At 28.0% G+C, this 72,089-nt stretch overlaps 1 long non-coding RNA gene and 1 pseudogene across 2 annotated transcripts in view; both read left to right on the top strand.

The window, feature by feature from the left end:
• Positions 1 to 14,137, top strand: part of LOC147803285 (uncharacterized) — a 14,248-nt gene extending 111 nt beyond the window's left edge. Inside the window, exons 1-6 of the long non-coding RNA XR_015428842.1 lie at positions 1 to 50; positions 8,513 to 8,573; positions 9,188 to 9,246; positions 12,784 to 12,833; positions 12,978 to 13,119; positions 13,982 to 14,137. The exon at positions 1 to 50 is cut by the window's left edge and continues 111 nt beyond it. This is a non-coding gene — a long non-coding RNA (uncharacterized LOC147803285). The remainder of the gene's footprint in view (positions 51 to 8,512; positions 8,574 to 9,187; positions 9,247 to 12,783; positions 12,834 to 12,977; positions 13,120 to 13,981) is intronic.
• A 19,987-nt stretch (positions 14,138 to 34,124) lies between these two features.
• Positions 34,125 to 71,100, top strand: LOC147803284 (ATP-binding cassette sub-family C member 8-like; annotated as a pseudogene). Its single transcript, XR_015428868.1, has 19 exons — positions 34,125 to 34,660; positions 35,170 to 35,348; positions 39,767 to 39,856; positions 43,281 to 43,430; positions 45,146 to 45,272; positions 45,904 to 46,038; positions 49,996 to 50,158; positions 52,798 to 52,838; positions 52,954 to 53,091; positions 54,271 to 54,396; positions 56,095 to 56,281; positions 57,805 to 57,910; positions 58,336 to 58,347; positions 59,359 to 59,442; positions 61,606 to 61,771; positions 65,626 to 65,837; positions 67,216 to 67,517; positions 67,788 to 68,080; positions 70,921 to 71,100. The product of XR_015428868.1 is annotated as an ATP-binding cassette sub-family C member 8-like (transcript).
• Positions 71,101 to 72,089: the final 989 nt, after the last annotated feature.

Raw genomic sequence — 72,089 nt, 5'->3', positions numbered from 1 at the left:
CAAACAGTGGAGAACCAGATGATGAAGAAGGCTATGAAGATGACTATGTAGTGAGTATTCTTACTTTTCCTAAATGATGGCTCAAGGAATTCTATTACAATTGTGTATATTCCATTTCACTGCAATGGTTGTGTGTATAAGTTTCTCTATGGGAGTGTCTGAACTAACAATATATACCTATGCACATAAGTTAAAAATGTAATGAAAATATGGAAAATATTAAAAATTAATGAAAAAAGAGGGAAAAAAATTAAAATAAATTTGAAAACAATTTTTTTTAAGACTAAATTCTAAAGGAATGAGTTGGTTAACCGCTTGATTAATTCGAAGGATTATGAAACAAACATAGTAAAAAAAAATTTGAACAATCGCAAATATGAGAATTAATTTTCAAGCAATTAATAATTTTCACTTAAACAATTTAAATAATTAAAATAACAGCATGCCGAAAAATGCTTTGGTAATATCTTAAAATTTTTAATGAAATAATAGTATATTTAAAATGTGAAATGTAATTGACTTTAAAAAATAAATTACATTGAATTGCGAGAACACCTTTACAATGAGTGTACTACAAAAAATTCTTTAAATCAAATAATCCCCCCCCCCCCCAGAGTCAAATGCAGAAGAAAAAAAACTTCTTTCAAACTTTAGTATTTTTCGAAATCTAATAAATTAAAAATGCTTTTTCGTTCATGTTTGTAAAAGGCACCAGGCTTAAAATTTGCAACCAATCACTTAAATGGTTGTCCTATGTTTTTTTAATTTGTTTTTTCTTCTCTGCTAGAACTTAATGTTGTTAAAAATCTATTCTCTGTATTGAGATATTTTTAAAGATAGTTTTAAGTGTTAATGAAGTTTTTAATATTTGTAGATTATTATATTTAAATTATAAATTTTTAAATCATAATGTTCCATTAACGGTACAAAAAATATTTTACTGGTAATAAACATATTTCAATTTTATCCTTTTACTTTTATGTTTATTTAAATACAAGTGGTTTTAAAACTCATTAAATATATATTTAGTGTATTATAATGAAGTGTTTGTTCTGCCCAGAGTCATTTTCTTAAAAAAAATTTTCATTAAAATAATCTGATCTAAACTACTTTACTTTTCACTAGATATGTAATTGACAGTCTTTAAAATCCAGTAAAATGTTGAGCTGTGGTTGAATTCCATGCCAACTGAAACCAGTAACGAATTTTTCAAGTTTAAGCAATGTCCTTGTATTTGGTATCAGTTTAAAGGAAATTTGTTGTAATTTATGAACTCAGATCTTATTTTTTGGATTTATGCATGATTATAGTAAAATTTATCATAAATAGAGAGCATTCATGATTTCGACTTATTCTATAAAAAAAAACTGTCGATTTCAAAGAAGAATAAGTTATTAAAAATATTACGATTTTACACATAGTATGATTTATGTTGTATAATAAATTGTTCCTGATGTGCTAATTATGAAGTGATTTCTGTCAAAAAAAATTCTTATTTTTAAAGTCAAAAATTATTTCAAAGTCAAAAATTATCCCCCTTTGTTACAAATTTTCTTTTAAGTTTATTTTATTCATTACCACGTTTACCTTTAACTTAACCTTTTAGCTTAATAACGGGTTTTTACAATAAAATCTATTAGTACAATCATGTTATGTTATATTTTTGAAGAAAAAGAAGTTTAACAATTTTAAAGTTTCTCATATAACAGAGAGGACAAAATTAAATGTCCCCCCAGTTACACAAAATTGAGAGGTTGACCATTAAAAATTGACTCTAGGAGTATAAACAAGTGCTAATGCATCATGAGTCAACTAGTTTAAACCAGTTCCTACACTATTATTGCACACTATTTATACAAAACTGCGCCATTTTTTTGATAGTGTGTTTAGTTTATAGTTAAAAGTTTTTTAAATGAGTAATCAATATGGGAAAACAGCCGATGTTTGTAAGAAGAGAGATAAAGAATATAAAACGAAAATTTATGATAGGAAAAGTATTTTGACAGAGAAATAGATAAATTGAAAAAAAATAAAGACATTAGCTTTTTTTTTTTTATCAAAAACCCCGATTCTCTAAAAGTTTCTGTTTTTTTTTAATAAATATTCCGCTTTTTCTGAAAATTCAGTCGTTGAAGTAAAAAAATTATATTTATTTTCGATTTTCAAAGATAAATAAGAAATTCAAACTACGTCGTAGCTGCTAACCCTTCCGCATTTTATTTTAACTGTTTTTTTCCGCTTTTAACGTGTAGAAAATTAGATTTTCCGTATTTTTGCCAGCCCGCCAGACAGCTCGTATTTTCATAATTCAGACGTCGCTGCTTCCACTTTGCTGGCGGGAAAGCAAACGAAATTATAAAAAAATAGCTGTGGGTTTGTGGTGAAAATATATTTGTTCATTCAATTAATCTAATTTTTATTTATTACGGCTAAGCAAAAACAATACAAACAAGCCTTTTAGAAATCCCAAACCCAGAATCTGCTAATATCTCGATTCTTATTCTCGCGATTTTAATATTGAACATCGATTTTCGCCTTTACCTGATTTAAAAATTGCGCATTGCGATTCTTATTCACGCGATTTAAATTTCGTACATTGCGATTCTTATTTACAAGATTTAAAAATCCAGTATCGCAATTAGTATTTAGGCCTTTTTAAAACCCTATGTGGCGATTCGTATTCACGCGAGCTAAAAATCCAATATTGTGATTCGTTTATGCGGTTGTAATATCAGGCATCGATTTTCGTATAATCGATCAAGCATCGTTATACGTGGTTTAAAAATTATACATCAGGATTCGTATTTCCGCAATCTCAAAATTACGTATCATGACTTGTATTTTCAATTTTTTTTAAAAATTCGATGTAGAGTTTCATATTTACGGGATTTAAAAGCCACATATCGGGATTAATATTCTCTCAAACATGCATGTGATTCTACAATTTTCAAATTAATCATCTTGATTTATAATCACATGGTTTAAACAACATTTTACAAATTTTTGGAAATTGTAGCTCCTACTATATATATATATATATATATATATATATATATATATATATATATATATATATATATATATATATATATATATATATATATATATATATATATATATATATATATATATATATATATATATATATATATATATATATACATTCATTCTTGCATTTCCTTTTTTTTACTTTCTGACTATTCTCATCCCTGCGTTGAGGAGAATCTTAATTTCTAAAGATTGGTGGCAAGGTTCAAGCATTTTCCTACGTTATCAAATTGCTGCATTATTTTATTTTTTGTGGCTTCCTTGCTAAAATTTTGGGCGAACTATTTGCAATAATTCGCTAACGTTTTGAAGCAAAATTCAAACTTGGGGTTTCGATCACAAATTTAACTAAAAATAAATTTTGCTTAAACTTTTTATGATCTTTTTTGGTGAGCGAAATAGGACAAATTTAGTAAGAAATTGTTATCAACCATATTTTATGGGGGCCACTTTTTCAAAAATTGGAAATTTAAAACTATTAAAATAGCTGTCTACATTATTTATGTAAAGCATTTCTCAAAATATTATATGCACTGCACGATTCATTTCTAAAATGCTTAAAAAAATTTCTCTACTTTTTTAATTAATTTTGTTAAAAATTTGAACATACACTATCTAGCCATTAATGACCGGACACCCCTTGAAAGGCAGGTGGACTCGTCCTGGCGGAATAAATACGCAACCTGTGGTGGGGGAAAGACCATTCGCAAGCAGGCGACGGCCATACGAGCGTTAACAGTGAAAATGAGTGGACGGTGAGAGCTGAATGAGGCGGAAAAGGACATGATCATAGGCTCCCACCGATTTGGTCATTCCATACGTGCCATCTCCGACAAGTTTCAGATACATCGGTCAACAGTTGGTGACGTCGTGTTGAAATGGGAACGAGATGGAGTGATAAGACCGCAGTCCCGACCCGGCAAGCCCAAAATAATGTCCGACAGGGATCGACGATCTCTTCGACGTGTAGTGAAGGCAAACGGACAAATGTCGTTGAACACTGTCCCTACCAGCATCCGGGCTGCATCTGGCAGTGTTGCCAGTACACGTACCATTCGTCGGGAGCTGATTGCGCAAGGATTCCATGGACGAGCAGCAACACGTAAGCCAAACATCTCTCCATCAAACGCCCGCCACCGATTTCAGTGTTGCAGAGCACGTCGCCAGTGGACAGTAGAGCAATGGAAAAGCGTTATGTGGAGTGATGAGTCACGCTACATGTTGTGGCACTCTGGTGGACGGGTGTGGACCTGGCGAATGCCCGGAGAACGGTACCTACAGGAGTGCATTGTCACCACTGTGAAGTTCGGCGGTGGAGGAATTATGGTGTGGTCCTGTTTCTCATGGTTTGGCCTTGAACCCTTGGTGTTAGTGCGTGGAACCCTGAACGCAGAAGGGTATGGAGACATCCTGAACAATTCGGCGCTTTCCATCCTGTGGCAACAGTTCGGTAATGGACCGTTTGTGTTTCAACACGATAACGCAGCCATTCATAAAGCACATGCCATCACGGACTGGTTTGATGAAATGGGGGTGCAAGAACTTGACTGGCCATCCCAAAGTCCCGACATCAATCCAATTGAGCATTTCTGGGATGAGTTAGAGCGCCGGTTGAGGGCCAGACTACAACGCCCCAAAACCACCACTCAACTCTTCGCCATGTTGCAGGCGGAATGGCGGGCAATACCTGCCGCCGTGTACCAACACCTAGTGGATAGCCTTCCTAGAAGGGTTAAAGCTGTGATTCGGGCGCGTAGCGGCCCTACGCCCTACTGACTTGATACTAGCACCTCATGTATCCTAAATGAGAGGTGTTCGGTCATTAATGGCCAGATAGTGTAGTATAAATAACGTTTTCATCTCATAAAATTTAGGACTTAATCTTTTAAACCAGTAATGCTAGATACAGTTTGTGTTAGTTTAGAATCGCAAAGTTTATTAGATACTAAACAAAACTGATATTATTGGGATTAATATAGCGCAATATGTTTTATTGAATTATTTTTTTATTAACCATAAATTAAAATTTGATGTGAAATTAACTTGATTTCAAAATGTATCTTTGACAGCGAAAATGAAAAAAATGTTTAAAAAGTTTGTGAAAAATATGGAAAGGAAAGAATAGGTTTTTATTCTTTTTAAGAAACTTATAACCCGAAAACTTATAAACTTATAAGTCGATATCAAAACTTATAACCCGAAAATTTTCGAAAAAAAAAATCGACGATAGAAGGAGTCTAAAAAAAAACACTTAAAAATGCCTCTGAATAAAATCGCCGTCAAAAACAATAATTTTGAATTTAATTCTAATAAAAAAAATCGTTTTTTTAATTCTTTAACGAAACCTTTATCACTGTAAATCTCGGTTTTTCGTATTGCCGAAAGTAGAGAAGATAAAAAATGTTTCATTCGTCATTGAAACCTTATTTGGTAATTTTGTAACATCCAAGAATGAAGTAATTCTAGGGAGACCTGGATAGCCTGGTTGGTAGAGCCTGCTTAAGTGGCCGTGAGTTGATTCCCGCCGGCCGAAGACTGGTGCACGGTGACTGACTGGTGCACGTTATCTCGGTCCGGTCACAAAATCCTCCATTTTTCCATAACAAAACAATCTTCTGGGGGAAATGAATTGCAGCTAGATTGTTCTCTGGTTCAGGCCAAAGTTATAATCTATGGATGAATGAATGAATGGGTTCAACATTTAAACGGGCTGTGGCGTGTGTGTGTGTGTCTGAAATAGAATTCTTGGCCGTAGAAGACGCCACTGAAAAACAAGATACGCACCCTCTGCTTTAAAATTTGCTTGGTTTCACCCAGCAGGCTTACTGGTATGGGCTAGTGGAATTAGAAACAACAACAATGGTGCGGCAATGAAATTTTCTAGAAAATAGTATCGTTCCTGCGTAATAAATGAAGTCGATATCAATGATTTTGGAACACATGGTGCAAATTTGACTGGAAAAAGTTGCATCAAATGGCGAATGGCAGGCAATTCTTAATATCCATATGTTTAGTCTTCATGCGGTGTTGTCCACTGTTAATTAATCCGTACACTTAGGAGGGCCAACTTTGGTTGACAGGGGTATGGGAAAGAATAGGGTATTTAATAATATTGTTATACAGTGTAGTAATAAAATGTTTCTTCGAATAAAGAAGTAATAATGACCACATATTCATATGTGTCGTAAATTTATTATTATTTTTAAAGGCTGATATTTTATACACATCTTATTGATTACTTTGAATTGCATAAGATAAGATGTTGTCTTTATGATAGAGAATAATATTGTGTGATTCATCATATTTTTTTTTCTGGTAAGAGTTATATTCTGGTGCTTCAATAAATTGTCAGTCCGTTCAAATATAGCGAAAGCGGAAAGGGAGTTAGGATTTGCTCACTTTTTCTGGCTAAGTGGGAGGAAGGTTATGAGCGAAACATTTTATAGTAGTGAAGTAGTCACTGGATCAGCATTTGACCATACCTTTTTTTGTTTTGACAGTTTTGTAAAATTCAAACTTGAGTTTCTGCTATAAAAAAGCTAAAACTTTCCATAGTTTTGATGTATGCTACATAAAGAATGAGATAAAAAACTAAAAATAAATTAGAAAAAAAGTCAAGCGTAAATTCAAATTAGAGCTAAATGAAAGCGTAAAATATAATAGTAAAACGTAAAGTAAAAAGCTAAAGGTAAAAATCAGAAAGCATAAAAAGAAAAAATTAAAGCATAGTAGAAAGTATGACGTAAAGTAGTGTATAAGACATTAAGAAACGTGTACAGCAAATAAAGCGTAAATTCAAGTGAAACATGTAATATACAGTAATGTGTAAAATATAGCGTTAAATATTAAATAAAATACAAAATAATGTAAAGCAGCAAAAATTTTAAAACGTGTATCATGTAAAGATTAAATTAAGTTTAAATTACAAATCAATGCTTGAAGTAGAAAGTATCAAAAATGTAAAATATAGTAAAAAGAAAAAGTTAACTGTAAAGTAATGAAGGCACTAAAATATACTTTAGTAAAAATTACAGCATAGTTTAAAGTTGAAGCATCAAGTAAACTAAGCAAAAAGTAAAGTATGAAGTTAAATAAATTGTCGAGTATAAATTAAGTCAAAAAATGTAAAGACAACGGCTAGTAAAGTAAAGTTTAAAGGAAAAAGTGGAAAGCATAATGTAAAAATTGTGTTAACTAAAAAATAAGTGTAGAATTAAATGTAAAGGAAAATGCTTGTCTAGTTGAATGTACAGTAAACCAGAGTATATAAATTGTAGAGTAAATTAAAGTATAATGTAAGTTTTAAATAGAACTAAAATAATACCAAGAGTAAATTAAAATTAAAAATTTAAGTGTGAAATATTGGGCCACTTTTTCAAAAATTAAAAATTTAAAACTATTAAAATACCTAACTATATTATTTATGCAAAGCATTTCTCCAAACATCATTTACACTACACGATTCATTTCTAAAATGCAGAAAAAAATTTCTCTACTTTTTAATTAATTTTGTTTAAAATTTAAGCGTAATATAAATAACATTTTGATCTTGCAAAATTTAGGGTTTATCTTCTTTCTTGGTTTTTCGTATTGCCGCAAGTGGAGAAGATAAAAAAAATAGTTTTATTCGTCATTAAAGTCTTATTTAATAATCTTGTAACGTCCAAAAATAAAAGAACTCTTCGAAGACCTGGATAGCCTGGTTGGTAAAGCGTTGCAACCATGTTTAAGTGGCCATATGTTTGATCCCTGCCGGCCGAAGACTCCCCGTTTAGTAAAGTGTGATTGGTGCACGTCAACTCTGTCGGGTCACAAAATCCTCCATGTCTCCATAACAAATCGAACTTCTGGGGGAATAGAATTTGAATTAGATCGTAAATATGAACGTTTCTGGTTCAGGTCAAAATTGTAATCGGTGGATGGATGAATGAATAGGTTCACCCTTTAAGGGTGCTGTGACGTGTCTGTGTCTGAAGTCGTATTCTTAGTAATAGAAGGCGCCACTGAAAAGCAAGAAACGCACTCTCCGCTTTAAAATTCGTTTGGTATTACCCAGAAGGCTTGCTGGTTTAGGCAAGTCGCTTTCGAAACAACAACAACAAGAATGCGGGCAATGAAATTTTAGTTGAAAATAGCATCTTTCTTGCATAATACAAATTATCGAAATCACTTATTTTGGAGCACATGGCATAATTTTGGCGATAAAAAGTTGCATCAGGTGGTGAATGGCAGGCAATTATTTAATATTTAAATATTTGGTCTCCGTGCGGTATGTGTCCACTGATAAATAATCCCTATACCTAGAAGGCATACTTTGGTTGACAAAGGTATGGGAAAGAATTGGGTATTGTAATATTATTGTTATCGAAGTAATAGTGACCACATATTCATATGCGTCGTAAATTTATTATTTTAAAAGGATGATATTTTATTCATATAATTTTGATTAACTTTTATTTTATAGGACAGGATGTGATGTTGTCTTTATCATGGAGAATAGTATTTTGTGATTCATCATAGCTCTGGTAAGAATTATATTAGAGTACTTCAAAAGATTTTCGGACTGTTCAAATATAAGAGAAGCACCTAAAATCGGAAAGAAATTTGCTCAATTTTTTGGTCAAAGTGGGAGGAAGGTTATGAGCGATGTCTGATATCAAAAATTGAAAAAAGTTCAAGCTCAAATTTACTTTGTCATAATTTAATTAAATTGTGAATATTTTAAGCACATCTTTTATATGAATAACGCTTGAATTCGGCTTAAAGTTACGACAAGTGAACCTTCCGATAAATTGCCTCCTTCAATCTCCAGAATTCTAATTAATAATTTCTTCCTTTATTATTAATTAATATGCCTTCTTTTGTCAGATGTAAGTAGTTCGGATAAAAATAGTACAGACGCAACTAAAAAATTATCAAGGAGAATAACATTTTATAAATGCAATATTTATATTTTTGCTTAGCGGGGCTAACTTTGGAAGACAGAAGAATGGAAATAGGATGTATGAATTCATTTAATCTAAGTTGTTTAGATTTTTTTTTTCATTCAAAGAAATAAAACGAAAATGTATTAATCACATTTACATTAACAGTGTTGTAGATTAAACAGTATTATTTTTAATTGTTTTGCATTTTGCAGGACATGTCTATGAGGAGGAAGATTTATGGAAAAGTGTTTTGTTTTGCATCATAGTTCTGGTAAGAATTTTAATTATGTGCTTTAGAATTCATGTAAAGTGTTTGACCAACAGAGCGAAAAAAAAAGACTTATGCCTATTGATATTGCTCGACCATCGCTTCTCCATCTCAAATTTTGGATTGCATTGGTGCCTCTGTGAGGCAACTGATGAGTGAGGGAGAGACTGTCTATGACTTGCTGATCCGACATGATCTTCTGGACTTGGTCTAGAGCTCTAGACCAAGGGGATAAGCAACAACAACAACAGAAATTTTTGAGCTATTTAAAAAGAATGAAAAGGGCTTAGTGATTTGTTTATTTTTTTCTGACAATGGGAAGAGAAAGGTTAAAAGCAGTGCAAACATAACACACCAAAATTTTCTCTACTTTTTGTTGGGATGAGAGTAATTACAATGGGCTTACGAAATAGAATTACGACTTGTGATTGCTGAGTAATAATTTACATATACATTTTAGGTATAGCTTTTTTTGTATTGGTGGGAGAATTAACGCAAATTTTTATTAAACTACCTGCGCTAAATATTTTCTGAACAAAATGTAACGTCTGTAGACTAATTTCTAATTTGTAGTTTTCAGCACGTGCTAAAGAGAGTTTAAATAAACTCCGTGAACTTGAGACACAAAGAAAAATTTTAAACAGTCCTTGTCTATAACTATTCAAATGCTGTGGCAAAACAAAATGAGCAAAATTTGAAAGATTAAAATTCTGACTGTAATATTTTATCACATTAACTTGAAATTAGGATTTCCTGCTGCGCATTATCATTAGGAGAAAGCATTACACTCTTCTCAGTCAAAAATTGTTGTTTAATCTTCCTTGGTTAACTTGATAACAAATTTATTTATTTATTTTGCGCTCTATCTATTGTGTGACTTTGAGGCGAACTCCTCCAGACTAAAAGTCTGCGGTTGTCTGCTTCTATTGTAAGCAAGCAAGAGCACATTTTTAATGGGGGTGTTAATTAATTTTATACTGGAAATACCTGGGAAAGTCCAGTGAAATTTGGATAAAAACCTGGAAAAATCAAGGAATTTTAAAGAAAAGTTGGAATTTGTTTCTTAATTTGAATTACTTTACCATCTGTTATATCCACTTTATTTAGACTGAAATTTATTGTCAAACAGTTGAAATATCATCAACTTACTAATACATTGCTTTCATTAAAATTCTTTCCATTATTACCCTGCTAAACTATAATACTATATGAAACTTTCCCATATTGCTAAATGATTGGCGAAATCTTTGACCTCTTATTATAGGACTAAGCAGTTTAGGAATTGTAATAGAGGTAGAAGAAGGGTTTAGGATATTTGTGCTCCGTAGGAGCAATTTATTTACTGTTCAAGTTTGTTCCAATGCTTTGGGGATATTTTTTTCTTTGAACAAAATGTTTTAGTATTTTTAACTTTCGAAAAAGTAATTGGTTATGATTTAATAATAGATTTTATTTGCTGAAAGCTTTTGCCTTCCCATGCAATGAATTATTTTTTCTCGGTAAAGCCAAACAATCACTATTTTCTTGCATCGCTAATAGCAAAATCATTACAATTGTTGCATTGATGCTAATTTTCTGAATTTTCTTTTAACCTTTCATAGCATGTTTTATTGAAAAGAAAGATTCCTTTATGAACCAACTAGATGTTAACATTAAATGTTTCTGGTGGTAAATATTTGATTTTTGTTTAAAAATTCGAACTGTGTACTAATCACAATGTTGAAAGTTGGTATATGTTGCTTACATTCCAGAGATGTTTCCTAAACTGTTTCTCCTTTTGCCCTAAAAAGCTGGCAAAAACCAAGCAATGTATGAAAAACATGTTTAATGATGTATAAACTGAGAATAGAAATTTTTATTAATTATATTTGTTTATTCGAAAGAAGGAAAACGAAACCTTGTATTTTTGTTCTGCACTGTACAGGTTTCAAGTTGGGCAACCAGATGACCAAAAGTTTAAACCTCATATTAAGTGAATAAGGTATCATTTCCAAGGTAAAAAATTGAAGATTTAGAAATAATGAGTTATACATTAATATCAGTTTTCATTAAGTTGCAGACTATTAAATGATGGGCAATATCATTTAAAATTTTTAACTGTGGTAAGTGAATCTCTAACAAAGTACAGTTTTTTTTAAAAAAAATTCACACTAATAATAGAAAATGGAAGAAATAATAATTAAAGTTAAATGTAACAAAACAGGTTATTAACAGGCACAAATGTGTAGAAACTTTTCACACTTTGATTTACAAAAAAAAAATTCTCATGCACTTATTATATTTTACGTGCTGTTACCAGGATGCATAATTAATCATGCTGCGCAACTAAGATTTAACAAAATTATATTATTACTCTGTTCAAAGCAAGAGTTTGATAATAATAAGTATTTTTATTGCAAATTAATAATTAATTGTTTTTACTTCAGACACCACTGCTTTTCTTTTTATTACATTTGTTTTTATTTATTTCTCCTTCTTATTTTTCTTTTTCTTCATGAAATGAAATATGAATAGAAACCATCTAAATATTCCTTTTAGGTTAATTTACAATAATGTATTTCACCTCAGTAACCTAATAAAATTTGTTTAACTGTGCTGTGCTTTAAGTTATAATATAAATGACTTAAAATTGATCAAGAAGTTTTTATATATATTTTTTATTTTAATTTAATTTGTTTCTTTCTTCGAGGTAAACAACTCAGTTTTTATTTTTTGAGAAACAATTTAAATTTATTTAGAACATTTTAAATCAATCATTTTACTTAGAGCTTGAAAAATGTATGCAGTATTTAAAGAAAAAAATTTCAGCGGCAATTTCTTTATTCCAGGATCTTTAAAGTTAATAAATTTCCGGAAATATTGCTTAAATACGAGTTTTATTTATATTGTTGTTAATACACTTTGCGCAATTAAAATTAGTGATTTTTCAACTAACTTTTACAAGATGGAAAATTGTATAATACACATTGATCCATCCATTCCAACAGGAAATAGAAGGCAATTTAAATTTTATTTTGGGTCACTGTATTTGCTATTTGGTACATTTTGTGCATAAACTTCAAAACTAACACTATAATACTTTTTTTTATCCGCTGAAAGTAATATATTTTACAAGCTAAACATATTATTTTCTTCACATCTATTCAAGATGTTATATTAAGAAAATAACATTTAAATAAAATACTGTACAATATTGACACTTTTCTTGCACCCACCTGCACTTTATGAGAAAAGAAAACACGATGACCTGGAAGTTTTAAGATTCTTACTGGAAAACCTGGAGAAATCAGGGTAATTTGAAACCTGATTTGAGTGGCCACCTTGTTTTTAGCTCATTATCAAGAAGTTCAAATTCTGTTTTTACTTATTTCAAAATAATTTAACAAAAAAAACTTTATTTATTCTTTTAAATATATTTCGATAAATTTTATTATTTGCACTATATGCCATAAACTGAATTGGTATTTTTAAAACATATTATTTTTTAAAAAAACACAGTTCTATCTTATTTGTTTAACTCTGTTTTTTTTTCCTTAACAGAATGATGCCATGAAAAAAAACAGAAAGAGGAACAAGAAATGGAATTAGAGGTTTGTTGTGAAAATTTTTAATTGATTTTGTCAAATATTTAGTCTTTTAATTTGTTAAGATTAATTAAATGATATTATTTCAATATATTGATAATAAATTTAGAGTGTGTTATTGTTTGAGCAATTAAATTTATGCTTATTTAGATACAAGAAAAGGAACTGAATGAAAAGCATGTGGAATTGAATGAGTTAAGGAAAGAAGAGTCCCAAATGGAAAGCAAACTCAATTCAAGCAAAACTCAATTTGATTTCTTCTTTACAAAGTAGCACCCTTTAGATAAGCCAAGTAAATAATTTTATATTACTTAATACTGTTTATTAAATTTTAGCTTATTTTTAAAAACACTTGTAATTATAAAAGACAAATAATCCACTTTAATGTGATAGCAGTAGTAAATGAAAAACAATGCATTAAAACACAAATGCATCATTCTCGCTTAATCTAACACATATATTTTCTCATTTGGTTATTTGGTTCGAAGATTGAGTTTGAGGCACTGAAATTTATCCACTGTAAAAAACACAATAAATCTTTATTACTTGTCTCTACTTATTTGTAATTTTTTTATTCATTTTTTAAATAAATTATTTTATAATTTGTTTTTTTTGTGGAGGAAAAAAAACGATATAAACACAGCCTTATTTATCCTTCTTCTATTTAATTTTTTTTTTCAAAATAAATTTCAAGCTTATGTAAGCATGTTAATTTTTCGTATATTTGCTAAAGTGATTATTCACGAAAATTGTACTTATCATATTCCTATGTTATGCTTTTCAATTATTTCCTCTCCTGCATTATTATGTTTTTGTAAATTGAGCTATGAGCTACTTGTTAAAAAAACTTGGCAGCTTAAAATATTTACAACTTAATTCGTCTTAGTAGATTTTCTGTTGAAAACAATTAAAGTTGCCTTGTTTGTGTATTTTTGTCCAGATCAAAATTAAAATTGATCCAATACAAGACCAAATACAATACGGCACAGGTTAATGAGTGAAGCTACCAAGGATATGGATAAGTGATTTAATTTTTGTCTGCCTGTTAAAGTGATAATTCACTTAACTACTTAATGACGAACTTGATATCTAAAAATACTTAATTTTTTGAAGACAATTACTTAACTTTCCGTGTTTATTTTCTTTTCTTCTAGATTAAAATTAAAATTGACCAAATACAAGAGCAACATAGGTTAATGAGTGAAGCTATCAAGGATATGGATAATGCGTTTTCATTTGGTGATTTCCGAAATGTATCAGACTTTTAATGGCTTTTCTATACCTAATGATGACACAACCCATATTTCACCAAATGTAAGTATGCCTTTAGTTTTTATTAGATTGTTTATCACTTAGAAACATTTATTGTGTTTATCTTTTATTCACATCATAAAGATCCATGTAAATTTTAATTATCATAATTTATTTACATATATAAAAATAAATTCTAATTTCAACTAATTTCATATATTAAATACAATGCTTACATTTCTGTTCTAATTTTAAACTATAAAATTTTTAAAAATAATTATCAAGCATCTAAGTGTTAAAGAAAATTCCTTTTTTTTTTTTTTTACAAGATAGCAAATTTCTGGTATGTTGGGAGTATACGTCGTTTACGGAAGAAGAAACCTAAGATAAAAGCTTTTAAAATTTAAAATACATTAAAAAAAATCCAGTCTTCAAAATTTTCCATTCAAACCGTTACAGAGTGAGTGGGATCTGCTAACTTATTGATTCCAATACATATGTCCTTCAATCTTAAAAGTTCTAGATCTATGGTACATTTTAAGAAAGATTTCCCTTATGTTTTTCATGTTTTTATCTAGTCATAAGAATTGTTTTTCAGAAGAAAACCTTAATATGTGAGAGAAAAAATACTCTGAAAGAAAATGAAAATTAATTGTATATAACATATTAAAATAGTTTTTGAAAGGGGTAAATCCATACAGAATTATTCATATCTATCACATCGATTATAATGCATCAATATTTCTCGATCAATTAATGTCCATCTTCACTACTGGTGTATAAGTAGAGCCCTTAATTTTTGTAAAATTTTAGGGGTTCAAAAATTTGATATATACATTTTGATATATGGTATTTTAATTATTCTACTCTTGTGTGTTTCTTTAAAAGACAACGCCTTAGAGCGTCCCTTTTATTAATAAGTACTGGTCACATGACTTAGACCTTAGTCATATTTAGTTAGTTCTGATGGTTGTTACATTTGTGTTTGGTGCAGTATGACCAATTATAATTCTTCTGTCATTAAGCTTTTATTGTAATCCATAAAAAAAATAGTTGGAATTATCTCCTATATGGGCTTTTATTTTGTTTTAGTAAAATTTTTACTTTCTCTTTTACTAAATGCATTGTTTCATATTTCATGCATTCAATTATCTGTGTTACTTTCATAAGTAAAATGGGAAAATTTTCTTGCAAAGCATGATTAAAAATATACACTAATTGCAAGGGCAGAAATTCTGTTATGAGACTGTGCTTTTCAGCTTTATTCGATGTTCACTTTCTTTCATATTCAAAAGGCAGTTTTCAAGTATTTACTGTAATCAACTTGAAGAAAATAATGAATGAACTGTAAATATTCGATATAATCATTTTACTAATCCACAAATTTGCGAAAAGTGCCTGACTGCATCAGAGATGCATAAAAAATGTGTTTTTTTTCTTCAAAAAGTTAGTTTTCAGTTCATACATCATTTAATCCCTCTTCTGGAAACAAAAATGGTTTATATTTCTCAGAAAATATTTGTTTATACAATGATATCTATTAAATTTTTATTATTGTTGTTTTTTGTTATTGAATTGGCAGATGTTAAATTAGTTAGATTATATAAGTTTAAATTTATTATTTTTAAATTTTTTTTCTTTATAAAATACATTAAATCGAATTTATATTTTCCAAATTATCAACTTTATGCAACTTTGTGGTAACTTAATTTGTTGGAAATTTGGATACTAATTTTTTTATAGGTTTAGTTTCTTCACACTACGAATATTAAAATCTTTATGGTTTGTCTGAAAGTATTTGCAATTATTTTTATACTAGTACTTTTATTCTATATTAGACTGTATCAAACTGCATTTGTGATTTAGTTAGTTAAATAATTTTTAAAAATGCATGAAATATTTTTAAGGTCCCAAAAACCTTTGATGAAGTTGAACCAGCTGTAACTACACCTGTAAACGAGTTTCAGGTAATCATATTTTCCCATTTATTTCTTTGAAGAGAAAATTTTAAAACTTTCTTATTATTCACAAAATATGCACACAAAATATGGTTAGTGTTCTAAACCTGTGGCCCCATGCTCTGTAAAGCATTAAGAGAATTATGTTAATTCAAGCATACTTATAGAATTAATTATTACTCAGCATGTAAATATGTGGAAATCAAATTGGAAAATTATTTTGAAATAATAATAATAGTTTTTGATATCTCTGTAAGCATGCAGTTATGTTTGTTTGGTTTATTTGGTTTGTTTGTTATATAAATTCAGATTTAATTTGATTTGGGCAGTTGAACCCAAATTTAATGAAATTAATTAAATTGTAGTTGTTAACAATTATTCATAGCAAATTATATATTTTTAGAAACTAATTAATATACAATGTTTAATTTTAAGTTTTACTTAAGGTATTTTTATATTTTAATTCAATTATATAAGATATAGTAGTATTGTTATAATGTATCTACAAACAATAGTCTCTCGAGGACTTAATATTTTGATAAATTAAAAAAAAATATTCATGAAAATAATAAAATGTTTCAATTTGATACAAAGTAACTAATTGAGAACTTAGTATTATTTGCATATTATTACACCTGAGTATCCCTCCATTTTCCCTCAGAGCGGTGATACCCTGAACAAATTTATAACACCTTTTAATCATTTCCCAAATTTTTATCAAGAAATTCTGGGTTCAAAGCTCAAAATGTTCCTGTTTTAATCATACTTTTTTTGAATTATAGATATTTTATAGTTATTTATTTTGTTTAAATGCTATTGGAATCTTTCTAGTATATATATATATATCATTCCATAATCAATCTTCTATTTTTTCTGTTCTCTTTTAAATTGAAATTTGAGACTATAAAGCAAAACATTTTTTAACCAATCCTCAGAGTAAATATATGCATATCTAAAAACACATGTCAATGTTTATATGGCATATTTGAACATCTTAAAAAAGTGTATGAATTTTTTCCCACCTTAAAATTACTTAACAATGGATTTGAACCTGCAGTAAGTGAATAGGCTGCTCTTACCTATTGATATTAACAATTCTACTGCTGACATTTGCATTATGGCTTGGAGACCACAGTATAATTTTAATATATATATTTTAAAGGCTTTTATTATGTCTTATTTTATATGAAAATTTCATTTTGTTTTAATATTGTTTTGGAGAATTTTATTTTAGCTTATTATTAAATTTTTAATGATCCTTTGTATCCTGTATTTATCTTAAAATTGCTGGTATCTAAACCTCTCATTGATAATGGCAATTTTTATTTGATTCGTTATTTTTTTTTTTTTTTTGGAGTTATAAAGTTTTAGTTATAAATTATTTCTTTAAGTTAAAATACTGCTCTTTGCTTTTAGCTCTAATGAGTTTGTTACACTCTTTATATAACATTTTGTTTAGTTTTTGCATAATTAAAGTTCTAATTATTATTTTGTAAAGTTTGCTTTTTATTTAATTTAATGAAACTGAATTTATGTATGTTTCACTTTTATAGTTTGTTTCCCTTAATAATTTTTTAATGATAATAAATTTTTGATTGATAATTAATGCTATTCAGGAATATATAGTGTCTAGAATTCTCTCTTATTTTATAGGTTCTTTTGTGGATACTAATGTTGTAGCAGCATCAGCTACTGATCCTTTCAGTGGAGACCCTTTCGAAAGTGCTTTTAATGTAACTGCATCACTATCAAATAAAGTGAGAATTTTGATTTCAATATTTTAAACAATTTTTTTTATTTTGATTATTTCAAATTTATAACAGGTATTAATAATTGGTTGTTATGCAATAAATATTTTAGAAAAAATTCTAACTGCCATTGATTTTGTGTAATTTCGGCGAGTTTAGCTTTTGTTTCTGATTGCTGAAACTTATACAAGTACAATATTAATTAGTGAAATAATTATCATTTGAATAAAATTAATGTTATTAAATGTTTCTTTTTTCATCCTTATCGTTTTTAAAAACAAGACAACTTGTAGAAAGTGAATTAAATGTTTTATTTTGATAATATTGTATATATTAGAAACTTTTAATACAATCGATCAAATATGCAGTTCAATCAGAATTTACAAATTATTACATTCTATGAATAATGTTTCTTATGGGGGTAAATTATGAAAAAACAGCTATTTGACTCTGCAAATGCATTGCTTTAGATAGTATTCTTGAATTTCTTTTTTTTTTTTTTTTTTATTGTCAAAACTCTATAAAAATAGAATTAAAACAAAATTTATAGTTTAAGGTTTATGAATTCCTTTTTCCTTTTTGTAAATTGGTTAAAAAATGCATTTCTTATTAGTTTTAATTTTGTTTACTGTATTATACATTTTTAAACATAACAATTAATTTAAAAAAACATTCCAGTACACATACATTCTATTTCACATATTTCTTTTGCTTAAAACTTATGATTCTTATAATATTAGAGCTAAAAGTTCCGTTATATAATGGGTTTAAAAATTGAGAAGAAATTTTAGATGTAATAGATTATATCTAGAACTACTGTATAGATTTTAGTGAAATTTACTATCAACATAATTAATGTAATACAAATTTAATGATCTCTCAACAAATATAATGCCTTTTGCATGATCAAGTGTATTACTCATGTGAGTTCAAAGTATGAAATAGTGGATTAAAAAAATTTAATTAAAAAAATAGGTTAATATGGTCCTGCATATGGAATAAGCCTAGAATTAGTTTGCTCCAAAACATCTATCTAGAATGAGATAATCTAGATATGAGAAAATTGAATTTCATCTATCTAGATATGAAGAAATTGACCTTTCATGCAATAGTTATTGGAGTGGAGGGCCAAGGGAATTGGTCAGAGCCACAGTTATTTAAAGAAAAGTGTAAACGTTTTGGAGCAGTTTAAAAAAATGTTAAAAGGAATGTGTCAAAACCTTCAGTGGGTTAATGTCGGCAATTTTAGAGTTCTTGGGGCAGTTGGTCATCTAGCAATATTGATTTCAGTCCCTTGAAGGGTTTTCGGAGAGCACTCTGAAATTGCTCCCTAGAGTGTACCAATCATGCTTCATAGAGATCAGATCCAGAGACCTGATTATCAAATCTACTTGACCAAAGTCTGCACTTTTTTAGAAAATTATCTACCTGGTGAGCTCTGTGTTGTCATGTGTTACCTTAAAATGAAAATAGGGATAACCTCACCTCTGAAAAATCAAGCAAAGAGTATCAAGGGTTCTTTTTTATACCTTTTGCTAGTCAAAGTGCTAGTTTATAAAATATATAGGGGGTCTGCAGCTATTCAGCTTACTCGGACCACCAACACTAAGCTTCCATAAAAGTAAATTTCTTAATCATTACACTGGTAACATTAGAGAATAGACAGTGGCGCCTTTGTTCAAGAGTGAAACTCTTTCATATGAAGAGAACCAGTGGTTTGCCAAACCTTCTCAAGTATCTGAGAAAACAACCATTATATTTGCCTTTTAATTGATACAGTTGACCCAAATTTGATTTAGATCCAGATTTGATCAATTAGTTTTGTACAGAAATAAGATAGACTGTAATTTTCTTAAAAGTGAAAATATAGACTTAATAGATTATCCAGCAAAAACTTAAGATCTCTACTCAATGAAATATGTGTGAAATGCTCTGGGAAGAGAAATTAAAACTTACAGGCATCCTCAGACAATCATCTCTAGACCCTAAAAATAGTGTTAACTGCTTTATTCCCACCTTTTATGTTTGAGAATGTATTGTATGTCTGTGAGAAGGGGGCCATAGTTTGGAACAATTTTTCATTTGTTCGATTCAGTAGCTCCTGTTTCATACCTTCCAAGTCCGATGAGTGTTGCACATGATCATGTGTGTGAATGATATCATACCTGGTGAATGTTCATTATATATGTATTGTATCAACTTATACGCATTCAAATTTCATGAAGCATTATTGTTTTCCGAGTTAATTAAAGAGTGATTATTTAAAGAGTTATCCATTCTCTGGAAGTGAACCATTTGGGGGATTTGATACTGCTTCTACCCCTAGAAACCCTGGTAAGTAGATGTATAAAAATTTATTGCATTTTGGCAGATCTGAATCTACTTATTTATTTTTTGCTTTTCATTTTTGAAAACTCCAGATTTCCAAGTTCTAACTCTAGTCAAAATTGAGAAAGCTATTCCCTGATGCTAACTTGCTACCCAATAAGTAACATTGAGATAAGTTAGTTTTTGTTGCATGGACCGGAGTAGCCTGGTTGGTAGGTTACTGGGCTCATGTTCGTGAGTTCGAATCCTGCTAGCCAAAGAATCCCCGTGTATTAAATTGTGACTAGGACACTTTAAATTTGTTGGACACAAAGTCCTCCAAGTTCTCATTACAAATCAATATCTGCGGAAGTACTGAATTGGACTTTCTCTGGTTAAGGTCAAAATTATGATGCTTAGAGTGTGAATGGGTTCTCCCGGTAAAATAGGTTGTGACGTGTGTATGGCTAAAGTCGTACTCTTGGGCTTAGATGGCGCCACTGAAAAAGCAAGAAATGCTCTTTCTGCCTTAAAATAGCTTAGATTCTCATTGAAGAATTGCTGGTATTGCCAAGTGACATTTGCTACAACAACAGTTTTTGTTGCAACAATGCAACCTGTTCAACCTTTTAACTGATTTTCAAAGTCATGCGAATATTTTCATGCCAAGCGCAGTATTTCCATTGTGGGAAAATAGGTTTTCTGTACAGGAAAACAAACAGATTGGAACCGGAACAGAAATTGATGTTAGCTAAAGGGTTTAAGCTTGGAAAAAGCCATCGCTATTACTTAGATGGTTAAAAATTATTTTATTCTAATTATTTTAAAAACTGTAATAATACTTGTTTCTTGTTTTTAGAAAAAGATCGTTTTGATCCGTTTGGATTATCTCAAGCAAATTCTAATCAAGCTCCTTCTATGGTATGTATGACTTTTTGGTTTTAATTTGTTTATGGCAAATTTTCAATTGTTCAATGATTTCATTCCACTGGGTCACTGAAGTTTCTGAAAATTTTCTTAATAGATAACAGATAAATATTCAGATTATTAATGGGTGAAATTGTCTGCATTTATAAATTTTGGTTGCTTAATGTTTGCAACTTTATCTATTTTTAAAAAAATTAACTTTATAAACAGGGGTCTGTTTAGAAGAAATTTGGGTCCGTTAACGGACCCTTCACAAAATATCTTTTCATAAAAACGGACCCTTCACAAAATATTTTTATTTAAAAACGGACCCTTCACAAAATGATTTTTCTTTTAATCGGATCTTTCACAAATTTGTTTATCTTCATTATTATTTTGTTAATCGAAAAAACCATTTCCAGGGCAGAAAACAAGAAAGATGGATGTAAACGAATTAAGTTTTGTCTTCGGCAGACGATTCTTCCATTATTCGTCCGGAATGAATATTCTGCGTTCAGCAGTATAGGCTAAATACCAAATATTTGTATGTTGCATCTCTAATTTAGAAACAGCAATTGTTGTTTATTTTTTAAAATTTAAGTTTTTTAATTATAATTTTACAGTGTTGAGCATAATCTTGTATGTCTTTACAATTTAAAAGCTCCTTGAAAAAGTTTTTTTTTTTGCAATAACGGACCCTATTTGCACAAATTCATAAAAGCGGACCCTGGTTGAAAGAATGTGAGTAATTTTTTCACAATTTCACGAAAAACGGACCTTACCCAAAATGTCTGGACAGGCCCCTGATAAAAGCAGGGTGGCCCCCCACCTTGAGAACCTGGAATTAACAGGGAATTTTTTATACTGGAAAAAACCTGGAAAAATCAGGGAATTTTTAAGAAAAGCTAGATTTTTTTCTTCTTAATTTAAATTTCTTTACCATCCGTTATATCCACTTTATTCAGATTTAAAAATCGTCAAACAGTCAAAATATCATTAACTTAGCAATACTTCATTAAAATTCTCTCCACTATTACCCCGCTAAGCTAGAATGCCATATAAAACTCTCCCATGTTGCTAAATTAAAACGAATGGAGAAATCTTTAACCTCTTTGGAAATTATGGGACTAAGCAGTTAAGGAAAGTCAAAAATTGTGGGGGAGGTGGAAGAAGGGGTTAGTATATTTGCTTCTGCTCATAAAAAGAGGATTTTTCTGTTTTTTTTCTTCTAATCTGTGGGTTAAATTCATTTACTGTTCAAGTTTGTTCCGATGCTTTGGGGGTATTTTTTTTTCTTTTAACAAAACTTTTCAGTATTTTTAACTTTATAAAATTCTTCAAAAAATAATTGGTTAAAATTTAATGATAGATTTTATCTTACACTCTTTTTCTGAAAGCTTTTGTACTTCGATCCAATGAATTATTTTTTCTCTGCAAAGCCAACCAATCACTCATTTTCTTGAATCGCGAACAGTAAAATCGTTACAATTATTGCATTGATGCTAATTTTCTAGATTTCATTTTAACCATTTATAATATATTTTATTTTTAAAAAAAGATTATTTTATTAATTTCTAATTTAAAATTCAAATTGTGTATTAATCACAAGGTCAAAAGTTTGTAAATGTTTTGCTTACATTCCAGAAATACTTCCGAAACTGTTTCTCCTTTTACCCTAAAAACGAAGGAATGCATGGCAAACATGTTAAATGATGTATAAACTTACAATATAAAAAAAATAATTATATTTGTTCATTAGGAAGAAGGGAAACGAAATTTTGTTTTTTTTTTTGTTGTTCTGTGCTGTACTGGTACAGGTTTCAATTTGGGATGACCAAAATTTTAAATTTAATATTAAGTAAACAAGGGATCATTTCCAAGGTGAAAAACTTAGGATTTCAAAATAATGATTTGTAAATATCAGTTTTCAATAAGTTATATGCTGTTAAATGAAAGGTTACATCATTTCAAATTTTTAACCATAAGTGAATCTCTTACAAGTACAATTTGTTTGTTTATTTTTAATTTATGCAAATAATAGAAAATGGAAAAAATAATTATCAAAGTGAACTATAACAAAACAGGTTATCTTGCACAAATGTGTATAAACATTTCACATTTTGGTTTTTAAAAAAATTACTACGTAAAATTTACATGCGACACCAAAATACATAATTAATTGTATTGAGTCACTCGATTTAACATAATTAAAATATTTTTCTGTTTAAAAAGCAAGATTTTGATAATAAATATTTTTATTGTATATTAATAATTAATTATATTTACGTCGGACACCACTGCCTTTCTTTTTATTACATTTGTTTTTATTTATTTCCATCTCTTATTTCGCTTTTTCTTTATAAAATTAAGTGAAATCTGAATAGAAACCATCTTAAATATTCCTTTAGGTTAATTTACAATAACATATTTCTCTTCTGTAATCTACTAAAATTTGTTTAACTGTGCTGTACTTTAAATTATTTATATTATAACTTAAAATTGATCAATGAAGTTTTTATATATTTTTTTATTTTCAATTTTTTATTTGATCTACTTAACTCAGTTTTAATTTTTTGAGAAGCAATTTATCTTTATTCAGAACATTTTATATTAATCATTTTGCTTAACACCTGAAAAATGTATGTATTTACAGAAAAAAATTTCAGAACATTATGTAGATATTTACTTTTTGTTTATTTATTTTTTATTTTATTTATTATTATTATTCTTTTTTTAGTGTAGGAAAAAATTCTTTTTTGAAAGAAATAATAAACCTACTTGCTTAGCAAATTACACATAGGTAAATGGGATAAAATTGTTAGCAGTTATTGGGTCTGTAATTAACAAATGAAACTAGAGAAGGGGTATTAAAAAGAGATTAAAATTTGTTCTAGAATTGATAAAAAAATTTTTTTTCATAAGTTGGGCACATCTCTTGTACTGCAACCGGAGACTTATACTCTTGTTCACCGCTAGCTATGCCACTAAATACAAGTAAAAGTAATATTAGTTGATATTGTATGCTTTGAAACATGAAATAGAATAGATTGTAAGAGCTGTACAAAATTATTATTTAATTTTATGCTGACAATAAATAAAACTATTAAATTATTATTTTTTCTATGCAGTCTTTTTTTCCCAGAAAAAGTTGTTATAGGCTAATAATACAGTAAAAAATTGTTTTTTTTTTCTTTTAATGTACAGAGACCTTTTTTTTTCAATAGATTTGTTTTTAAATTTTATATTAAAATAATGAAACTCTTCGGTATTCTTTTTCATATTACTAAAAAAAAAAAAAGAAACAGCTTTCTTTATTCCAAGGTTTTTGAAACTATTCAATTTAGGAAATATGCTTATATATGAATTTTATTTACATTGTTGTTAATATATGTAGCACAGTTGAAATTAAAATGTTTGATTTTTCAACTAACTTTTACAAGAAGGAAAATATTATAAAACCCATTGATCCATTCATTACAACAGGAAATATTAGACATTTTAAATTTAAAGTAGATATTTAATTGAAAAATAATGTTTATAGTATTAAGATTAAATGATTTTCAGTCATTATAATATCATTAACTAAAATTTATATCCATCTGGAAAACTTTGTCTGACACTGAAGCAAAAAATTTCAACTTAATTATATATCATATTTTACAAGTTAAGAACTGCATAGAATTTTTTATGGAAGTGTCAGCTTCAAAATTCAGTCATGTTTACATTTAAATTATAAACAAATTCATAAAGTTCAGATAATTATCTATCAATTAAATAAGTAATTGTTTATTGCTTTTGTGCGATTTACATCCGATCCTCACAATTTAATCCATTTAATTTGAACTTATTGTAATCAGTTTGTTTAAAATAAATTGTTTTTCGATTGGTTATGATGTAATAATATTTAATATAAAAATTTGATGATTATAACTTATGTTTCATAAGATGGTTTTTCTAAAAAATTCATGTTAATTTTTCATGTCTGACACCATGGAATTGCCCATTTTTAAGAAGAAAAACAATTAAATAATCTAAACAAAAAAACGTGGGGTTAGATTGGAATTTTTAAATATTCTAATTTCTAATAAGAAAAAAAATTTAAAGAATTTTGTCTAGTGTTTTTCTATAGAATATGCTACAAGAAATTTGACAACTTTGCATCTGTGATTACTGAATATCTCTTAAAATTATAGGACTAATTCAAAGCAAACAACATTATTTAAACATTTTACTTAAGATATTGGTTTAAAGAAAAATATCAATGAATTTTATAAAGAGCACTGTTAGGATAAAATACATTATAAAATGGCTCTATATTGAAATGTAAATAAATGTAAAAATTTACTGATGTGTAATCACCAGGAGTTATTTACCTTTGCTTAATTAAAATATATTAAACAGTACTTATCCAAGGGCTTTTTGGGTAACTCAGTATTTTTTTTCTATTCGGAACATTTTGCACAAAAACTATTTAACACTGAAAAAAAATTTTTATTCATTAAAAATATATTCTCCTAGTTAAACATATTATTCTCCACATCTATTTAATAAGATATATTAAAAATAGCATTTTAAATAATATTGACGCTCTTCTTGTCCCTACCTATATTTTAAGAAGAAAAAAAACACACTGACCTGGAAATTTTAAGATTTTTACTGGAAAACCTGGAAAAATCTGGAAAATTTGAAATCTGATTTGAGTGGTCACCCTAGTTTTCTTACAATAAGTTAACTTTTGAAAGCAAATATCAAACTTGTAATTTCTCAAACATTTATTCTGGCCTTAACTTATTTTGGTATTTGAGTTAACAAAACCTTTTGTTGAAGTAATTATGAATTAAAATAAGTTAATGTTTAGTTTCTTGTCATTTCTAGGTCAAAAGTAAGCTAATAATACTTGATTTGGCAGCACCTTTTGTTTTTAAGTTGGAAGGCGATTTTCCTTAATTACGATGATTAACGATGATTTTCCTTGAGCTAACGTATTATTACAATGACCTAACGTTTGAAAAAGTTAAAATCTGTCGTTTTTTAGTCATAAATTTGATGGAACTTTTCTGGTCGTAAAATTTTTTTTGGCTTGTGAACTATCGAAAAAAAATGATATTGTCATCGTAACATGATTTCAATCTTACGATTCTAAATTTAGTGAGCTATCATTTGGGAGAAAAATTTAATTTTCATGGTGAAAAAGTCATAAATTCTCTAAATTAAAATTCAGCCCAACAGAGTTGGATATTTGGCTTGTTATATGACTTGTTAAAAGTAAAAAATTTGTTTCTTCAATTTGCTCTATCTTGGAATCTAAATATTTTTGGAATCATCAAGGACAGAATTTTGTCAGCAACTTGCCATAATAATGAATTTCTTATAACATGCCGAACTTGTTGAATCAAACTTGTACTGTACTTAACACTTTATGTACCACTTAATTAAAAAATTATCAAAAGAGTGAAAAACTTTTTTGTCCCATTAAATATAGTCTGTTTTACACATAGACAAATATTATTTTTTTTTAAAAATTGAATGTTAACTTCTAATTTTTCTTAAAATTCTTAATATGGATTTTACAAGTCATTGTAAAATTTAAGTCAAACATTTAATACTTTGTTTCTTAACTAGTTAAAAATATTAATGAATCAACAAGAAAATATGAAAGACTTGCTTACAAAATTGACCTCGATAAAAAGCTGAGAATTGAGGAATGAAATTGAGAAATAATAAAATGGCTTCGTAGAACAAATGACCAACATATAAATAGTTAGATTGATGTTAAACTTCAATTATATAATATAATTATATAATTAGCAGGTAATATAATTGGCAGGTTTTTTGTGATACACCATAGTTCTGGTAATAATGTGATTTGCTAATTCTTTTGTGATAAATGAGGGGGGGGGGAGACTATAAGCAATGCTAACTTACAACATTGTAATAGGCTACTTCAGGAAAAATTCATACTTGAAGTATCTAAGGCATAAGTTGCAATTTCTAAGTAAAAGTTGAGTAAAACTAGTTTTGGTGGTATAATTAACAAGTTGACTAACGAAAACAAATTATGGGCCAGAGGATTTCTTACGATGAGATTAAAATTCGAACTTTCTAATCATAAAGAAAACTAAACGTTGCTTTTTCCGCAACTCTTTGGTAGGTAAAATAGCATATACTTGGGCTAACAATTTTATACAAAGAGCAAACGTCCGCTCTCAAAATTCAAACTTGTCTCTAGTTAAAACACTTTACTTAAGATAATTACATATGACATATGTGTAGAGATAGAAGTGTGAATAATGTTTTGGAAGAATTTTTTTTTTATATTGTGATACTCAATGTTTACAAATTTATTTTTTCTGTAACTTGCGATTGGTCCTGTAGAAGTCTTAAGCTTCCACGGTCAGAATCTTAATTGCTAAAGATTGGTAGCGAAGTTCAAACTTTTTCCTACGTCATCAAAGCGCCAATTTTTTTTTTTTTTTTTTTTTTTTTAGTTGCTTTCCTTACGAAAATTTTGGGCGAACTACTTGCAATAATTCGCTAACGTTTTGCAGCAAATTTCAAACTTGTGGTTGCGATGACAAATTTAACTTGAAGTAAATTTTGCTTAAATTTTTTGATTTTTTTTTTTTTTTTTGCTGAGTGAAATAGGACAAAAATAGTAAGAAATTGTTATCAGCCAGTAGCATTTTTTATAGGGGCCACTTTTTCAAAAATTAGAAATTTAAAAGGATTAAAAAAGCAATCCATATTATTTATGTAATGCATTTCTCAAAATATTATACACACTACACGATTCATCTCTTAAGTGCTTAAAAAAAGTTCTGTACCTTTTAAGTAATATTATTTAAAATGTAAGCATAGTATGAATAACGTTTTCATCTTATAAAATTTAGGGTTTAATCTTTTAAACCAGTATTGCTAGATAAAATTTGCGTTAGTTTCGAATCGTAATGTTTATTAGATACTAAACAAAACTTATATTATTGGGATTAATATAATAATACTGGGATAAATATTGATCTAGTGTAAAATAAAATTGTTCAGTGTTTCATTATTCAAAAATGGAAAAATTATTAAAAAAATTATACAGAAAAAGAAAACTGAAAAAATAGTTCCTTATTATTAAAAAAAATTAAAAGCCGAAAATTTTAGAAAAAAGCGACGATAGAAAAAGTCTATAAAAATACACCAAAAAATGCGCCTGGATAAAATCGCCGTCAAGAACAATAATTTAGAATTTAATTCTAATAAAAAATTGTTTTTAATTCTCAAAAGAAACCTTATACTCTGTAAATCTCAGTTTTTCGCATTGCAGTGAGTGGAGAAGATAAAAAAAAATATTTTATTCGTCATTAAAATCTTATTTAGTAATCTTGTAACATCCAAGAACAAAAGAACTCTTCGGAGACCTGGATTGGTAGAGCGTTGAGACCATGTTTAAGTGACCGTGAGTTTGATTCCTGCCGGCGAGGACTCCCCGTTTAATAAATATTGACTGGTGCACGTAAACACTGTTGGGTCACAAAATCCTCCATGTTCCCATAACAAAGCAAACTTCTAGGGGAACTGAATTGGAGATAGATCATTCTCTGGTTCAGGTCAAAATTATGATTTGTGGATGGATGGATGAGTGGGTTTATCCTTTAAAAAGGCTGCGACGTGTATGAGTCTGAAGTCGCATTCTAGGCTATAGATGGTGCCACTAAAAAACAGGAAACGCACCGTCTGCTTTAAAATTCGCTTGATTTCCCAAAGCAGGCTTGCTGGTATAGGCACATGACAGCAAAGACACAAGAATGCGTGGAATGAAAGTTTCGGTGAAAGTTCGTGGTCATATTTCTTGCGTAATACGAGAAGTCGAAATCACTGATTTTGGAGCACATGGTGCAATTTTGGCGGGAAAAGTAGCGTCAGTGGCGAATGGCACACAATTGTTTAATATTTACATATTTAAAAACTAACTCAGTGGCGCGACAGCCCATTAAGAGGGCCAAGGCCGACTGTGCCCATCTCAGTTTTCTTGACCTTGGGCTCTGGGGTGCAGGAGCATATGTTCCGGTCAGGTGGTCAGCCGAACGCGGAGCCCCCAGTGTTAGTTCCCAAGCATGCTTGGTACTCATTTTATCGACCCACTGAAGGGATGAAAGGCTGAGTCGGATTTACATATTTAGTCACCCTGTTTTCCTGTGTCGACTGATCCCTATACTTAGAGGGCCATCTTTGGTTAAAAGAGGTATGGGAAAGAATTGGGGCCTCATTGTAATAACATTTTTATTCGAACAAATAAATTATAATAACCACATATTCAGTCGTTAATTAATTATTATTTTAAAAGGCTGATATTTTATTTATATCTTATTGATTACTTTGCATTTTATCGGACAGGATGTTCTCTTTATGATGCAATAATTTTCCGTGCACAAATAATAATGCTGAAAACTTCGTGGCGTGACTACCACTACAATTATTAATGTCCCCTTCACTAGTATATAAGACAAGTTAACTCGATTTTATCTTGAGGTTTCTTATAAAAGATGACGGTTGACATTGTCAGTAACATACTTCTCACATTGGAAACCTTCGGACGTGAACTGGTCACGCCTCTATGGACAGTAACATCCACTTCGAATTGAATTGACTTGCTCTTTGTGATTGTGATATTGTTCTCCTCACGCTGTTGTTAAACGGTCTCGATCACACACAACGGGGGTCTGTACACACTGCTAATGTAAATACAGAAGCAACAGCTCGCACAACAGGGATCTTAATACAGCTTTCACCGCTCAAAGTCCTGTGATCTTAATAAAGCTTTCCCAACCTCTCGCAAAAACAGCAAGGGATCATATAGTGATGTCCATTAATTGGATTTTATCACAGATAAAATTCTGGTGGGGGTAATGGAGCAAAACTACCACTGCGTTTTTTCAATTCCAATTCAGAACTCTGCTGCCATGTAATTAAAAAAAATAAGTGCTTAGTGCTTTACGATAGATTCCGAGAAAAGAGACTTGACAACTTTTTTCTTTCTATTGCTAATGCTATGAACGCTAAAATACAGGGTCAGTAGCGTTTTTACAAACTGCTAAAAGGTGCTTATTTTTAATTTCCGTTTTTCAAAAGCCCAAGGTTTTTTTTTTCTCATTGGCTGTTTTTTTTTCATAGATAGTTCAATAGATTTTTCTTTACCGCGTTGATTTTCGCCTCGAATTATACAGAAAGACATGATTCTATTAAAGTTACAATTCATTCAACCCCAGTCTTTTTCGGCGTACCGTCAGTCCGTAGCTTATGTAAACGCCAATCGTTTCACATGTTTGATGAAATACTTGCGGGTCCGCATGTGCGTATACTGAGCTGGATTCAGTGGGGAAGATTTGTGCCCTCTCATGTACAACTCTGCTGCATTTTGGTAGAGATTCTCAATTTCAGACTTCATTTTCCGCCTTCTGAAATCAAACTGAAAAATCTCTCGAATTTTCACTAATTTCTGGAACCAACTAAGCATAGTTAAAAAAAATCTCTCTAATAGCGATAGAAAATTTTATTTCTCTTCTTAATCTCATCGTTGGTCACGTGCTATCATCTTCGTCACTGCCAAGCTAAATGCCTTCTCGAGATATTCTATCTTTAGATCAGTACAATAATCTTTGAGCTTGACTTGGGGTTCATTCACTAATTACGTATTTTTATTAGGTCCCCCGAGTAGTCAAGAATTCCAAGGCTTCATCACCTCAAAATTTCCATCTCCCTTTTATTCAGTAAATTTATGAGTTAGGTAAATTGAGAATTTCAAGCATAATATTTTTACTTCAGGGACCGTCCACCAATTGCATAAATTTTTTTGCAAACTTTTATTGTACTTTATTCCCTTTTTTTTTGCTTATTACTTTCAATTAATTATTATATTATTACTTTTAAAATTGTCACTTTTAAGTTGTTTTATGATATAACTATATAATATTTAGAGCCAAGGTATGAAAGAAGCATTAAGTGTGGGGCTTTTATGTTTTAAATGCTGCAAAAATCTTATGTTTAGTTATGTAAAAAGAAATCAGATTTTCCCTTCCAAAAAACTGTAATTCATATCTTAATGATTTTATTTAAAAGCAGTTGAAATAAAAAAATAAATTTTCTCAAATATGTTAAATATTAAGAATGTAGGGTAAAAATGTTTAGCTTCAATACTCATTGTGTTTAAATTTCAAAATTATTATTATTTTTTTTTAACATTTTATTAAAGAAATTTAAATTCTGCACCAAATAACAAAGAATAATAAAAGTTTTTAGAAGCCATTCACTAATTTACTTTTGTAATATGAATTTTTTTTAGTTTGCCTAATTTTTTAGATATCTGTGCAAATTCGGTATGATTAATAATATTAATCTTGTTAATATTTTGTGGAATATGTTTTTATAAATAACTTTTATTTGAATCTAAAAATTTATATATTGTCGTGCTTTCAAAATATTTATCTAATTAAATTTTGAAAGAAAACATTTTTTTACAATGTTTAAATCACAAAGAAGATAGTTTTAATTAAATTTAGAACTTTCTTCCCTGTTATCCCTTTGAAAGTTTTTCCTCAAAATTGTAAGTTTTTCAATGTTTTTATTTTATTTTTTAATTTTATTCATAACTTTCAAAATTAATGAATTATTAGAAAACTGATTAAAAAAAAGAAATGTATTTTTAAAATGAGACTATATTTACTTATTACTTTGCAATTTTTACTTAACGCTTTTGTAACCGTATGTTCTTGGTCCAAGTGGTCACCCACCCTCACACTGACCGCAGCCAGTGATGAGCAGCCACTTCGGTGATCTGCTGGGAACCGTGTTTTAACGATCAGTCCACAAATTTTGATAATAATTAGAAAGTAATGGGGTAGACAATAGTATACAATAAATGTAGAATTCAAGAAGTAGAAATAACCGCTTAAAATTCGTAACACTGTTACTAATCCATATGCAAAGAGATATCTAGAAAATTAAATAATTTTAAGATACACTATTAAGATTGATTTTATTAATTTGAGATGTAGCTCTATTATGGACATTTATATAAGTCTCAGGCATAATCTAGTTCAAAATGATAAGGAAGAGCAAGAATTATTTGATCATGAAGACCCAGAAAATATGAGTAAATATCATGGGGCCGACCTCGCCCTCTCTTACATGCTCGTTCAACTTAGTTTTTCTTCATATTATCAAACCCTTTCATTAGTATTAGATTTTTCCGTGTAAAATTTCGTAATCATATCTGACGCCCCAAAACTATTAAGGTCCCCCGCAAGGTACTCTCATTTCCCCCCTCTTATTTTGTCTTTACATTAATGATATCCCCCGGCCCCGGGTTTCAAATTTCGTGTTACTGCATTTTACCCATTCAAGGGAATTATCCAAAATCATAAAGGATCTCCAAAATTACTTAGACGATTTGATGCTTTGGCTCGTTGATTGGAAAATCAAAATTAATGCCTCTAAACCTGTCGCTGTCATTTTTAAAAAGAAAAAAAAAGAAGAAGAATTAGTTCTTTTTCCTCTCCCCTAACCGTCTTTAACGAACCCAATCCCTGGGACAAAAATGCTAAATATTCAGGAATCACTCTTAATTCCAGTTTACATTTAACAGAGAGTTACGAAAACTCTTGAAAAAGCAAAGGCTGCTCAAGGTGAAATTAGTTGCTATATAAATAGTAAAAGTAAACTCAAATCGAAACTATTATCCTATACCTCCATCATTAGACTCATCCTTACTTACTAATCCCCATTCCTAGAAATCGTATGAGAATCCAGACACTCAAAAATAAAACTCTTAGAATTATTACTAAAGCCTCTTGGTTCGCATTAGGATAGGAATGAAGTTATTCACTTCGACCTCAACATTCCAACCATTTTTTTTCTTTCATTTGCCAAAAAAATAATTAAAAAATTACCCCAAATGAATCTAGGCCCTCTTCAGCCAAAAGGTCAAGGGCGATTTTAAATTTAATAGATGATACAATCCCAATGAAAAGAAAGCGCACTTCTTAAATTTTTCTGAAATATTATCTTCTTTTTAAGAGCAGAGAAACAATTTTCTTAAATCTGGTTGCCTAGCAACGGCGCACATAAACAAACTTCCTCCTCCACCCACCATCCAATTCTCTTCGCTGTTCGCTTGCACACGGCACTCCGCTGAAAGGATAAAGATAGAAATTTTTTCGATCCCCCCCCCCCCGATTCCCTGACCAATTTTAAGTTGAAACGTTTTTTTTTTTTTTTTGCTTTGTGACTTATAATCTCTTTTCTAGTTGTATTTGCTTAGGCATCTCGCTTTTAATGATCTTATCGAATGGGTGTTTTTAATTTTAAAACTTAAATTTTAATTTTTAGCATCGTTATTCTATTTTTAACTTTAACTTCAATATAATAACTAAGTCATTAAAAATCTTTGATTTATGGGAAATGGTTTCCTGTTTTAACTAATCCTATCAATTATTTAAATATTGCTAAATATTTTTATGTATTTAAAAATTTATTTAACTTCAATGCAATTTTGTCCTAAGTACTTTAATTATTATGTAAATTTTAATTCAGCTTAAATAGGAGGTTCTGTATCCATACAAGACCCTCCGTATTTTTTTGTTCAAGTTCAATTGTAGGGGAAATTTTACATTAAGCTGGGCTTCCATACGATACTCTAGTGTCCATGCTCCACGCTTAGAATAAAGCTATTGATTCTTGTTTCTGCTCTTTTTTGAGATGTTCATTTAATGGTTCGCTGTACGCTTTTATCTTACCCTGTATAAACTTTGAATTCCAAAAAAACTGAAAAGTCACAGAAAACAAGTAAGCTAAAAGCTTAAAAATATTTTCGTGAAATCTTTCGTAACTGATTTTAAACCAATAATTTATTTTTACCATTTTTGAAGTATCTTAAATATTTATTCAGTAACAAAGTAAACAAGGAATTTACTCTGGTAAAAATTATTAATACAAAAGATTATAAAACTGAAATAATTCAATAAGACAGTGCTCAACATTCAAGGACCTTGTTCTGTTTATTTATAATACTTAATTTTGTTAATCTGAAATGTACTAATGTTTATAAACATTATTATTTCCCAAAATTCCGATTGCGATTTTTTAATTGAAATATTATCTTTAATTCTTTGTTTTGTAACTTATATATAAAGATATTAAGTTTTCAATGTTCTATCTCGACTTTAAAACCTCTCTAGTTCGTTTTCCTTCTGGGGTCCATGTGAGAACAACAGTTCTTTTGTCTCCAGTCATTATTTGTAAAATGATAAATACAAGTATTATTCAAGTTCATTGAAGACAACTGCAAGCTAAAAGCAGTGCAGCAAATTTAAAATGCCAGTTTCTTTTAATTGATTATAAAATCTCTAAAATTTCCTTTTTCTAGAATGTTATCTAAATTGTTGGAGAGTTGGTGTAAAATTTACGTTTTTGTAAAATCCTCGGATTGTTTTTTTTCTCTTATGTTAGTAACTTCGCTTATTTATGTACTTAATTTAAAAGAAAATTTTTTTTCTTACCTAGAGGATGAAAATGTTGAACATCCTTGAAGTATTTTTCGATGCTGAAGATTACAAATATGAAATAATTGATGTTGGTGTTACTGGTAGTCAAAAACGAGAAGCTATCAGCTGACCTGATGGTTAGTTATTAATTAAACTACCCTTCTATTTTTCGAATTTTCTGTCGTTGCATGTGGTTAAATGAAATCATTTGTTCTTAATAATCATGTTTTTTGTAAAAAAAAAAGAAGGAAAAAAATCCTGTTAACTGTCAATTTTTCAAAGATATAAAAGTCAATAAAAAAACTAAAATTACATTCTTTTTTTTCCTTTTGAAAAGACAGCTAGTTTTTTAAAGTGGCCATTAAAAATTTCTCCCATTTTCACCAGATATTAACGTAATTTTGTTAACTGAAATACATTAATAAATTAAAAATAAATGTTCATTAAGCGTTTTATTCTTTTCTAGTGAAAGTCCATAAAATTTTAATAAATACCTACTTGTGAAAAATACAAACAAACAGTTATATACATCTTAAAAATTTTCTAACTTTAAATTTCCATAAGCTTTTACTGTATAAATAATAGTTAGTGTACCTCTGCAAGTGTATAAATAATTATTTTAAGTAAAATCACATTTATTTTATAGGAACCTGAAACAAAAGTTGAATCTGTTGCTTTTGTTACTCATCATTATGAGCAACAGGATGATATGGCAAGAGCTTTGGAACGAAGGATCATAAACAAATCAACCTGTGTGCATACAAGATGATTCAACCAAGCAAGTTACCATGTCTGACTACAATTCTGTCTTCATTGTTTCATCTGGTAAGTAAAATTTTTGCTGATAATAAGTGTAATACTTTTAACTTATTGTATTGATCTTATATATAATTAAAGCATTTTAATTTTAGTGGAAAACATTTATAAATAAGAATTTTTCAAAGTACTTTTTTTTTTCAAGAAATAAAAATATTTTTTCTTCATTAAGAAGGATATATATTGTCCTAAATTCTTATGAATCAAGAAAGTGTGCAAAGTTATTTTAATTGACAATCACATTTCTTTTATTTATGTTTCTTAATGGTCCAAAAAAATCAGTTATCAGTTTTATTGCTAATTCAATAGGATATATATTTCTTTAAAATTTTACAAAATTATATACATTTAAGATACAATTTAGTTTTTCTTACATTGCAAATAGTTAATTCATTACTAACTTTGAAGAAAAATTCAATTAACTGTACATATAAATTTTTGAAATCTCAATTTTTTAGTTTCTTTATTTGAGAGTGGTTATGGTTTAATAGCCCTTAAATTCTGATTATAATTCCCAATATTTGTGACTTCGAAAGTAACACCTAAAGGTGGAGAGATTTGCCTGAAATATATTTTTTAAATGCAAAAGTTTATTTAGGTATCAAGTAATTTTTTTAAAGAATTGATCATACAAATCTGTTTCGGAATATGAATAATACACAATTCTTTATTTTATCCATATTCAGTTGTGAATTTTTGACACCTTTCTGAATAATAAATGTCAAGTGTGTTAAATTAGCTGCAAATTTTTTTTTAATTTCTACATCTCTAATACTAATACATTAATAGAAAAATAGCTAAAAAAGTATGATTTTCAAAGGGATGTATTTTATATACTGGCATTAATGTTTTAATATTTCTGTATACTAAGTTTAAACAAGATCATGAAGTTTGTACCCCAACGGAGCAAAACTGCTTTTAGGGGGGGGGGGACTTTTTTTCTCATTTAAAATTGTATGTTTAAATTAATGAGTAACTCTAAGCAAGGACTTATATGTTTTACTATGTAAATAACATTAATAGTTTTTTATATTTAGTATTGTCATATAATAACTAAATGCTGAACTTAAGTGTGATTAGGATATAAAAAAGTGAAATTGCTTACAACAAAAGCATTGAAATAAATGATAATTAATTGAAATTAATTTTATTTGAATAATATCTTTCACTCCTAATTGGTATAGAATAAAATATAAGTATAGAATAATGCTTAATAAAGCTTATCTTCCTTAATTTTTTGTTTTATGACTAAATTTAAACGTGGAATTTATAGTTTTAGTTTTATCTTTTATAATAAATTTACAAATTCAATATAAATGAACAAAACCTGTTTAAAAACTTAGTTTCAATGAGTTTTTATAAATTTTAATTTTATTCTCTGTGATAATTAAGGATTTCTTCTATTTTATCCAGTTTATCCCATTGCATTCTGAATGTACAAAAATAGTGTCTTATCACTGTTAGAATGCAAGGCATGTCATTTATAAAAGTTTAATCCTATTCTAAATTTATAAATTTCAGAAATGTTTCAAGCAAATTTAAAAGGAAATCATCAGGCAGGACTTTTAGCTTTCTACTTTACACTGTAGCATATAAATCAGTATACGGAAAAATACATCCTAGTACATTAACATGTTAATTTTATTCATTCAGTTTTTAAAATTACTTACTAATAATTATTTTTTCTACTATGAGACAACATAAATATTAACTGAAGGCAAGTAAACAACTATATTGACATTAGCATGACTCTGACTTTTTTATTTCATTAAAATTAAATGCATTCAATGACCATACTCTTATGAATGGACACAGAGGAACAAAATTGCATTAATTTTTATTTGGTATAAAATAACATAATTTATAAGTATTTGAAATATTTGATATATATGAAGTTGTTTAAAAAAAATTTAAATATTTGGACAAGAATTATTACTTGAAATATTTAATTTACAATAATATTAAATATTTGAAATATTTAATTTACAATAGTAGTTAAAAGCATTTACATTAAAAACTATTTACAGAATTAAAAAATGACTTCCAATATTCCCTTTCTTGTATGTTTCAAAATTTATCATAACTTCTGAAATTATAAAAAAAAATCAATTAATAAAGAATGGCGTCAAGTGCTTACAGTATAAATTTTTAAATCCTTTGTCATTTATTAATTTATTTTTGTAACATACTAGACCAGCCAGTTGTAACTGAGGTGCTGATTTTCAGTTTTGCTGCATAAATGTTTCATTTACTACCTTTTACTACCATACATTACCTTTTATATTTTTAACATCTCATTATGTAAACACTTTTTAAATGGTATAGTTACATATTGATCAATTATCCCTTGTTAAAAGTTTAAAATTATGCTATCATTAATTTTACTTAGTATTAAATTCTTCTAGCCTTTTTCTTATTACAGGAATAATAAAAGTACAATCAGTATTGTTGCAAGTAGGGTGTCAGCATTTTAAAATGCATATTTATCAACTAGCTATAATTTAATAAAATTTCAAGCCATATCTGTTAAATACGATACTGCAGATAAGATACTGTAAAATTTTTATTTCAAAATTAGTTCCGTATAAGTTATATTTTCTTACATTATTTAGATTTTGTAATTTTTTCAAGAACATAAATATTTAATAAACATAGAATGAATATTCATCAACTAGCTTAAATAATTAAGTAATTTCAAGCGAGATCTGTATATTGTAAAATTTCTATTTCAAAATTAGTTACTTATAAGTTGTATTTTCCTACATTATTTAGGTTTTATATTTTCTTTCCTAACACAACAATTAAAATGCATAGTTGGTTACTAAATTTGCTGCACATAAAATAGTCTTAACTTCTTTTTTAAGTGTATTTTTTCAATCGTCTCCTGTTTTTTAACAAAAACTCCTGTATTTTACGACTATCTCCTGTTTACCCATATATTCAGTAAGTTTCTCTGTATTTGTTGAAGAAATTTTTACAAAAAATATTTTTTAATAAAATATCTGTTGATGGCAAAAATAAAATTAAAAAGTTTTTAATTTATATATTTTTGCTTATTATTTAAAAATATAAGCAAAAAAAAATCTTCTTTAGATTAAGATTTATTTACATATTTTTTACTTAGCATAATGTAAGTGTTTATATTATTTCCAATTTTGAATTTCTCTTTTTGACTTACATGATTATGCATGATGTATCAAAACTTTACTAGTAGTCTAAAAAATGTCACTAGTAAATTCTCCGTTATTTTGTTTCTCCAATGTTGACAGGTATGTGAATGCATTTATATGTTGGTCTTCTTTATATTGATTTATTAATAATATAAGTCATAATCTAGACAACTTATATTTCTGTTATTTAGCTTCTTTGCACTTTTGAGCTGGTCAATAATTAAAATTTTTGATACACAAAACACATTGTAAAGTACAAATAATATTATAATGTGTTGTGTATGAGTCAAATATCTTAAATCTCATCACCATCAAAACAGAAAGGGGGGGGGGGAAGACAAGACAGTTTTCTGAAATACGTAGCTTTAATGTTTTTATTGTGAATAAAAACATTATTCAGTGCTAATATGCCAGAATTGAGGGTTACTCAATAATATGTTATCTCAGTAATAACGACCTCACTTTTGTATTTAACTTTTAATTAAGAATCACAATTAGGAACATAGCAGTTACGAACAAGACGATTAGATATAGAAATTTAATAAAACAATGTTAATGTTAGGTTTTACAAAGTTAAGTATAAAACTACAAGTTCTCTGGAAACATCATGCTTATTTTGCTGCTAACGACCATTGGTAGTCTTAACAGCGATAAGTTTATGTATATATTTCTTACTATGTTTATTTATTAATTCAAAATATTTTTAGGGATGTATAATGTAATGAAAATTTAAATTTTCCTTTATTTAAATACTATTACTTATTACTATTGCTTATTTAAATAATATTCTTTATGAAATTTTAGCATAGTGTTTTTAAAAAATGCTTGAAGGTGCTTATTTTTGATTTATAGTTTTTAAAAGCTCTTAAAGGTGCTTTTTCTATTTGGAATTTGAAAAAAGTGTTTAATTCTATCTTTCAGAAAGAGATTTTTTCTTTGCCGTGTTGATTGGGGTTTTAAATTACAAAAAAAGCAGATTATCTTCACAATTTTCTCTGCCATATTTATCAGAAACTAGTAATTTTTTCATGTTTGTGTGAAGTTTTTTAAAATATTGAATTTTATTGATTTTATGTTTATAAATTAAGAACTTTAAGCAATAGAAAAACATTATTTTTATTATTGGACAGATCCTAATTATTATTTTTTTTATAGTGACTAAAAATATTTTTGAGTGCTTGAAAAGTACTGAAAAGGTGCTTATTTTTTGTTGAAAAATCTGGTTATGCACTCTAAAATAGAATATTGTTTATGCAGGTTGATGAAATCAAAGCTTTTTATGCTGGGCATGTGTTGGGTGCAGCAATGTTTTTGATAAAAGTAGGATCACAATCAGTAGTCTACACAGTAAGTATTTTTTTTTTCTCAATTATTATCATTGCAAATAATTTATTAGAATATTGTTTCATATATTTATTTTGATTGAGCTTTTGTGTTTTTGAAGTAGGAGAAAAGCTAGGTTTTAAGTATTATTATTTTATTATTACAATCATTTTTGGAATGTCTGTAATAAATTTAATTTATTCACATTAATTTGCATTTCTGCAACACAATACTTACCCATACTTGTCAGATGTATTTCAGTTTCTTTTTTATACAGTAAAACCTACTAAGTTTGTTATGTTATGTTATGTTGAAAAATATTTTTTGATTGCTTAGAAAGTACTTAAAAGCTGCTTATTTTTTGTTGAGATATTTGGCTAAGCACTCTGTTTACTTATAGCTGTATAATATGTGTTCAAAATTTTTTTCGTATATTTAACGCATTAATTAAAACACATTTTACTTTTAGCGGTATTACTATTTCTGTGATTCTCATTTGCATTTGCTTTTTTAAACAGTTTCAGTTTGAATATTGTGAAAAATTCTGTTTAACAAAGATTCAATTTTTTTTTATTCTTTCTAAACTTTTCTTTAATTTGAATCAGGTAGAAAAGCCTATTTGACAAGGAATCGATTTTAGCAGTCAAATTTTTGTTTGTGTCTAACTCTTTTTTAATTTAAATGGTTTAGAAAAGCCTAATTTAAAAGGAATTGGTTGCAATTGATGTAAAGATAAGATGCCTAGTGATATAAAGATAAGATACACTTTGAGTCACAATCACTTGTGTCTCTGGTGTAGAAAAAATAAGAGAATCTTTTGCAGTTTTTTGAAATACAGTTTTATCCAAGGAGTATCTCGAGGATTAAAACTTTTCTAAGAAGACAACAAAAGCAGTTTTTAATTATTAACGGAATGGTAAATAGTTTCAGTAGCTTGGAAATTCTTTTTGCTGATTAATTTCTATTCACTGCAGATTTATTTCTCATGCGTCATTTCATTGCAATTGTAATACCTTTCTGTTCCAATGGTTCTAATCCCTTTTGCATGTCTTCTTAAGAAAGCTGTTATAAAACTTTTAAATAGTCTTACATTTACTGGGTTTTGGAGATAGTTTTATTCTTGCTCAAGAATTATGAGTTTTGTTTATTACTTGAAAAAAATGTTATTAAGTTTCTTTTTGATGTTAAACAAATCATGTTTTATTTCTCGATTAGAATGAGACTGGGCTTGCCTCCCCATATTAAATTTTTAGTAATACTTACATGTTTTTTGAACTTTAACATGTCAAATTAACTTCAATCTGGAACTAAGACCTTTATTATTACAGTTAAAGCTGTTTTATTTCAAACCTCTATATCTCAAAATTTCTAAAATTCCTCACATTTACTATTTAAATTCAATGTATTTTCCATGTCTATCTCGAAATGTTTTCTTTCAAAATCTCTGTTTCTCGATTTCTAATAATCAAGCACAAATGCTCAAACAAATGCTTTTGAGAAACTGAAAACAATGTTTTAAAAAAATTTGGCTATTAGTTAAAAAACAAAAATTTTTAAAAAGATTAAATAAAGAGTTTAGTAATGTTTGGACGCTTTTTAATAATTTAACATTAGTACTTAAAGTATTTTTTTTTTTAAATTTTATTAAAATTTTTTCAATACTTGTTTGTTTTATAATTTGTTAGATATAGTCAGTGTCATTTTTAAAGAAATAAATCTTTAGTCAATTTTATTTTCAAAAACGAAAACAATAATAAATAAGTAAAAATATTTTGACATTTATTCAGTACAGAATTTGACCATTAGTTAATACTACTTTATATTATTTTAAATAATTGAATAAAAGAGGGTCTAATGATGTTTCAAAAGCATGTTTTTTTTTCCAACAAATAATTTTAAAAAAATAATTTTTTTCTGAAGTGAACATTTTTTTGGTTTGTTTTCTACTTTCGTTTTTTTTTTTTTTTTTAATTTTAATGCACTTATGTAAAATATTTTGTTGCAGTATTATTATTTTTAAACCAATAAATCTTAAATCATTTTTAATTTAAGAAAAATGAAATAAATCTTGGGTTTGCTTTTACTTTGACTTCTTAATTATTTTAATTGAAAAATTAAGCAATGATATTGATATTATGGTAGAATATGTTTAGAATTAATATTTTCTTTGGTAATAGATTTATTATTTTTTTTTATTGATTTCCCATAGGTAATTTCTGAACATATGCTAAATCGCGATGTCTAACGAATGATGTATAACGATTTAAAATTTCTGACATCAACCAGTCCTTATCATAGTATTTTACAATTTTAATTATTTGGCTACTATTTTTGATAAATTTTTGCTCTTGTTCAGGCAACTATTTTTATAGTTTTAGGCAACTATTTTCATGCTTGAGGATACTAAAAGCAACTATTTTTGTTCATTTTTTACTGTGGCAACCCTGTTTATGGCTAGTTTGTCCCAATGCTTGATCTAGGGGTTCCTTTGTCTTCTGGGTTGGTTTCAAAATTGCAAGGCTACACAGTTTAGCAGTGATAGTTGTTCAGTGGGCTGTTCAACGCCGGTTATAATAATAATAATAATAATAAAAAAAACTTGTAAAAGTGATCTTAAGGTTGTGCTTAAATGAAAAGCTGAATAATGATTATACAATTCCATATTTGTTTATGAAAACAATTAAATTTAGTTTAATTTAGTTTGTCTTATGAAATATAAAAGTGAGACTAGGATTTGCTAATAAAATAATAGAAACGTAGTCATACCAAAATAATAATAACAAATTGCCTAATTTAATCTAATTTCCAGCTTTATTTTAACAAGTTTAAATCATAAAAATTACTATGATTTATGTTAGGTGATGAAAGAAAGTATTCATCCAATAAAATTTTTTATAAAATTTAGCATATATGTATGGTAATAGTTACCTGTTTTTTTTTATGGCTAAAAGTTAAAAGGTATCAAATGTATACTTACATAATATTATAGTGAAACCAAACATAAATTCAAACTAAATACTTATTGTAATAACAGGGCTGCCAACTGCTATGCGTTTTGCAAGATATCATAATGAGTGGTAGAAAAACTAAAGCTTTCAGACTTTTCATAATTTTGATAGCATTTTAAAAGAGTTACCACGGAAGATTTGGAACAAAGTGGCATTTCATATCAGCTTTTTAAATATTAACATGTAGTGGTGTGGATAATAACTTTATACAAAACAAAGAATTATACGTTAACTACCAGGATATGAAAATTTCCCATAAAGCGTAGAAAGTTGGCAGCCCTGTAATAATGTAGTGTACTTAAAGTTATTTTAGGTTATCTGACCACAAGGGTTTCCTTAAACCTTCATTTAGTATTTTCTCTCTCTAAAGTTTCTAACAAGGATAATTTAAAATTATTAAATTGATTTTTGTATAATTTAAATTGATTTTTCTTTTTCAGCCATATTATCCTACTGCTTGGGAATTCATTCAAAATGGTTTTGTTATGGCTGTAATTGTTCTTATAGCCACTTTCCTGCAAAGCACATTATCAAATAATTTTAACCACTTAGCAATAGCAGAAGGAACACACTTAAGGACAGCTTTGCAGGTGAAATACTTTGTTACTCTTTTTTAAACATTTTTACTACTCTTATGTTATTATAGGCAGTTGTATATTCATAAATGTTAACAATAATTTTCAAAATTTTATACCCTATGAGACATACTACCATATAATTACTTTAGAATTTCTAAATTGAATGTTGCATTAGAAGCTAAAATTTATTATCAGAATATTTACTTTCAATAATTCTTTTAAATTTTCGATTTAAAAGTTATTTGCAAGAAATTTATATTTAATTAGGATATTTCCCTTATTAATATAGAACTTCATTCTTTAAAATGCAAAGAAAATACTAATTATAAAAATGATGCAGTTTTTGGACATAACACTGCACATGACATTTCAAGTATCAAGATTGTAAAGAAATAAATAATAAAAAAAGTTAATAGTTTCTATTGCTTTGTTTGAAAGTTCCATTGATAAGCAAATTTAAAAGCAAGCGGTTGACTGTTCTTATTGGTGACGTGAGCAGGACTTAATTTGCTTTAGAGGTCCTGTTTATACCTCATCCGGTATTTACGTGATAGCTTGTCAGGAGACGCAATGGTTACAATGCGTTTCATAAACAGAGAATTAGCATACATCTGTCTGCAATGTTAGTCACAAGTTGGCAGTCTACATATATTTATTTTAGTGATTTTAATAGTTAAGATTAAGTATTTAGTTGTTAGCATCATTGTGATGTAAATTAGATCACCAAATAAATATGAGTGACCAGTACTCATACGTGTTTTCTTTCACTTAACTGATTCACTTACTTGCATGATGTTTTTACTCTGCACTACTGCTCAACAGTGATCTGATAGTGTGATGTTTGATTAGCATCACTGCTAACTGATATGCTTTTATTGACAATAGGTGCTATCAAGTAAAGTATGGAGATGCCACATTATGCAAGGAAATCTATCCATTGCATGTTTATTATTATTTGTGAGTAGCAACCTATAGTTTGTCTATGGTAAGAACTCCCCCCACCACAAAGTCTGAGGCTGTGGAAACAGGAATAGCGCACTTTAGAGGTGTAGCTTCTCTTCACTCTAGAGCTAATGCGATAGACCGGAGAAAACGATTCCCTTCCAGAGCCAAAACCTGTCCTAAACAATTGACACCTCACCCCTTACTTGAAATAGTTATATCTCATTACAATAGTCAGTGCCGTGGGTCCAGGCGAATGGCTTGGGGAGTTCTTACTTTAGACAAAGTGTACAATTGTTTGTGAGTGATGCTGTCGAACTACTATCTGAATGAATATATGAACCTGTAAATAAGGTTTTTTGTTTCTCTTACTATCTCTTGTGCAATCGTGTATGGACCAAACGCAAGGCATTTCATAGTCTTTAGGTCTTTTTTTAATGATGTAACCGAGTTGTAACAATTTTTTATCAACATTCTTCTCAATTATGTTCTTTAATTATATTCTCTTCTGGTTAAGCAATTGAATTACTTATAGATATTATTCGAAACAGGTTAATTATTTTTCCTAAAAAAAGCTTATTATTTTTTCTCAAATACTAAATTTTTTTTTCGTAATCTTTTTCTAAATTATGTTCTGCTGGTATACGTTATATTTTAATTTTGATATAATTTACGAAGTTATTATTTAGCACTTCTACATATTTAATTCATTATTTTAGTGTGTACTGTTAGCTATAGCTTTTAAGCAAATTTGGATTTTACTAATTTCTTTCTCATTCTTTTAGTGTCTTGTTTATAAAAAAGCATTAAAGACAAATTCTGCTACAGGCTTAGATACTGGAGCTCTAGTCAATCATATGTCTGTTGATGCTGTTTTCCATGGGCCATTATATATGGGCTGTACCTTTAAAGGTATGTAACTGTAAAGCTATAGCTCTCTTTTTTTTAAAATTTTAATTCAAAAGTATTTTTATATTATTTTTTGGCAAACTTATTTTTTGCTATTAAAAATATATTTGAATTTTTTTTAATGCTTTGTTTATTTTAATTATCTTTCTTAAAGAAAAAAAATAGTTATTAGTATTATAAAAATGTTTTACAACCTTGTGTATAATGTCACCTTTATTTATGTGCCTTTTTTAAGTACATAAGTTGAACCTTTATATACTTTTATTGTTTCCGACAAACTATGATGTTTAACAGAACTTATAGTTGAGTGGCAGCCATTAGGAAAGAAGAAGAAAAAAAACAATGATCTTGAACAAATGTTTTTGATTTTAAAACTTATATTTCGATGAATATTAAACAATGTTTTTTCTTCTTATTTTATCTGATAAACTGGATTTTTGTTGTAATTTATTTAGAAAAATCTAGAATAGTCACCATTAAAATTTTTAATAAATTCATTTGAGGTTTAATGTTTTTTTTTAATACAATTTTTTTTTTAACAATTATGTACTCTGTGTAATTTCAATTAATAATCTGTGGTGAAACCTAAAATTTACCTGTTCTAAAAATTGAAAAGCAGAATTTTTTTTTCCAGGTTGTTCTTCTTTTGGTTCTTCTCTACCTCCAACTTGGTTACAGTGCATTGATTGGCGCTGCCACTGTAATTTTTTTAGTTCCTATACAGTATTATATCTGTACATTATTATCTCGGATTCAAAGTAAAGCTTTGGTGAGTGAGTATCTGCTTATAATGTTAATACGCCTTTTTTTAACCTCAGAAACTATTCAACCAATTTAGCTCAAATATTCGAATTTATCACTGTAAATTGTGTAATTTAAAAGTATACAAAACATTTTACATCTTACAATTTAGAATGTTTTTGATTATTATTAAATTTAAGAATAAAAAATATTGCTTTTACTAAAAATTATTTTTCTACTTAACTGTATATGGATAAAAAATTTTATTCATGGCTACAAAGATATTTTTATACTTTATATTACAATTATTAACAACAATCAATAAAGATATAGACAAAAGTCTTTAAGCCAAAACTATTCTATTTAGGAAAAGGTAGTTGATGTTGTAATGATAAGAATTCACACACTTTTCATCTGTTATGCTTTCAATGCTTTTCATTACATCATTGATTTTTAAAAAAAACATGAATTGTTCAGATGTTGCGATTCATAATTTCTGTTTCTGTGAGTAATGTGTAATTAAAGGACTGGTCACAAAGAGCTCATGCTTGTCTTGTTATGGGAGCTATAGTAAATTCTCAGTGGTGTGTAGAAACCTTAGCAAAACTCAGAAAAGTGATCAAATCTAAACATTCCGATATACAATCTTGTGAAATCACCATGCTGCTTGACAATACTAGACCTGCCATGCCATTAAAGGAATTTCTGCAAAAATTCAAATGAGAAGGTACATTGGTTTCAAAGGGAATCATGGTGTGCATGTACAGTTGATCTAAATAGTTCGCTATGGTTTTTTATGAGCGTGGAACTGTACAACTATTGTCACAATGGCAAAAGTGCCGAAACACTATAACAAATATTGACAATACTTTTGAGTTTCGATAGATGAATTGCATGAAATAGCCACTGTAATCAAATTACTATGAAAAATAAAAGGGAGCTGGTAAAAATGAAAAGTGATCGAATCTGAACATTTAAATAAGCACTGACCATTCACAGTTAATGAAATAAAGGAATTTCTGCAAGAAATTTAAATGAGCAGTCTTGGGCCAATGATCTTAAAAGTGCCCAAATCTGTCCATGTGACTTCAAAATTTTTCATGCATTCAAATAAGTTTTGTGGTGACATAGATCTCAAAAGGAGTCAAGGTGTGCATGTGCAACTGACCTAAACAGTAGTCGACAATTATTTTTATGAGCATGGAATTGTGGGTTTATTGTCATAAAGGCAAATAGGCATATAAAAGTAAATGGCGGGATTGCTAAAAAGCTTTTTTTTCTTTTTCCAATCAACTTTTATTCAAAAAAGCTGGTTTATACATACTTTTTAATATTTTATTTTTCAAAATTATTGTACATGTATTTATCTTTTTTTTATTAATGACTATGCTGTAAAATCTGATTAATGTACATAATGATATTAATTTTGCTTTCTTTTAAAGGTATTTATTCCGTAAATATGTAAAATGTAATTAATGTTAATGAAATTTCTGTTCTATGTTAGCTTCGAAACTCAACATTTTTGTCTTAAAATGTTCTAAACCTATTTCTTTCATGTTTTAATTCTTCCTAACTGTGCTTAAAATTGATATAGAAAATTTATTTTTCTAAATTGTAAAAATGCTCTATTAAAAAGATAGACTATTAGTAATTTATTATAGTTAATTTTGTATTGTTCATATATTTATGCTGCATTAAGTAAGTTGATTTTTAATTGTAGTTTTAATTAGTTTAAAATTATTCTTTTAAGGCTTCCATGGTTAAAGCTGTTGCTGCAAACTATTTGAAAGTGCAAAGTTGCTGCTCCAAATCGGTCATAACACACAATTACACCAATTTAATTAATCAAAAAAATTTTTTATTGTTACAGTTTTTGAAAAATACAAGTGCTTATAAAAGCTGGCTTTTTAGATTTTAGCCAGCTTTTTTTAGGCAATTTAAACGAAGAAAAATCAGATCCACTTTTTTTGGCTTGGCTAAAATCTAGAATCTCTAAATAAAAGGCTACTGACTCAGCATTAATTGACTTTACCTAATAATTGAGCCTCTTCTAGCTCAGTGTTTGAAGGCACTGAGCTTTTATTGTAAAGGACTGGGGTTCATTCTCTAGTGGCAGATTGAAGCTCACCAAATTAAGGCTCACCAAAAATCAGATCCACTTTTTTTGGCTTGGCTAAAATCTAGAATCTCTAAATAAAAGGCTGCTGACTCAGCATTAATTGACTTTACCTAATAATTGAGCCTCTTCTAGCTCAGTGTTTGAAGGCACTGAGCTTTTATTGTAAAGGACTGGGGTTCATTTTCTAGTGGCAGATTGAAGCTCACCAAATTGAGATCAATGGGTATCCGTCTGCTTGAGAAGATACTGACCACATTATTACAATGATGTTGTTGATCACAAAATTGTTAAACCTCAACCTTCATGGCCCTCTGACCCACAATGGGTTGTTGTAAGAAGAATTATTTTCAAAATAATTTCTTGGTTAAAAAATACTATTACAGATTGATTAGTGAGAAAAAAAAAACAGCTTCAAGTTAGTATTGCTTTTATAAAAAACTATGGACCAACTAAAACTTTATTTTTTAGCAATTTAAGAAGAGAAATTGATTATTAATTTATTGTTTCTGAAGTTTATTATGATTCCAACTTTTTTTTCTAAATGCTGTGTATTAACTTAATTACTTGCAGTTTAAGTGTTTTAATTTTTCTTCCTTTCTCTTACAGTTTTCATCTGGATAACTTCTATTATTCTGAACCTTTTTCTTACTTCTTCTCTCTCTTGGTATTTTCTTTTTTCTATTTTGTGTGAATATCAATGTGTGTGTGATAACTTTTAAAAATCAGTTAAAATTTGCAATTCTTGTTTTTTTATTGTCATTATGTAATTTTTACTCCTTTGACTTTTTCTTGATTGGGAAAAAATTTGAAAATATTTCTTTCTTTCCTGATTTCTAAAATTAGATAGAATAGATATTTTTTCATTAAATGTTGAAATAGTTTTTATTTGATTTGTAATTAAAATGTTATTAAATTTTTAATTATTTGCATTTTATTTATATAGAATATATTTTTACAAAGCACTTAATAAGGATTTCCTGGAGATTAAGATTCTTTTCCTCTTAGAATGCTGTCTAACTTTGACCTTTTTTTTGAGTTAAAATTTTTTTCTTCCTTTTCTATAAGAGTTTTTTTTTTTTTTTTTTTTTTTTTTTTTGTGTGATTATTCAATGATTAATAAATGTAAGCTTCAAATCATAACAAATTTGAATAATAAGATGGTAGACAACCAATCTAAAAAATTCTGACGAGAAGTTATTACAATTATTATAAAAAAATGTTTAGAATTGATGTGTGAAGAATGAGTTAGATAAGTCAAGGTTATAAATTTAGCATTTGCATTAGAAAGAACTCTATGAAAGCCTACACTCTCTTTCAGGTTTCGAAATTTACGTTATTGGTCAAGTGGTCCTGTACCTCCGAAATTCAACTCAGACTTCCAAAAAATATTCAGTAGTCCCCTGAACTAGCAAGTAATGTAAAAGAATAGAAAGTTGTCTTGATCTCAAAAACATATATCATCATAATAGAGTTTAAAAAAAAATTTATTTTTCAACTAAACCAATATTTTGTTATTTTTCAACTAAACTGAACCAACTTTTTAAAAATAAAATCTACTCAAGTCCTGTATAGGGACCAGTGAAAATGTTTATGGACCAGCAATATTTATTAGTTATATTCCTGAGGACTAGTCTCTAAATTGTCTTAATTTTTACCCTTGTATCTCTGTTGAAATTTTTAAAATTTTATTTTGAAAATTGTTTGTAATAGGCTTATAAATATTGTATTATTTTTTAAAAATTAACATATTATATTTGACTCTGTAGCTAAATATTTTAAAAAGAACTATTAACTACTGTAGAATAGGTTTAAATGAATAATTATGTATATATTTTTAAAAGTTTGTTCTGTATTTATTCTTGAAAGGATGTTTCTGATGAGAGATTGAAAAGAACTACTGAACTACTTCAAGGAATCAAGCTGTTTAAATTATATGGCTGGGAAACAGTTTATGCTCATTTGGTGCAAAAAATTCGAAATAAGGAACTTAAAATTTTAAGAAGTGATGCAGTTTGTGTGGCATTTAATAGTGAGTATAACAAGTTATTGTTTGCTTGTCAAGGTCATTTCTAAACTACTTATGTTTTGAAATTTTAGTTAACTTACATGGTTTAACCTCGTTTTAAGTTAATGAATGAAAGTTAACAACTAAAATGAGAAGAAGAAAAATTGTTAAATGGAAATTATTTTAGCGAAATTTTTCTTTTAAAATTTAGGAATTCTACTTTTGAAAATTTTTATGTAAATAAATATCGAAGATATTTTATAAGTTATAATGTAATAATTTGAATTTATTCTTTGCAAAATGAATCAAATCAACTTTTCAATTCAGCTTTTAGAGTTATTGGCTACCAATTATTTATTTCTCAACATAACACGAATTATTGATTCTTAAACAAAAGGATAAATGAAAACTTGGGTCAGTCTATTGTCTATTTTTCTTCTGAAGGCAGCATGATTTTTATTTAGGTAATAGCAGGTTTTTACGCATCATGCTATTATGTTGTGCGAATACTGGAAACTTGTTAAGTACCTATCTGGAAACTATGCTAAAAAACAGTTTGATGTAAATATGTAATCTTTTAAAAAAAGTGTTTATTATTACTATATTGCCCCTAAGCATTTTGAATGCATTTTAAATTAAAAATATTTCTCCCATATTTTCACCTTTTGTGCCTGCTTTGAGATTTCCAAACAATTTAGATTTCTTCATTTTTCCCCCCAAAATTATACCAATTTTAAATGGCTTATAGTTTGCTGTAAATAATTGTGTATAAATTTTTTATCTGCTGTTTTTAAAAGCTTGTTTTTAAAGTCACACTGAATTTTTTATTTGTAATATGTTTAAAAATATTTCACAATTTTTAACTGGTCTTCTTCATGTGATACTCTTTAAATCTCTTTATCTTCTTAAAAAGAATATCTATAATAAATTTTATTGTAATATAAAGACATTTTTTATAAGCCTATTTTTTTGGGATTCAAATAATATATTGACATTTACCTAATTAATGCTTTTTTGATGAGCTTATCTTACTTTTAATTTTTAATATTTTGAATATTAAAAAAAATTACTGATATTTATGCTAAAAAAATTATTCTAAGTTGCTGATTTTTATAACTGAATGTATGGTGGTGTAAGTAGTAGAAGTTGTATTAGATTAAGAGATTTATAAAAAAGTGCATGTTAAGCAATTTTAAAACATTTCATTTTAATGTGATATTCTAGAAAATATTGTGTGTTATTGGATTTAATCAGCAACATGGAACTCTTGGAGTCTGTTCGAAATTTCTTCAACTTTTGAGACGTTTATAAATTTAAAGTTAACGGACGTTTGATGGTTCGGATGTCATTATTATTTTTTTAATAATAATTCTGTTATCTATCAGAAAAACAAACTACAAAAGAAAATGTCAAAATCTTATTGAATAATAAAATGCAATTCAAAATTTTTACAAACTTAAGTAACATTCCTACTAAATGTTGTTTGATTGTTCTACTTGAAATGTACCAATCAAATTCTCAATTTTTAAATATATATTTTATACAAATTTTTATTTTGATGAAAAAGTGACAAAAAATATTGTCCCTGCAGTGTATTTTGTATTAAAATGAAAAGTTTGTTTTAAAAAAATTTTAATTCTACACCTTATCATTTATTTAAAACAAAACCTGAAAAAAAGAATATTTCCAATCTTTTCATAAAATGAAACTGATTAAAATTTTCAATTTATTTTCGAACATCAATCTCAAAAAAGTTTCAAGCAGGCTCGAAAAGCTCTGTGACAAAGAAGTATTGTTTTGGGGTGTAGAAGTTGCATGAAATAAATAATTTAATTAAATCTATCGATTTAGTAATGGTAGAAAGTTTACTTATTTTGATATAAGCTGGCCAGGTGACTAAAAGATCAGCGTGCCTGACTGCAAACCCAATGGTTGCAGATTCAAATCCTGCTCAGGACATGGAAGTTTCTCTCTGTGTTTTGTCCTCTGTTGTATGATGTGTAAATGTGGCACACTCTTACAGGGTTGTCACTCCACAAGGAGAACCTGGGAAATACAGGGAATTTTAAAATCACCTAAAATAACAGGGATGCAGGGAATTTTGATTTTTTTTTTCTTAACGAACTGGGGAATTTTGTATCTTATTTTTGTCTTTTAAAAATTGGTGACCACTCAAAACGTAATCTATGGGATATTTAACCATTATATTTACTATAGCATTATTTAAGTATGTTCAGCTGTTTTTCCAGCAATTAAAACTAATAAATATAGTTAGCCCAATATAGCTCACACAAGAGTACAGCAATCGTGGTTTCCTCTTAATATATTGTATATAATATGTACAGGGAATTTTTTTCTCCAGATTTGAGTGGCAACCCTATAAGTAGCATCCGCTGTCTTGGGTTCACAGGTGCCCACTGGGTAACTTTAAATCAGCGACAGTTTTGGCATCTTTCAAAGCGAAGAACAAGAGTTCAGTATCTGATGTTGAAAAAGCAAATACAAAAATACTTTTTCTGTTATCCAAGCATATTTTTAATAGAATTTTTTTGCTCATGTAAATTTTTGAAGGTTTTTTTTTCTTTAATTTTATATTAATTCTCTTTCTTTTAATAAAAACAATTTCAAAAGTTATTTTTTAACATAAATTTTCTTCATTTCAGCTTTCATCACTCAAACATCATCAATAATTGTGACACTAGTGGTATGCTATATATTAAATCATTAGTTTTATAGTTTCTTTTTAAAATAAAATTTCACCACATTTAATTTTTTAAAATTTAATAAATATATTTTAACAAAATTTCTTTTTATGTTAGACATTCTCATTATATTCGAAAATTGAGGGAAGACCACTCATGCCTGCTGATGTTTTCACAGGTCTAGCGCTATTCAATCAACTTATTGTGCCACTCTACTTAATACCTTTTGTCGTCCCAATGGTTATCAATGCTGTGGTAAGTCTTATTTTTCTGAAATATTTCATAATTAATTTTTTATCTATTTTAAAGAAGATCAAAAAGTTTGTCAAACAATAAATTCTATTGGTATTTGTGAAATTTTGAAGATATTACCAGTATTTTTAGTATATATTTTTATTTTATTACCAGTATTTGTCGTTTCTTAATTAATAAATGCATGTTTATTATACACTTTTTTTTTCTTTAAGCAGTGCATATTATCACTGCTTAAGAAAAATATTTTTAGTATACATTTTTAATTTATTACCAATATTTGTCTTTTCTTAATTAATAAATGCATGTTTTTATACACTTTTTTTTTCTTTAAGCAATGCATATTATCACTGCTTAAGAAAAAAAGTATTTTTAGTATATGTTTTTATTTTATTGCCAATATTTAACTTTTCTTGATTAATAAATGCATGCTTTTAATACACTTTTTTTCTTCAAGCAATGCATATTATCCTATTTGTCTTTAACTTGAAAATTCTTAATTATATAAAAGTACTTGTCAGTGAATCATTTTTTTATGTATGTATAAAATATTAAATGAATCTATTTAATTCATTCGGAAATACTTTCTTTAGGGGGATAAATCTTTAGGTTAGCTTGGATCAAAAATTTCCAAAGTACACCATTGATATTTCCCCCTCTCTTTTTTTCTTCATCGGACTTAATTTATAACATAACTGTTTTTTTTTTGTTTTTTTAACTTTGATTAGTAATGCTCAATAAGGCTTCAGGAAGATTTTCGTATCAATACCTGAGCCAAAAAATTTCTGAATTTCGGCAACAACCAGTCTTGTCATGTGAAACGTTAGAAAGAAAATCACAGAAAAGAGCCGACTCAAAGGGTATAACTTAATGGCGCTAGGCAAACCGTAGCATATAAACATACATTAAATTCTGGCACGCCTTTTGCTGCCTCAACACTTTTTTGTGCCCCTTAACCAAGACAATTGGTGCAGACATTTATCATTACTTAAATATCCCCAAGGATCAAGTGTTCTGGATAAACCATATAAGTTTTTTCATATGTTTTATCCATATAAAAAAACTAAAATTTTTAAACTGAAAATTATCTTTGTTGTGAAAATTTATAACTTTTGAGATAAATCTGAAATAATTAACCCACTCTATTTCATTGGTTAATTTCCCCCCCCCCTTTGTTTGTAGGTGAGTACAAGACGTACTCTACAATTTCTAGTTCTTCCTGAGGTTGATTTAACACTTCCATGGAGAGATCACTCAGAAGAACCAGATGCAAAAGTTGAATTTGTCCCAGATAGTGGCAGTGTTCTGGCAAGTTCATATGCTTAACTTTTTTTTTTGTGCAAGTCAGTTTTATTTAACAAATCTGTCCAGTCTAACTAATTTTCATAGAACCAATTCAATATTTTAAGAGACCTTTTAATTTCCTTTTATTGTGTTCAGGATAACATTTATGCTCCTTTTATGAACTTATTAAAATGCTCTAATGAAAAGACTAGAAGTCAGTATATTTTACTGAGTGCAATAAACTATGAATATTAATGAAACTGAATATTTATAGTACTTCAGAACACTTGCATTTGTTACACAGGGTGAGGAGTGAGTCATCTTTCTTACCATTTTTTCAGATTTAGCCAATAACAAAACGCTATTGTATGAAACTTGCTGTTAACTATCATTCATTAATTTATTATTGAATAACACATCTTTCAATCTCTGTTGGCCTTAAAAACCTATTATTCAGAAAATTGATTTTCCAGACTCGTAGAAATCCGAACAATTCTGAATATGTGACATTCCATTGTATATATTAGAGTGGGTCAAAAAAGTCAGAGTTTTAAGTCTTTTGGCAGTAGTGCAGGAAAAGCTATCAAATACCATCATTTGATGTATGACAAAATTTTGTAACTCTGAATTAATATATTCTGCTTTTGACCAAAGTTTGTAAAAATTTGTCCGAATAATTTTTGAAGTTATAAAAAAAATAATTTATTTTGTTGGTCAGTTAGTGGTAGCATTTAAAATTTATCATTTATAAACGAAAATATCTTTAAAAAATTTTGGAATTATAACTAAATATCTTCTCCTTTTTATTTGCTTCAATATTTAAATAGCACTATTTATGTAGCAAAATTGAATCTCTTAAATTAATATCTTCTGTTACCTCAATGGACCATTCAGGTGGCAGAAGATGTATCATAGTTTTAAATTTTTATACAGATATTCTCATTTAAAAGTGGCAACATTTAGATGCTACCTCAAATCAATTACCTAAAATATGTGGTTTTTATAATTTTAACCATTTTTTTATAAAATTTTTACAAATTTTGATCTATTGTGATGGCAAATGGTATTCCAGAATTACAAGATTTTGTATACTTTTTATCCGTGGTTGTCTTATTAGTACTATCACCAAGTTATGTTTCCTCTTAATATATTGCGTATAACATGTACAGGGAAAACACAGGGAATTTTTTTTTCCGATTTGAGTGGCAACCCTGTAAGAAAACTTATTATTTTTCTTAATTTTTTTCATTAATCTCTTTTCTTTTATCCTTTTTGTCTTTATTATGCTATATATGTATATATATATATATATATATATATATATATATATATATATATATATACAGGGGTCTGTCTAGGTTTTTCTGAGAGGTACCTATTTTATGAAAATTTAGACATAATTTGTGAAAAATTTAAAATTATATTAAGAAATCAACACAAAAATATGGTAAAAATATGGATTTATCGTTTCTTAAGGGATACAAAAATAAAATTCTAAGAAAAAGAATTTTGTGAAACTACCGTTTTTCCTAAAATTGAATTTGTGAAACTACCGTTTTTCCAAAGTTGAATTTGTGAAGGTACCGCTAAACGGTAGTAAATTCGGCCTGGACAGACCCCTGATATATATATATATATATATGCACACATCTATTTATGTTCTTTTGGTATGTAAGAAATTTAGTAATTATGTTACATATAAGGATATAAATATAATTTCAGTTGCAAGTGAAAGAGAATTCATTTGAAAGTAAAGGATACCTGTCAGGATCAGAAGAAGGAGTCCTGAATTCTATAATTATCCCCCTCTTGAAGAGAATAACTCTTCTTTCAATTAAATATTTTACTCATGATTTGATACATTACAGTGTTCCAACTTTAAGAGATATCAACGTACAGATTCCTGCTGGTAATTATTATTATACTCTGTTCTTATATTACTTTGCTACTATTTTTAAAATTATTGAAACTGAGGTTAAATATTAAAAAAATAATTATTGCTACATGTACTCAAATGTTTATATATTTAATTTAAAGTTTGTATGAATTGAGTAGTAAATTTTTTGGACCGGTTAAAAGTTTGTTTGATTCTATTGGAGAAGGAGCATATGTGGACAATTTTAATAATTTTGTTAATTATTAGTCTAAATTTTTCTGCAATTTTTAGCAAATTCAAGATTAAAACTTTATATTTTCATATACAATTTTCAGATCAAACACACTTGATTGAGTTTTAGAAATTTATTCTTCGTTTCTAGCTTTTATTAAATTCGATTTAATTTTGAACAATAAAAATTTTAAACAATAAGCTTGTTCTCCAATAATTTTAGATTTTTTTTTAATAAAAATGATAACCAAATGAATTATTATTAAAAATGATAAACAAATGATAAAAATGATTTTTTAAATAGCAACTTAACTCTAGAAAGTCTGAACATTGCTAGAAAGACAACCTAGTTTACCTCAATAAACTGATCCAAAATTTCAAAATATAATCATAATTAATTTAATAAAAACTATTATAATGCTTGATCAACAAAATTCTATGGTCTTTTATTGTATTTGGTTATCAAAAATATTTGACTAAATGGAACATCGACTTTTCAATAATATTTAAATATTAGTATCTCAGATAATTTAGTTTCCTTTTCTCTTTAAATAGTTATCATGCATCTATTGAAATAATTTTGTTTTTTAATGAAATTGGGGTACCTTATGCTTACTGAAGAGTATCTTATAAATGAAACCAAATGCCCAAACCTACCTACCTGGGGTTATAGGATACCTACCAAAATACCAAAGGGCCCACTCTGGCCCCTTCTATCATTCTAGATATAAGGTTCTATAAGTTCCTTATAATGAATAATTAAATAAGCACTTAAATTGGATCAAATTATGAAAGTCATAAATTTTCAACATTTTCAGTAAGTTACTGTTTTAATTGCTGAGCACCAAAAAAACAAGAGAGACCAAATTAACCCCATCCGTCATTTTAGTGTCAAGATAACATGAAAAATGTAATAACTAACTGTATCTGATTTATACTTCCAATATAAAACTCTTTTTTGCTGATTTATCTTAATATAAAATTCAAGTTTTTATGATTAAAAGTTGTTATATAGGATTAAAATTCAGTTGGAACTTTTTTACACAAACATAGAAAAGTAATGTAAATTTACATCTGAAATAAATTAACTAGAATGCATTGTGTTATTGCTTAATAAAAGTTATGTTATTTGTTATTAGCATTTTAAAAAGTAAGTTCATAATCAAAATGGTTAATTTCTTTCTTATAATTTCTTCTTAAATTTGACTAAATTTCTGCTTTATGAAAAAAGCTGAAATTTGATTAAATCTCTGCTTTATGAAAAAAAGCATGAAATGATATGTTTATTGTAGGATATAGTTCATAATGTAAATTGTTTATTTTAGGTAGGTTAACTATTGTTGTTGGACCCATAGGCAGTGGAAAATCATCCCTTTTATCTGCAATTATTGGAGAACTTCACCAGATAAGTGGATCAGTTAACTGGAACAGGTTTGCTTACTGTTTGTTAATAATATTTCTCAATGTTAATAATAATTTCTACAACTCAATAAATGGTGCTTTGCGCAGTAATGTAAAACCATTAATTATAATCAGTTTCTTCTATGGCACTATACGTGAACATCTTCCATATTTTGCTATTAAATATATTATGTTAAAGGCATTTGTAATGATTTAATCAGTATTTTACACTGTTTATTAATGAAGTTGATTATTTTTAAATAACACACAAGTACTGCACATAAACAGGGATGCCATTCTTTTATTGCTATTATGACAAACCGTCTTCAGATTCAAAACACAAAATGGGAAAAAGAAAATGGCCAGATGCAAATATTATACTACAAAAAGAAAGGGGAAAAAAAGGATTGACTTACAGGGTTTTTGACCTTGAAGAAGTTGCTTCATTATATTAGCCAACCAATTATATGTCTGTTTATTGGACACTATTTGTGCTTTTGCACTTTATTGTGACTTAACATTTATATGCAGCTCAAAGTTGATCTTTCTTAAATTTGATAATGTTGTTTGGATTTTATTATTAAATTTACTTAAGCATAATTACTATTCATTGATTATAAGTTTTAAACTTAACTAATAATGTATCTAATAAAAGTATCTTATAATGTATTTAAATGTTTACTCAATTCCAATGAATAAAGAAATTATAATTTAATGTTTTTATCTAGTTTTATGTTAATAACTAGTCCAAGTTATTTTTTTCTTCTATGAATAAATTAAAAAATTATACATGTGTCCTTCTTTTTCTTCTTTTTTTTTAAAGATGGTTTTATACGTGTAAGGTAGGATGAAAAATATAATTTAAAATTTTCTTGTGACTATAATAAGCATCAGAGTGCCATCTTATCAAATTTTGCTTCCATTTTTTTAATCATTTCTTAAAGCTTTGTATTTTAATAATCTTACCACAGTAGTGGTATTTTTCTGATATAAAAGGTCAACATTGTAATGTATTTTTAAATAATTCAATATTAATAAATAATTGTAAATCATAGCTTTATGTGTGAAATATTTTTAATAATAACAGTAATTTTAATTATAATAAAGACTGTACTTTCAATATATTATTTGTTCACAATGTCTTGATGCAAAAAATATGTTCCTTTTCCTAAATTTCATTATGTTTTTCACTTGTGTGACCTAAGACAATAAGAAAAAAGCTTATCAAATTTGCATCACTAATTTTAAATAAATCTAATTATAAAATCTAAGTAATAAATCTAATTATAAATCTAAATAATCATAAAATAAATCTAATTATTTTTTTTATGAAAAAGATTTGCTTAACCCTCCAAGCATTATGCATCTGAACGAAGCTTTGTTCTGGTATGCTGCATTTCAGTTAAATTACTTGGGATGTAACAGATTTGCTTTGCAGGAAAGCAACTACTTTAAAGGATGTGAAAATCTTGATCAACTGTTCAACGACCACAAAAACCATGGCTTGTTAATGCAACACTTAAAGAAAATATTTTGTTTGATCAGTCATATGATGGGCGAAGGTTAGTGCATTATATTTTATGTGAAAATAAACTCTTATTTGTCCATATATATATAAACAGTCTACTACTTCACATTGTACTAGCTATACAACATACCTGCCAACTCTTCCGGATTTTCCGGAAGATTTTATTTTCATATTTAAAGTGGTAGTAATTATATACTATTTTTTCTTTCATAATCTTAATTTTTAAATGATATTGATCACCACTATTCTTACAAAAATTAAGCACATATATTAATATGCGTTACTATCATGGTTGTCAACTTAAACTTCTCAAATACAACGTATTTGTTTGCTTAAAATCGAAGTTTTAATTCCATTTTAATACCACTGGGAAAAATGATAATGGAAGGGATTAAAAGTTGGCAGGTATGATACAATGTGGATAAAACACAAGTAATGCCACAAAAATAGACATTCTTTCATTTTAGTTGTGTAATCAAGATGTCAGATTATGTAAGGTTAATTAGATTAAAGTGGATTTAATCAGGGTCTGATTATAGCCTAGACCCAATAGGCATGGGCCTAGGGCCCACAATTTCTGAGGGGCCTCAAAAATTAGTAAAAAGTCTAATGTAATGTGGGCTAGCTATGTGTTTGTTTAAGTATTAAATAAAAAATAATTTCAGCTTACAATAAAATAAAATTCAGCTAATCAGTGAATTTCAGCGAAAATCGCTGATTTCAATTGTTTGTGGTCACCAAACTATTTTTATTTTGACATAACATGTTTTGTTGTTTTATATTTTGCTTGAATTTATAGATACATAAACTTTATCTTTGAAAAACAATCTTCAATTGTCTGCTTTCAAAATTTCTTAGAATGTTTCTCTTAAATCATGCAGTTCAATAGATTCTTTTTCATTATTAGGACTACTCTTCAGTAATTTAATTTCAAAATATTTTGTAAGGGGCCCAGAAAATTTGGTGGGCCTTGGGCCTGAATTTGTCTTGACCGGTCCCTGGATTTAATATTCTGATTTTTTAAGTATATGTTTCATGCTCTTAAATCGCACTGTAAGGTTGTGTTTTGTTTGTACAAATTATGCTAAACGTGACAGACAAAAAATTTAGTAAGTACCCTAGTTATTAAAATCAGCTGGAGGATCTTTCAGATGATGAAATTTGATTTGTTAACAGGGAAGAGAACTGTTTATTTTTTTAAACTGAAATTTATTCAAAATTTTAACAATTTGGGGACTTTTCTGTGATATTAAGTTAAAACAATTTAACAAAGTTTATATATATATATATATATATATAAACTTTTATTCCGTTTAACATTTATTTATTCCGTTTCAACATCAACCCAGGTAAGAAATTTTAAATATTTTTGCCCATTAGATAGTTTATCATAAAGCAACTTATAAATTCATGCATTTCAAAATCAGATATCTGTGGTGCAATGGTACATCACTTCATTTTAACCTTTAAATAAGTTGCTTACCATAAATGACAATTAAAAAGTACAATTTCCTGATGTTCAACTGCTCATCAGTTACATTGATCATTCTGTTGATTCTTTTGTAATTTTTTTTCTCCTTTTTATGTGTTTACTGTGAGTGTATGACTTTCAATGTTCAACTCCATACCATTGGAACTTTGAACACAATCCAGAAGACAAGGGACTTCTAGATCAAACTAGCCTTTGTGGAGAAATTTTTATTGGAACTAACCCTCATTTACGTTAGATGGAGGGAAAAAAATCTAAGAATCCCACAGTTAGCCTGATGGCAAAGAGATTCTAACCCATGTTCCGTCTACCGCTGAGGATATTTTATGCCAGTACTGTGATCGGTTCGAGCCGGATGCAGCATTCTTTTCAACCAACTATCGCTGAGATTCCCTGTTAACCTCATTGGGAGGAAAGACCTCTATCCCTTGAGCCACCGTTCCGCTACAATTTACATTGTAAATTTTAAGATCTAATTAAACTATATTGGCATGTCATGACAAGCCAGTGATCATGTGGCATATTGACAGTGCTGATTCTTTCTTGCTTCTTGCAGTGCTGACTGATTATTTTTGGCTGATGACTTGGTTTTGAGGTTTCCTTTCAATTAATTAATAAAAAGAATGTGTAAAACTTTCAAAATATTTTCTTCTAACTTTGACTTGTTTCCTTTATAATCCTGTTGTATTTTATATGATTTTGAAACAGGTACCACCAAGTGATCCAAGCTTGTGCTTTGCAACCTGACATAGATTTATTGCCTGCTAGAGACATGACTGAAATCGGTGAAAGGGGCCTGAATCTCAGCGGGGGACAGAAACAAAGAATTGCTCTAGCTAGAGCTTTTTATTCTCCTGCACGACTTGTTTTGCTAGTAAGTATGTCGGCTTAATCGTAAAGGAATCTGTACAACTTACATAACTAAATTAGTAAGAGAAGTTATTTATAGACAACTTAATATTTCTTTAATACCTTTCTATTTATTAAAAGCATGGTATTGAAAGAAATACTTCATATGTGTATATATATATATATATATATATATATATATATATATATATATATATATATATATATATATATATATATATATATATATATAACACAAATTAACATGAAAAACATGAATAAAATAAAAATAAAAAACTAAATGGTAGAGAAACAAGAATGGTATAAGCAAATAGTCGTTGTCAAGACACATCTAATTGCCATAAATAATGCGATATTTCTGAATAAAGAATAATTATCCTAAGATAAAAATTATTCTTTATATGTGTCGATATCGCAAAAAACCTTATTTTGAAAAAAATCATGAAATAAAAGAAAAATGTAAAAGGAAATCAAACTTACCGGCGTGAATTAAAACGCGGTTTAGGTTTAAAAGTACTATAATAAAACAGTTAACAAAAATCGCGAAGATGTAAAATATTGCTTATAGCTTGAATCGAATATAATAAAATTAAAAAAAAACATTTGATCGAAGAAGAAGAAAAAAATGTTTAGGTAAAATATTAGTGCTGCCATCTATGAGAAACAATTAGTAAAAAGGTAATAAAATTGAAATAATAATAAAAATGTTTAACGGATTGAATAAATTAGCAGTCTTAAAAAAATAAAAAATAAAAATAAAAAAATAATAATAAATAAATAAATAAAAAAAAATAATAATAATAATAATAAAAAAAAAAAAAAAAAAAAATTCATTAATAGGGAAATTAATTTAAAAGTCAGTCTGTCAGGATAGAAAGCCGTTTATAGACTCATCCTTCATTCATAATTTTACAGAATACACATATCCATCTTTCATAGGGTGACTTATTTAAAAATCAGAGCCTGCATACAGGAATAGAAAACCGTTTATAGGTTTTATTCTTCATTCATACAACCTTACATAATTTTAAAGTATACACGTATCACCTGCATTTATATGGGGTGGTTCTTTACGAACCAGAGCCCATTCCACTTATACAAAAATAAAAAATAATTAAATAAATAAATAAACTGTTTATTATACTGGACAATTAAAATTAAATTAATTTTAAGAGGCTACAAATATTAAGAAGTAACTAAAAAATATTTAACTAATCCAGTATAAAAGGTCATACATCCAAACTATTCCGTCCAGTGGCTTTAGGAATAGTTTATCATAGTTAGTTCCTACCTTGAAAAAATCAGAGCTTATTCTTAAAACAGAAAAATTAAATAAAAATTAAAAATTAATGTACCAAGTTTTTTAAGATTTTTTTAAAATAGAAATTAAGAAATGAACTAGGAAAATGGCTATTAATTAAATCGTTTTTATATATATCAGTATCTAATAAAAACTCGTTATAGTTAGAATTATTCCTGTAAAATCTATGAATTTGATTGGCAATAATATTAGAAAAAACCTTATTGGCTAAGTTAGAGTTGAAATCTATGCATTTTTTAACTGGAAATTTAAATTCATTTCTTTTGTCAAAAAGTTTAAATGTAATATTTTTATCTGCATTAATATTAAGAGTCAAATCTAAAAAATTTGCTGAAGAATTACTATTATTTGTGTTATTAAGAATTAATTCATTTGGATAAATATGTTTTGCTAGAATATCGAAATCATTAAAATTAATAACTAATAGATCATCAATGAATCTGAGAAAGAGAGAATCAATTGGAAGATTAACATGTGATTTTACAAATCTATATTCTTGTAGAAAAAGAAAAATATTGCAGATGTTAGTACTAAAATTATTTCCCATGGGAATACCATTAATTTGTTGAAAAAGGTGGTCATTGAAAAGAATATAATTGTTGTTAAGGTTAATATGTACTAGAAAGTTCCAGTTATCTTCATTAATAATATCACTGAGATTAAACATGCTATGAATTTGAAGAAGGTCATCATGAATTTTATTAGTTGGAAGGGAAGTATAGAGGTTTTCGAAATCAAAACAGTGAATTGAATCTACATTTTTTAAAGTTTTTAGTGTATTTAAAACCTGAATGCTATTTTTAATATTCCAATTTAAATAGTTATTATTTTTAGTAAGTTTATTAATTTTGTTATAAACTTTTTTAAGAATGTTCTCAAAGTAAATACCGATTTTTTTCATGTTACTATTAACGCCACTTGCAATAAACCTGAATTTGGTTGGAGTCTTATGGAATTTTGGATTGGCAAAAAGAAAAGGAAAATTGTTAATATTATTTGGTTTAATTTTAAGTCTTTTATAGATAGCATTAATTTTATTAATAATAATATCACTGTTGGTGTTAAGTTTTTTGTAGGTAATATTGCTATTAAGTTCATTGGAAAGAAGTTGTTTGTAAAAAAATTTTCAAATAATTGCAAAATTATTACTAGCTTTATCAACAGTGGTTATACAAAAATTACATAGTGCCCATCACCAACTAAAATCACATTTGTTCTGAGAACATTTCATTTTATAAAGCATCCGATTTTATAAACCGGAATGTATATATTCAAGAAGCAGAATGTAAAACTTCAACTTTACATCCACACTGAAAGCGAAATTGATTTTATTTTTACTGAATCCTCATTTGAAATTTTAATTAAACCTAAGCTACATTCTTTAATTTACAGAACGGTTTTAAAATGTTAGCATATTTGTTTGATTAGCGAAATTTATAGTTAAAGATTTAACATGGTGTGAAAGCCTGTAAAATATTTTATAACTTTCAACTTTCAATATATCATTTTCTTTGTTTTCTTTAAAGTTTATTTTAAAATATTACACTTCTCTGTCATCTATTGAAGTTAGGACGATAGCTTTACCTTAATGAATGAATGGTGATCATTGACATTGGATGATGGTAGGCATTCTATATTTTTTTAAGACTTAAAATTAAAAAAAAAAAAATTTTATAAAAGATCAAGAAAGACTGGTAAAAACATTAAATAATCAATATTTACAAGCTTAAAATTTTAAAAATATAGACTGATGTTTCAAAAAATTTAATTTATTTGTTTTATTTATATATATATTTATCTTGTCTGTATTAATAAGCAAAGAAATTTTAATTTTCAATTTTACTTATTTTTTTAATGAAAGCTTAATCCCCAATTTCCTAATTTATAGAAAGTGTATTGTATTTTTCAGTTACTTAAAATTAGTCAGTCTTTATATGTTATGGTATTATACAGTCATTGTATGATATAAAAACTGCCAAATATTCAATTGTTAATCACAAACCAACTTAAAATTTTAAAAAAGCTAGACTGTTATTTAGAAGTTTAAACTGATTTTTTTTTTTTTTTTTTTTTTGTTCAGTGCTTTTCTCTTTTTTTTTTTAAAGAATTTTTACTTTAAATTGCTGCGCCAAATATTTTAACATTATTAGATTCCTACTCATTTGGTTTCAATTTTAATAAAAACTTAATACCTATTTTTTTTTTATAGAATTTATGTTGATATAACTTCAGAATGAAATACTTTTCAAATAATACTTAAGTCACAATCTATGAATGATGAAAACTATTTAATATTATATTGTGCATCATCTACTAGTTAAATTTCAGATAAAATTTAAACCGCTGCACACTGTATATCGAAATTATTATTTTAATATTCATTTTTAGTAATATTTAAGAATCAGGAATTCTTTTCTTTTTTCATATTTACTTCTGCTAATTTTTCTTATTTCCATAAAACTTTCTTGAGATTAAAATTGACTTGTGATTAAAACTTCAACGAACAAATCAGTTATAAATTTGGTATGCAATTATAGGTACTGTTAATGGAATCCTGCACAATAAAGAAACAAGGTACCCCCAAAGAAATGGAAAGCCTTTTGCAGGATGTCAATTTTAATATGAAGAAACCCAAAAAGGCATATATGAGTGATAATAGTCAAGCTGAAGGTACATCTAAGGAAAGACATAAGCTTGTTTGTCTAATATCCAGGCAACAACTCTACAGAATAGTGTCTACTCAGATAATGTTATTTTGGATTGATTAATGGGATACCTGCAAGTAACGTTGTGTGGGTATATCGACCCTAATCGGTTTTTGAAACGTGCCATTTGTTTTTTTCCGCAACTGTTCTCTCCATTATATTTCGAGTAAGCCAAGCCTGTCAAGTATCAATTCTCCTATGTGACGCATTCTATATTCTTTCACAAAGATTTCAATTCTTTTACTATATATTTCTTACTTAACACAGACAGGCATAAACCCATGTAGAACATAAACAAACTATTTATGCATTGTAGTTGCCATGTACATCGAATAAAAATATCACAGTTACAATAAAATACATTAACAAATAATAATTATAAGTTAATGAATTATATTTTACCAAATTTGATGTGCAATATGGCATTGTATTTAACTAACATTCTAACTTATGTAGATAAGCTTTAGTTAAGCATAATGAAATATGCAAAAAAGAAATGGTTTTTTTGGTAAAGCAGTAATTAATATTTTTAAACATTCCAAAACAATTTCATGGTTTTATTTGGATATTATCTGGAAGTATTAAGTATTTTAGAGCTTCTATAAATTAAAAATTAATATGCAACTTATTTGTTTTTATGTTTGGGTTTAAATCAGTTTTATCAAAGAGGTGCACAACCTGGGGTTCTCAATTAGGCAATGGAGCATCTCCTTTGCAACTAAAAATTAATTGAAAACCTGTGTAACTAATATGAAAATTTTAAAACTGTTTTTCACACTATTTTAATAAATTGAGAAGAAAACAATGAAATATAAGGTTAAAATGTGTATTAAATCTTTTGACACCACAATATTTTTTTTTTAACTTTCTGTAATTGAAACAAGTATATAATTGAAACAAGTATAAAACAAATTTAACTCAAAGATTTAGATTTATTTAAAAATTAAGAAAGTAGTTGTGTACAGGAAAATAAATGTTTTGAAATTTTTCCTCGGTGAACAAAAAAGTTAAAAAGCATGTATGTTATGCATCTCTATTTTAAAATTTACATTACTAATATCCCAAACTCTTAAATTTCATTATATTTTAAGTTTATTCATGCAACTTTTGTGTAATAAAACTTGCAATTTTTAAATTAATGAAAAAGAATGAAGTTATGATTCTGAATGAAATTTTTTTTAGTTTTTTTACCTTATTATCTATTTTTATTATCCAACTATTCTCTTTTTGGGGGGGATAGGGGGTTTTGCATTCTTTTAACTTTTTCACCATGTGCATTGTCTGATTTTTTTCCCTTTTATGCTGTCTGAAAAATGTATTATATGCCAAGATTGGTTTTTCGCACCTTAATAACTACGCCATACTAATTATTTTAGACTCCTTTAAATAACCGAAAAGTTTTTAAATATGTATATATTTCAGGATATTAAGCCAAGAGCCAGAATGGTTTCACTTAGTCGGCAAATGTCTCACAATCCTTCCAGTCCCTTGCCTTGCCACGATTGGGGTGACCATGATGATCCTCTTCCGTCCAATTGCTGATCCTGATACTGGTCACAAGCTCCTGAATCGCATGAAGTCTGTCGAGAGTTTGAGGTGTAGGTCGAGTGCGAGCTCTGCAAGTGTAGTTAGAAGGTTGTGGAAGTGCCCTCCATCAAGGTTGAATTCCAGGATATCAACTAGAACTGATGATCTCATTGAAGAGGAGGAAGATAATACTGAAGGTATGTGGTTTAGATTTATATGTGTAATGGAGATTTCTAAAATAATTATATTGTTTTATTGTTTAAAGATGTAACTAGCATTTTTTTTAAATGTACTTTAGTGTGAAGCATCTTTGTATATTATTTCATTGCTTGAAAAGTGCTTAAAAGGTGCTTATTTTTGTTGAATAATTTGGCTATGCACCCTGACTTTCATTTAATTTTGTCTTTTATTTATTAGCAAATGTATATTTGTCTAAATGTAATGTTGAAATTATTTATTGATAATAGAATTTTATCATGTTTTTAAAGTGGATAAAATTACCAATGTGAGCAATTGCAGTTACCTGATGGAAAACTCATTAAAGAGGAAGAAAGAGAGAGAGAGGCAAAATTTCAAAGAAAGTTTATCTTATGCATATGAATGCATGTACTCTACCTTTGGCATTGTACTCTACCTCAGTATAGCTACCCAAGCCAGGAAAATAGGCACTGATTTTTTGCTGTCTGCTTGGTCTGAATCTTCTACTTACAAAGAGGATGAAATAGATCTGGAGGAAGCAGAAAGCATGGGAGAATCTCAGGTACAAATTAGTGATAAAAGTTTCTAAGAGAAAAATAATAATAAATTTGACTTTAGAAAATAATTATTTTATATATTTTTTTTTTATTTGGTAGTTTTATGATAATATTTTCAAGACGATTGTCATTATAATTTTTTTTTTATGAATCAATTTCTGAGGAAAAGGATTTTTCTATCAATCTAATTCAGGCATAAAAGAATCTCAGGTACAAATCAGTGAAGAAGTTACTATAAAAAAATCTCTTTGACTGCCAAAATCGTACTTTTTATCATTAAATTTTGTCAATGTTAATTTTTCTTTTAATTTGTTTATTTTGTGGTAATTTTTTAGGCAATTATCACTTTTAAATTTTTTTTATAACAATTAAAAATATATGTATTCTGGATCAAGGTACTTCAGGCATGTAAGAATTTTGATCTAATACTTTTGTTTGAATAAAAAATATCAATGGTACCTACCTTAATCTGTTAATAAACCATTTTTATGTATAAAATCAAATTCATGTAAGATAATTCAAATAAATATTAAAAGAAAAAATATAAAACAAAAAGAAAAATTTTCTAATTACAACCAATTACTATTAAAGCTAAAAAACGAGAATAATAATTAAAATCATCTCAAAACCATCATCTAAGAGAATTTTGATTTATTAATTATATTTGAGGGAACAGACCAATGGAAATTACCGTAGTGTGTTCATAAACAGTATTTTATAATAAAAATTACTTTGTGTAAAATTGTTTCATTTAAATTTAAAATATATATGTATATATAGATATAGAACAAATAACATTTTCAAACTGGGATCAATTACTATTGAGATGAAGAGAAAAAATTAAAATTTAAAATCTTTTTATTTAAGGATTGAGCTCACTAGACAAAACTGATCTTTGATGATTCTAATTTCTGCTTTGCTCTTTCTAACCTGAGTAATAATTGAGATAAAACCGATGAAGTATAAATGATAAAGTAGTATAAAGTATTATTATCTGAAAATAAGTAATCTCTAAAACTATATTTTACTTCTAGTCAGTAATCTTAAAAGCTTTTTCTCTGAAATAGTGTAGCAGGAATTATAATTAATTTGTTATTTATTGTTGAATGATGAGATGAAATGATAAAGCATAATAAATTATCCATTAACATGTGTTTGATATTTTGACCAATAATAAATATTTTTTTATAAATGTTTTATATAAATGATTCTCAAACTGTACACCGCGTGAGGTTAGAAGAGTGCATGGAGCTCCATGGAAGAGTGGTGACTTTAAATAAACTAACTTATTGCTTTAGTAGTAGTTTGTTGTTAATTTAGAAAAAAGTTTCAAGGTGGAGTTGAAAGAGTTTTAAATAATGTAATATATTATATAAGTATCCTCCCCTAAGTAAAAGAAAAGCTATGAGTGTTCTATGCAAAACTGGGTTTTCAGCATTTGCAATTCTTCTTGTTCGAGAATTAAAAAAATCGAGAAAAAAACGAAATCTTGTTTATTTTGTGGTTTGAAGAACTGCTATGAGCAGCATTGTAATTTCGCTTTATTTATATTTTCTCTTATATTTATAAATTAGAATGAATACCTCATATTAATTCAAATTAGAGAAGAATGAATTCTAAAAATGAGTTGTATAAACTATGTTTGTATTTTTCAATCTTGCACACAAGAATCTAATTAAAATTATACAGCAGATAATTTGCTTGGAAAAGTTTAGAAATCCCTTGGTTAGTACATCTCATTCACGATTCTCTTTCTTTTTTCAAAAAAAAAAAAAAAAAGAATCTTTATCTTAAAAATTATTGTAGATACTTGCTCATAAGTCAAATTCTTTGAACACGTTCAATGAACTGAACTTTTGTTGCTCATATTAAAGTTCATAAAACAGTTTAAATGTCTAACATGCCAATCTGTTACATGTAGTTAAAAAAAAAGAAAAAAAAAGGTAATTGGTGCCCTTGCGGAGACTATCGAAAACTTAGTTCCGACCGGCACCCTTTCCTGCATATACAAGAATGTACGCAATTGCTTCACGGTAAAATCATTTTCTCAGCTATTAACCTCACCAGAGTGTGTCACCAAATTCCCGTGAATCCCAAAGATATACCTAAAACTACAATTACCAATCCTTTCGAACTATTCGGAGACGTTTTTATGCCTTTTGGTTTGAAAAATGTAGGTCAAAAATTCATGAATCAAGTCTAAGCAGGCTTCGACGTCTGCACACCGGACTTTGATTGCGTGTTTGTTGCTTTGGCTAACGAAGACGAGCATATCTTACGTCTGCAGGAAATATTTACCTGTTTCTCTCAATACGGCCCTAAACTTAACTCATCAAAGTTTGCTTTAGGAAAAAAATCTGTTAACTTTCTCGGTTATTTGATTTCTGCAGGTTGTTTTCCGTCTTTACCTCATAAAGTACTAGCCATTCTGAATTTTCTTAAACCTGACAATATTGCACAACTCAAGCGTTTTTTAGAAACAACAAATTTTTATCTCTCTTTTTGAAAGGCACCACAGCCTCACAAGCTCTTTTAACCGAATTTTTAAAAGACTCAAAGAAAAACGATAAACGTTCAGTCTCACGGACTGATGTAGCAATTTCGGCATTCGAAAAATGTAAACAAGAATTAGCTAATTCTGCTATCTTTAGTTACCAAACACCAAATCAAAAACTTTGATTTATAGTGAGTGCTTCTGATACCTCTATTGGCGCTGTTTTAAATACACATACTCAGAGTGGACCAAAGTCTTTGGTTTTTTCCTCCCGTAAATTCTCATTGACAAAAGAAAAATATATAATGCATACAATCATAAATGTAGAATATTGACACAGATGTAATGTAGCAACATCACAACCTGTTTCATCAACTGTCTCGAATAATTGGAACAACCAGAGTGCTTACCACACCATACCATCCTTCCAGCAACGGACTTGTCGAGTGCTTCGACAGAGTCCTGAAGCAAGATCTGAAGTGTCATTCTAATGTAAAATGGACTGAATCTCTTCCACCTGTTGTCCTCTGAGTTAGATCTTCTTTAAACGAAGACCCCGGGTGCAGCAGCGTTGAACTCGTCTAAAGAACCCCCTTGCAACTGCCAGCAAACTTCTTTTAACCTTCAATTCTAAATGTTGATCCTCATGAGTTTTTGAAAAAACCGCGAACTTGCATGTCAAGCTTGAGATCGATTCTAACTTCTTCTCATACGAACATGAAAGTGTTCGTCCATCCAACTCTTGGATCATGTTCTTGCGTTTTTGTGAGAAGAGACGGTGTGGTGGACCATATGATGGACTATACAGAGCGTTCAGAAAATACTTTTTATGTGGGCATTCATGTGAAAACATCAGTCAGTGTCGACCAATTGAAACCAGCTTTCATTCTCAGAAACATTGCGGAATCGCCAACTATGACAACTCTAGCTGTACCACCTATCATTCAATCAGCAGATCCTCCCGAAATAGTTACAAGATCTGGTCAGAGGTTTCGCTTTAATTCCAATTACTTGTAGTATTTTTTGGAAGGGGAGTACTATTGCGGTCGAGCCTAGCTCCCATCCATCGAAAATAGCTTCAACTTTCCACTTACAGTGACGTAGGTTATATTAACATTTTCTCTTCGTATATTGAGTATATTAACATATACTCCATATCTCACACTGAGTGATGATGCATCGAATTTTGTTTTTTTTAACTTTCATTTTATTAATCGATTGTTATGTAAATATTAAATTATTTCTTTTATATGTTAAGTAGTATTAATTATTTATTTTTATTAATTATTGAAATTATACTAAACATTGTTTCTCTAGCATTTCTTATTAAGCAATGTCATCTTTCTTTCAGAAGTATTTCCCACTAAACAGCGCCATCTATTCAAAAACATTGTAAATAATTGTTATACTTGGTGAGAAGAAACCTTCTGGTTTCCAAACCAAAATTAGCAAACCGGACATTTCTATTTCATCCATATTTTTCTTTTTTTTTTTAATTTGGTTTTCATATCAAATATAAT

The sequence above is a fragment of the Parasteatoda tepidariorum genome, chromosome 9 (genome assembly GCF_982258835.1).
Source record: "Parasteatoda tepidariorum strain Cologne lab strain chromosome 9, Ptep-v5.0, whole genome shotgun sequence".
Classification (NCBI taxonomy): Eukaryota; Metazoa; Arthropoda; class Arachnida; order Araneae; family Theridiidae; genus Parasteatoda; species Parasteatoda tepidariorum.
Note: the sequence above shows the minus strand (reverse complement) of the source record. Positions and strands in the feature narration are given on the sequence as shown.